Source organism: Pungitius pungitius, chromosome 4 (assembly GCF_949316345.1).
Source record: "Pungitius pungitius chromosome 4, fPunPun2.1, whole genome shotgun sequence".
In the NCBI taxonomy this organism is placed as follows: domain Eukaryota; kingdom Metazoa; phylum Chordata; class Actinopteri; order Perciformes; family Gasterosteidae; genus Pungitius; species Pungitius pungitius.
The window spans coordinates 5,348,446-5,420,359 of record NC_084903.1 but is presented as its reverse complement, the minus strand read 5'-3'; the positions used below and the strand labels follow the sequence as shown (position 1 = coordinate 5,420,359).

The 71,914-nt window shown below is 46.0% G+C and overlaps 3 protein-coding genes across 3 annotated transcripts in view; 1 reads left to right on the top strand and 2 right to left on the bottom strand.

Moving 5' to 3' along the window:
• The first annotated feature begins 16,044 nt into the window (after positions 1–16,044).
• LOC119229168 (NXPE family member 3-like) lies at positions 16,045–42,918 on the top strand. The gene is made up of 6 exons (XM_062561997.1): positions 16,045–16,078; positions 28,729–28,850; positions 39,584–39,879; positions 41,038–41,105; positions 41,252–41,455; positions 41,538–42,918. The coding sequence occupies exons 1-6, from the start codon at positions 16,045–16,047 to the stop codon at positions 42,089–42,091; spliced, it is 1,278 nt and encodes a 425-aa protein (XP_062417981.1). The 3' UTR covers positions 42,092–42,918.
• A 13,315-nt stretch (positions 42,919–56,233) lies between these two features.
• On the bottom strand, positions 56,234–69,432 carry LOC119227898 (CD81 antigen-like). The gene is made up of 8 exons (XM_037487091.2): positions 69,244–69,432; positions 64,441–64,555; positions 60,726–60,823; positions 60,358–60,432; positions 59,706–59,828; positions 58,806–58,904; positions 58,337–58,420; positions 56,234–57,830 (listed from the first exon to the last, which is right to left on the bottom strand). Exons 1-8 carry the CDS (start codon positions 69,307–69,309, stop codon positions 57,768–57,770), a joined length of 723 nt encoding a protein of 240 aa, XP_037342988.2. The 5' UTR covers positions 69,310–69,432; the 3' UTR covers positions 56,234–57,767.
• Positions 69,433–69,875: 443 nt separating this feature from the next.
• The window catches only part of LOC119229676 (tryptophan 5-hydroxylase 1-like), a 7,136-nt gene continuing 5,097 nt past the window's right edge, over positions 69,876–71,914 (bottom strand). Inside the window, exons 9-11 of the mRNA XM_037490301.2 lie at positions 71,240–71,335; positions 70,849–70,982; positions 69,876–70,277 (exon numbers count right to left, since the gene is read on the bottom strand). Coding sequence (XP_037346198.1) covers positions 70,109–70,277; positions 70,849–70,982; positions 71,240–71,335 — 399 coding nt within the window. The 3' untranslated portion in view covers positions 69,876–70,108. The remainder of the gene's footprint in view (positions 70,278–70,848; positions 70,983–71,239; positions 71,336–71,914) is intronic.

The window sequence follows — 71,914 nt, the reverse complement described above, 5'->3', positions numbered from 1 at the left end:
CGGGACCGAGTGAGGCGTTCTTGAGCGGGGCGGCCCATTGAAAAAGAGATGCTGGAGGAGTACGGAGGAGTCCAGATCGTCCAAATTGATTATATTAAATACATTTTAAATGATATACCTGTTAGATCAGTGTTTCTCAACTGGTGGTCGCGGACCCGTTTGTAGCCTTTGCATGGAAAAAAAAAAAAAAAATTAGAACCCCCCCCCCGTCGACACGCTGTCTGAGCGATTTTCTTGAATTGTTTTTTTCTCCTTAGTTATATATATATATATATAATTTAATGTGGTTTATGGGTTGGTTTTCACCTTAGTTGAGGGTTTAGTCTTTGGTTTTTTTTAATTTGGTTTTTCTTTTTCTCCTGCCGGTGTCTCGCCGGTCGCCATGGTGAATGGGGAAAATCTGTCCCACCTCACGCGAAAGCATGGCATTAAATTCAGCACCGGCTTTCTGTGCAGTGTGGAGGACATCGGGCTGGCTGTGGGGGAAATAGTCGGGCACTGCAGCGTGAAATCGGCCGCTCGGATGAACGGGGCCGTAGTCAATTTCCTGGACCAGGTGGTGAAGGTAAACCGAGTCGTCGAATCGGGCCTCACGGTAAACTAAATGTTTGTGCACGTGATGCCACTAAAACAACCGGCCACGAAGGTGGTTCTATCTAACGTCCCTCCGTTCACCACCGACGAATTCCTCAGTAGAGAACTCTCCATACACGGAAAGGTGGTGTCACCGATCAAAAAGATCTTGTCTGGATGCAGGTGTCAGTTAATGAAGCACGTAGTGTCTCACCGCAGGCACCTCTATATGATTCTTAACAACCGGAATGAGGAGCTCAACCTCGGCTTCCATGTTAGGATAGATGATTACGAGTACGTGATTTTTGCAACATCGTCGGCGAAGAAGTGTGGCCACAGACGTGCAAACAACTTGGGGCTGGATACTGCTCTGTTTTTAACTGATTTTAGTTTTTTAAATTTAAAAGGGCTGCCCCCGTTTTATCAGGGCGTTTTTAAATCGTGGGCCCTTTTTAATCGTAAAAGATGTCCACAGACGTACTCTCTGTACTGGTTGTTGAGAGAACCTTTGATTCATAAAGCCAGGTTGGACATCAGTAGCAGTGGTACCCCTGGCCTGAAGGGGACCCTGGTGAGGACAAAAGGCAGTGGGTCCGACGCTGAACGACGCTCTCTGCTCTCTACATTCTGTCCGGGTGGCAAGGAGGCTCCTGGAGATGTGGAACCAGAGGCTGACGGTGGCGGAGAGGAGCCTCCTCCAGAAATACAGACAAGGAGAAGTGGAGCCAGACTGTCACGGATCGGTGCTGGAGGTGCGGGCGGAAGCAGGCAGGACTCAGGCGCAGGATTCTCAACAGAAGTGTTCTTTATTAAACACACAGAAACAGGGACAGAGGCGTGCTCCAACGGACGGTTGACAAGACAATGACGCGACAAAGGACAACTGGCACACAGGGCTTAAATACACAAGGGAGGTGCAGGTGATTGGACACAGGTGGAAGCAATCAGGCAATCACAGGACAGGAAGTGAAGCTCACCCAGAGACACGAGACACAAGAAAGCTACAAAATAAGACAAGCAGAGGGCCCAAACCGTGACAGAACCCCCCCCTCAAGGACCGAATTCCAGACGGTCCTAAAGGGGAGCAGAACCGGAGAAAATCAGACAAGGGGAGGGAGGGTGGGGACCCGACGATCCTGGACCGCGCGGGGAACTCCGGGTGATGGCGGCCCTGTGTCGGGTCCTTCGGGGGGCCGGCCGGGCCTCAGGGTCTCGGGGGGTCTGGCGGGGCGGCGGCCGGGCCTCAGGGTCTCGGGGGGTCTGGCGGGGCGGCGGCCGGGCCTCAGGGTCTCGGGGGGTCTGGCGGGGCGGCGGCCGGGCCTCAGGGTCTCGGGGGGTCTGCCGGGTCGGCGGCCGGGCCTCAGGGTCTCGGGGGGTCTGCCGGGTCGGCGGCCGTGCGTCGTGGCGGGGGGCGCCGAGCTGTGCGGCTGCGGCGTCGTCGCGGAGGGGGGCGCCGAGCAGTGCGGCTCCGGCGTCGTCGTGGCGGGGGGCGCCGAGCAGTGCGGCTCCGGCGTCGTCGTGGCGGGGGGCGCCGAGCAGTGCGGCTGCGGCGTCGTCGTGGCGGGGGGCGGCGAGCAGTGCGGCTGCGGCGTCGTCGTGGCAGGGGGCGCCGAGCTGTGCGGCTCCGGCGTCGTCGTGGCGGGGGGCGCCGAGCTGGGCGGCTCCGGCGTCGTCGTGGCGGGGGGCGCCGAGCTGTGCGGCTGCGGCGTCGTCGTGGCGGGGGGCGCCGAGCAGTGCGGCTCCGGCGTCGTCGTGGCGGGGGGCGCCGAGCAGTGCGGCTGCGGCGGCCCAACCCCTGACCCCACCCCCCCCTCAAGGGCCGGATCCCAGACGGCCCCCAGGGGTGGGGGGGAGAGGACCAAGGGATGGGAGGGAGGGGGCACGATCAGGGGCCGTGGGGACGGGCCAGGAGACTGGACTCTGGGGGCCGGAACGGGCGGAGACTGGACTCTGGGGGCCGGAACGGGCGGAGACTGGACTCTGGGGGCCGGAACGGGCGGAGACTGGACTCTGGGGGCCGGAACGGGCGGAGACTGGACTCTGGGGGCCGGAACGGGCGGAGACTGGACTCTGGGGGCCGGAACGGGCGGAGACTGGACTCTGGGGGCCGGAACGGGCGGAGACTGGACTCTGGGGGCCGGAACGGGCGGAGACTGGACTCTGGGGGCCGGAACGGGCGGAGACTGGACTCTGGGGGCCGGAACGGGCGGAGACTGGACTCTGGGGGCCGGAACGGGCGGAGACTGGACTCTGGGGGCCGGAACGGGCGGAGACTGGACTCTGGGGGCCGGAACGGGCGGAGACTGGACTCTGGGGGCCGGAACGGGCGGAGACTGGACTCTGGGGGCCGGAACGGGCGGAGACTGGACTCTGGGGGCCGGAACGGGCGGAGACTGGACTCTGGGGGCCGGAACGGGCGGAGACTGGACTCTGGGGGCCGGAACGGGCGGAGACTGGACTCTGGGGGCCGGAACGGGCGGAGACTGGACTCTGGGGGCCGGAACGGGCGGAGACTGGACTCTGGGGGCCGGAACGGGCGGAGACTGGACTCTGGGGGCCGGAACGGGCGGAGACTGGACTCTGGGGGCCGGAACGGGCGGAGACTGGACTCTGGGGGCCGGAACGGGCGGTGACGGGCGTCTCGGCGCCGGAACGGGCGCTGACGGGCGTCTCGGCGCTGGAACGGGCTGGGGCGAGCGTCTTTGGGCCGGGTCAGGAGCCGGGGCTGGAGGGGTTCGTCTCCTCCTCCTCCTCGGGCTCTTCCTCGGGTTGAGGAGGTCCCTTATCTCCAGGCACGCCTTCTGATAGCCCCTGGGACCAAAAATGAAGTTCGTCTTGCGCTGGAAAAAAGGGCTCCTCACATCCAGGTATTCCGGGCCCAAGTCGTACCAGGAGTCTGCTGAGTCCTTCTTTGGTCGCGTCATTCTGTCACGGATCGGTGCTGGAGGTGCGGGCGGAAGCAGGCAGGACTCAGGCGCAGGATTCTCAACAGAAGTGTTCTTTATTAAACACACAGAAACAGGGACAGAGGCGTGCTCCAACGGACGGTTGACAAGACAATGACGCGACAAAGGACAACTGGCACACAGGGCTTAAATACACAAGGGAGGTGCAGGTGATTGGACACAGGTGGAAGCAATCAGGCAATCACAGGACAGGAAGTGAAGCTCACCCAGAGACACGAGACACAAGAAAGCTACAAAATAAGACAAGCAGAGGGCCCAAACCGTGACACAGACCTTGCAGACCCTCACCCTGAGATGTACCTGACCCCGGAGCTGGGGGACCTCACCGGCCCCCTGATCGCTACGACAAGACCAAAGAGTCTGACATTGCATGAAGCAGGAAAAAATACTCTATACTTTAATTGCGTGAAATGCACAAACAGAACTGGACTGTGTAACAGGCTCCCCACTGTGTGGTCCAACAGACTGGGACAAAATGGACCTGGCCCACAGTGGAGAATTTTATATAAACCCCGCCTCAAAAAACGGACTGCTGACCTCCAGTGGAGAATTTCAAATGGTACTGTCGCCTCCAATGCTTTTATCTCTGTTATAAATCCCTCTGTTCTTAGCCAGTGCCCATTCTGTGATCTTAGAGAGACTATTTATCATGTTTTTACTGAGTGTAAGAGGCTCACAGAGTTCTTCTCTCTTTTAACATTGGTTTTTAGTCTTTTTAGCGTGTTTTTTACAGAACAGGTATTTATTATGGGAGCTGTCTACAAAAAAAACAGAAAAGGAAAAATGGCAGCTCCTAAATTTTCTCTGTGGGGAAGCAAAGATGGCCATTTATTTATCAAGAAAAAACTGAGTGGAAAACAGGGAGGGTCAGGAGGCCCAGGCCATCTGGCTGTGTAATATAAGAGCAAGACTCTGGCTAGAGTTCAGGTTTTTTAAACACATTGGCGATTTGGATGCTTTTAAACTGCACTGGTGTTTTAACAACATTGTTTGTGGCTCATGATGAGCTGGAATTTGCACAATATTTTATGTGAGTGTGTGTGTATATATATTGTTGTTTTTTGTGTGTGAGAAAACGCAGCAGCACTTGTTTTTGTCGTACAATTGGTAAATAAGTATATAAGTGCTTTCAAAAAATCAAAACAGCTCAAGGCCCCTCAAATCTACTATGCACTATACAAGACAACGACACAAGGAGATTGGAGATTGGTTTTACCCTTTTATTTTTACACACACACGCACACGGACACCAAAGTCGTATTGCGATACGTGATACAATTAATACGACTACGTAACACGACATCGTGTCATGTCGTGTAAGCGTGCGAAGACGGGGACGGATGCTCATTTACGTGGAAAACACACGTCGCACGAGGGTCCGGGTCCTCCTTCGCGTCGACGGTGGAAAGTGGCTGGCCGCTCGCTCGCTCGCTTCGTCTTCAGGGCACGGTGGCTGGGCGCATGTCCTCGTAAATGACGGCGTCCCGCTGCCGGGTGCGCTCGGCCGTTCGTCACATCCGGGCCTGTGGACGCCACACACACACACAGAGGGATGGTTGTTGTTGTTGTGAGGGATTGAGAAAAGCTTGCACGCATGCGCAGACACACATGCGCACACACACCACTCGGACTACGCGGCTACCTCGCGAGGGGCCCTATGACGATGGCGTTTCCCAGCAGCAGCGCGCCGGCGCAGGTCCCGTTCGCCACCAGGGCCACCGAGCCGTCGCCCCCGCTCGCCGTACCTGTTGTTGTTATCGGGAACAGCAAAAAAGAAAACAAAGGTGTTTAGCCCGCGGCGCGTTTAGCTAGCCTGCGTTACACCCCCCCCCCCTCTCGGCTCCCACCACCAGGAGCACCGACCCGGTTCCCCGCTGGTCCAAGGTCAGGTCGAACCCCGGCTCGCGCCCCGAGTAAAAGCACCTGTACTGGCCCGTGTCTTCGGAGATCAGGTTCTCGATGACGGCCTCCGAGTCGGGGAACGTCCCGCTGAACCGAAATCTTCCGCCGACGACGTCGTCAACCATGACCTTTCTCGACAACGCGCCCCGGGCCGCAAGCATTAAGGTCTCGTCGCCGACGCTCTTGACCAGCCTCAGGGACCTCGGGCTCGGTCTGAAAGCTCGGCACCGGATGGACAGAGTTCCTCCGAGAACCGCGCGGAGGCCTCTCTTGTGTGAATGTTGCCGAGGGACAGAGAGACCCGAGGACAATGTGAGGGTTAAAAATCAATTTTACCAATAGTCAATTCATGTGTTTTTGTGCTTTTGAAACGTGGATTATATACCGGTTCCGGGGTGCCAGGCTGGGACCGGAGGACCGGCCGTTCGCCTACGGGCAGCGGCTCCGGGACGCGGCCGCCAGGTGGCTCCTGCCGAACGGGGTGGGAACAGCGTCGGAGGTACTGGAAAAGGTGGTACTGGAGCAGTTTATGGAGGGGCTCTCGGCCCGAACAGCGGCGTGGGTCCGGTACCACCGCCCACCGACGCTGGAGGCAGCCACCACCCTGGCCGAGGACCACCTGGCGGTGCACCCCAGCGGGCGCGGCGACCGGGAGGGCACGCCACCCTCGACCCTGGAAGCAACCTCACCACGGGGATGGAGCCAGCAGCTGACCACAGGGCGACCCCGACCAGCCCCACGGCGGGAGCCGATGACCCGACACCGGGACCCCCCGACCGCAGCAAGCCCCGGCACTCTTCCTGACCCACCGGGAGGTTCTCAAACGCCAGGGCAGGAGTGCTGGAAGTGTGGGCAGCCCGGCCACCTGCGGAGGGAGTGCCCGCTGATGGAGGTGGGGCAGGTGATCCGGGTTGCTGGCACTCCATCACCCTCCCCCGGCCCGGGAGCGACGTACCGCGTTCTGGTAAGAATCCAGGGGGGTACACGCCAGGCGATGGTGGATTCGGGCTGCTCGCAGTCCATGATACACCAGAGCCTGGTTCGGCCCGGGGCATTGATGGAGGCGTCGCGGGTGAAAATTAGGTGTGTGCATGGGGACATTCACGAGTATCCTATTGTGGCCGTTGAACTGGAAAAAAATATAGGATAAAGGTTGCGCACCCTGTAATCTTGGGAACGGATTGGGAGGGATTTAACACGCTAATGGGGCAGGCGGCGGGGGTGCGTTCACGACCGACAGGGACATGCGGTATGTGTGCTGTGCTCAGCGGTGACGCGAGGTCGTCCGACGCCGCCGGGGGAGAGGGGGAACCGGCGGTGCCTCCGCTGGAGATGCCGGCGGTTCCCGAGTTCCGCTCCATGGAGGATTTTCCACTCGAGCAGTCTCGTGACGATACTCTACGCTCAGCCTACGACCAGGTGATAAGAATTGATGGTCATTTGGTGCCGCCCCGACGCAGCACAGTCATACCCGCACTTTTCATTGATTAGGGACAGACTGTATAGAGTGAGTCGTGACACTCGAACGGGGCAGGAAAACACACAGTTACTGGTGCCGAAAATCCGCCGGGAAATTATTTTCCAGGCGGCTCACTATAATCCAATGGCGGGTCACATGGGATACGGGAAAACACTAGACCGGATAATGGCCCGATTTTATTGGCCAGGCATCCGGGCGGACGCGCGCCGCTGGTGTGCGTCCTGCCCGGACTGTCAGTTCAGGATCAGGAATCAGGAATCAGGAAACGTTTATTGCCATAGTATGTTGTACATACATGGAAATTGTCTTGGCGGAAGGTGCATGAAGACAGTACAATAAAGACAATAAAGACAACATAGTGCAAATGAGATAAAAATAGAATAAAATAAAAGTATAATAAAATATAAAATATAAGCTATGGGTTAGTACGCTAAAAACTAAAGCTATGGGTTAGTAGTTTAGAGGAGATAAGATAAAATTAGGAATAAAAATAAGGATAAAGTGCACCAGCTAAACAAAGTGACAGGTGACAGGTGAAAGTGACACAGTGATGATGAGCATGCGAGTCAGAGTCAGTCAGGGGGGGGCCCGGGCTCTGTTGATGAGCCCGACTGCCGAAGGGAAGAAACTGTTCGTGTGGCGGGACGTCTTAGTCCTGATGGACCTCAGCCTCCTGCCGGATGGAAGGGGCACAAACAGTTCATGTCCAGGGTGGGAGGGGTCGGCTGCAATCTTTCTGGCCCGCTTCAGAGTCCTGGCAGCGAACAAGTCCTGAAGAGACGGAAGATTGCAGCCAATCACCCTCTCCGCAGAGTGGATGACACGCTGCAGCCTGCCCTTGTCCTTGGCTGTGGCTGCAGCGTACCACACGGTGATAGAGGAGCAGAGGATGGACTCGATGATGGCTGTGTAGAAGTGCACCATCATCGTCTTTGGCAGGTTGAATTTCTTCAGCTGCCTCAGGAAGAACATCCTCTGCTGGGCCTTTTTGGTGATGGAGCTGATGTTCAGCTCCCACTTGAGGTCCTGGGTGATGATGGCGCCCAGGAATCGGAAGGAGTCCACAGTGGTGACGGGGGAGTCACCCAAGGTGAGGGGGGAAGGTGGGGCTGCGTTCTTCCTGAAGTCCACGACCATCTCCACTGTCTTCAGGGCGTTAAGCTCCAGGTTGTTCTCACTGCACCACGTCACCAGGTGGTCAGACTCCCACCTGTAGGCGGACTCGTCCCCACCAGAGATTAGTCCAATGAGGGTGGTGTCATCAGCAAACTTCAGGAGCTTGACGGTCTGGTGACTGGAGGTGCAGTTGTTGGTATACAGGGAGAAGAGCAGAGGGGAAAGAACGCAGCCTTGGGGGGAACCGGTGCTGATGGACCGAGAGGCAGAGACGTGTTTCCCCAGCTTCACGTGCTGCTTCCTGTCGGACAGGAAGTCAGTGATCCACTTGCAGGTGGAGTCGGGCACGTGCAGCTGGGAGAGTTTGTCCTGCAGTAGAGACGGGATGATGGTATTGAAGGCAGAGCTGAAGTCCACAAACAGGATCCTGGCGTAGGTTCCTGGGGAGTCCAGATGCTGGAGGATGAAGTGGAGGGCCATGTTGACAGCATCGTCTACAGACCTGTTGGCTCTGTAGGCGAACTGCAGGGGGTCCAGGAGGGGGTCAGTGAGGGACTTTAGGTGGGACAGGACTAGCCGTTCAAAGGACTTCATGACTACAGAGGTCAGTGCGACGGGCCTGTAGTCATTCAGTCCTGTGATCCTGGGCTTCTTGGGAACAGGGATGATGGTGGAGGCCTTGAAGCAGGCTGGGACGTGGCATGTCACCAAGGAGGTGTTGAAGATGGCGGTGAACACAGGAGACAGCTGGTCAGCACAATGCTTCAGGGTGTGGGGCGAGACTGAGTCCGGACCGGCTGCTTTCCGGGGGTTTTGTCTTTTGAAGAGCCGATTGACGTCACTCTCCAAGACAGAGAGGGGCAGTGGGGGAGGGGAGAGTAGTCCAAAGGTGTGAGCACCTGATGGGTCGGGGGAGGTGGTGGAGTTGTGGGGGATGGAGACAGGACATTGTCTTTCAAATCTGCAGTAGAACTCGTTCAGCTCATCTGCCAGGCGGAGGTCATTCATGGAGTGGGGGGTTTTCGGCTTGTAGTTCGTGAGGTGTTTAAAGCCTCTCCAAACCGAAGCAGAGTCGTTAGCTGAGAACTGATGTTGGAGTCTCTCAGAGTACAGTCGTTTAGCGTCTCTCACCGCCTTGCTAAACCTGTATTTAGACTCTGTGTACAGGTCTTTGTCCCCACTCCTAAATGCCTGATCCTTCTGCAGACGTAGTTTCCTGAGTTCCGCTGTGAACCAGGGTTTGTCATTGTTATAACTCACCCTGGTGCATGATGGTACACAGATGTCCTCACAGAAGCCGATGTAGGAAGTTACAGCCTCTGTGAACTCATCCAGATTGTCAGAAGCAGTCCTGAAACCACCCCAGTCTGTGCAGTCAAAACACGCCCGAAGATCCTCTAGAGCCTCGCTGGTCCACTTTTTGGATTCCCTCACCACAGGTTTACAGAGCTTTAGTTTCTGCCTGTATGCAGGAATCAGGTGGACCATGACGTGGTCGGAGTGTCCCAGCGCAGCACGAGGGACGGCGTGATAAGCCCTGCTTGCTGTAGTGTAGCAGTGGTCCAGCGTGTTCTCCTCTCTGGTCGCGCATTTAATAAATTGTTTGAACTTCGGAAGTTCATGGCTGAGGTTTCCTTTGTTAAAGTCACCGAGGACAATAACCAAAGAGTCCGGGTTGGTCCGCTCCACACGCCGTATCTGGTCGGCGAGTGTCCGCTGTGCCTCGTGCACGTTGCCCGGCGGCGGCATGTAAACACCGACCAGGATGAATGAAGCGAACTCACGGGGGGAGTAGAAGGGTTTGCAGTTGATGATAAAAGATTCCAGAGCAGGAGAACAGTGTTGTTGGATCACTGCTACGTCGTTGCACCAGTTGTTGTTGAAGTAGAAGCAGATACCTCTACCCTTCATCTTGCCGGAGAGCTCCGTGTCGCGGTCCGCTCTGAGCAGCTGGAAGCCGGCCAGCTGGAGCGCGGAGTCCGGTATCGATCCACAGAGCCACGTCTCCGTGAAGCACAAAACGGAGGATGAAGAAAAGTCTCTGTCCCTTCTCACCAGCAGCTGAAGTTCGTCCAGTTTGTTGCACAGTGACTAGTTTGACTAGAATGTCCAGTAATTCCACAGATGAGAGAAGGAAAGTTGGAAATAACTCCACTGGAGTTGTTCCACGGATGTTCAAGAGCTCGTATCTGGTGAAAGAGCTCCGGGATTCGTAACAGAAAACACAATTAACGACGAAAACAACAAAAAACAAAGAGCACCGAAACGCCGAGGCAGCCATCTGCGGCGCCATCTTGGATTTGATTTGTTTTATTTTTGGATTTGTCAATGCACCAGCCATCCCGCGTGCCTCGCTGCGGCCTCTACCGTTGGTGGAGGTCCCGTTCGAGCGCATCGGCATGGATCTAATCGGGCCATTCCACCGGAGCGCACGCGGGTACCGCTTTGTGCTAGTCCTCATGGATTACGCAACACGGTATCCGGAGGCAGTGCCATTGCGCAATATCTCTGCAAAGAGCGTCGCGCAGGCTCTGTTTCAGGTCATCTCCCGGGTTGGAATCCCGAAAGAGATTCTAACAGACCAGGGCACCTCGTTCATGTCGCGCACACTGGGAGAACTTTACGGGTTACTGGGCATTAAGTCCGTCCGCACCAGCGTTTACCATCCCCAGTCCGACGGGTTGGTGGAGCGGATGAATAGAACGCTGAAGTCCATGATTTGTAAATTTATTAGCGACGATGAACGTAATTGGGACAAATGGCTTGACCCTCTGTTGTTTGCAGTCCGGGAGGTTCCCCAGGCCTCCACAGGGTTTTCCCCCTTTGAGCTTCTGTTTGGCAGGTCACAGAGAGGGGTGCTGGACCTTATTAAAGAAAGCTGGGAGGAAGGTCCGAGCCCCGGAAAAAACGAGATCCAGTCCGTCCTGGACCTGCGAACAAAGCTCCACACACTGGGAAGGATGTCACGGGAGAATTTCCTTCTTCCAACTCAAAACTCCTGGCTAAGTGGCAAGGGCCCTTTGAGGTCACACGCCGGGTGGGGGATGTTGACTATGAGGTGGTGCGGTCTGACAGGGGCGGGGCTACGCAAATATACCACCTCAACCTCCTGAAACCCTGGAGGGAGGCGGAGTCTGTTTCTCTGATTTCCACAGTATCTGAAAGAGAGGACCTGGGGCCGGAGGTGCCAAAAGCGGTTAATCCCACCCCGCTCCCGTGTGAGGGTCGTCTCTCTGAGGATCAGAGAGCAGACATTGCCCAGTTGCAGAAACGGTTTGCTGATGTCTTCTCCCCCCGGCCAGGCCGGACCGACCTGATAGCGCACCGAATCGAGACTCCCCCGGGGGTGACAGTGAGGTCACGACCCTACAGATTACCCGAACACAAAAGATAGGTGGTTCGGGAGGAATTACCGGCTATGTTGGAGATGGGGATAATAGAAGAGTCCAACAGCGCCTGGTGCAGCCCCATCGTTCTGGTGGCCAAGAAGGATGGGACTGTGCGGTTCTGCGTGGACTACCGCAAGGAGAACGACGTGTCACGATTCGACGCCTACCCAATGCCCCGGGTCGACGAACTCCTGGACCGGCTGGGCACTGCACGTTTTTTTACGACCCTGGATTTAACTAAGGGCTACTGGCAGATTCCCCTGTCGTCAGAGTCCAAAGAGAAAACAGCGTTCTCCACTCCGTATGGTTTGTACCAATTCACCATGCTTCCCTTCGGCTTGTTCGGTGCCCCGGCCACGTTCCAGCGCCTCATGGACAGGGTGCTGCGCCCGCACGCCGCATATGCGGCCGCATATTTGGATGATGTCATTATCCACAGCACCACCTGGGCGGAGCACGTGCGGCGGGTGGACGCGGTGCTGGAGTCGCTGAGGCGGGCCGGGCTCACTGCCAACCCGGGGAAGTGTGCAGTTGGACGGAGGGAGGTACGGTATTTGGGTTACCACTTGGGGGGGGGGGCAGGTGCGTCCTCAGGTAGACAAGACAGCGGCAATTGCAGCCTGCCCACGCCCCAAGACAAAAAAAGAGGTGAGGCGGTTTTTGGGGCTGGCAGGTTACTACAGACGGTTCATCGCCGGGTTTGCGGACCTCACCATCCCCTTGACCGACCTGACCCGGAAAGGTGCGTCAGATCCGGTCCAGTGGTCGGAGCAGTGCCAGCGGGCGTTTGAGAAGGTAAAACAGACTCTTTGTGGGGAGCCGCTCCTCCACACACCTAACTTTTCTCTCCCGTTTGTACTGCAGACCGACGCGTTGGACAGAGGGCTGGGGGCCATTTTGTCCCAGGAGGTGGAGGGGGTCGACCGCCCCGTGGTCTACATCAGCCGGAAACTGTCGGAGAGGGAGGCCAGGTACAGCACGGTGGGCGGTGGGCTCCCTGCGCTACTACCTCCTGGGACGCTCATTCACCCTGTGTTCGGACCACGCCCCGCTCCAATGGCTCCACCGCATGAAGGATACTAACGCCCGGATCACTCGGTGGTATCTGGCCATGCAGCCGTTTAACTTCAAGGTGGTCCATAGGCCGGGGACGCAGATGGTCGTGGCGAACTTCCTCTCCCGCCCTCTGGAGGGAGGGGGGGGGGAGTAAGCTAGGCCGGACGGCTCCCCGGCCTAAGTCGGGCGGTGGGGGTATGTGGCGGCGGGCGCGGTTTCAGCTCGGCTGCAGGGGTGAGAGAGGGGGAGTGGCTCAGGGAACAGTGCCAGGTGAGAACACCTTGCAATCAGCTGATAGAAATTGACGTGTGTGTGTGTGCTCCCATCCCTATTTAAATAGTGAGGCGAGCGAGCGAGGGGGAGTGCGAGGAGCGAGCGGAACGCCGGCGCGAGTTACGAGAAATAAAAATTGTCAAAACTATTCACCCTGTGGTCGCGGTACTTTGTCCGGAGCCAGAACCACCCACACCCTACAAACGTGTATGCTTTTATTTCAATATAGAAAGCAAGAGCATCATGTCCATAAATTCAGTGGCTAGCGTAGCTTAGAGGCCTTCAACCTCTCCTGGGTGTCGGACCTTGACCAAAGTTAGTTGATGCTGCGCTATGATTTGTTTTCAAGATGCAGGACTTCAAGAGGCTTTGGACTTCAGTGTCTAAGGAAGAAAGCCCCCAACCCTCTCCACTTGTAATCCAGTTTGTCTTCCACTGAACTTAATGTTTGACCACATACGCAAAGGCGCTCTTCTGAGATAAACATGTTTTTCTCCTCTTATTTTTTTTTTTTAGTTTGAAGTCTGTGGCCCAGGAGCAAAAGAATGAGATCATGTCTCAACTCCAGACAATCCGGTACCTGATGAAGAAAAGAGGAATGGACTGCCCCCCTGTGAATGGTGGGCAAAGCAACTGTCCATTTACCCAAGAATTACTGTTCATGCTATTACTATGGTTAGGAATCCAAACCTCCTGCGCACAGTTTCTCAATCCTTTCCAGTTTCTCTGTACTTTTACTTTATTAAAAGCTGATATAGCATTAAAATTGTATACAGTATGGACGGCCAATGATACTTTCAGAAGACATTTATGCAAAATAGATGCAAAATAAAATCAAATAAATCTTTTTTTTTTTCAAATGACGTAGTTCTGTGGATGTTAACTGACACTTTTAATACGCTTTCATTAGATGCATTTCAACCATAAGGATACAAACCCAGAAGAACAGGAAACAAGGGAGTGCAAGTTCTCTTTCTCACAGCAAGTGACTGTATTGTAATCAAAGCGTACACGTAAACTGATATTGTCTTGAATACATCCATAGCAGTACATTGCTGTATCCACGCTTCTGAACCAAACCATCCCTTTTACTGGTTTGTGTCCAGCTGTTCTTTGAGTCTGCACTATATCGTCTTTTTCACCCGGCGTGTGTTTCAGAGGCATCCTGCGAGCGCAACCTGGAAGAACTCATCGAGTCGCTAGGAGCCAGCAACGCCTCGACTGCAGAAGCCTACCTTTCAGGCGAGCAAAGGGTTCCGGGGACCGAAAAAGGCGAACAGAAGCGCTCAGAGATCGACGACGCCACAACAGTGGGTGAAGAGATGAGTGACCTCATACCAGAAGAGTCAGAGGGGGAAGCACAGGTAGAGGTGAGGGCAGGAGAGGACAATGAAGAGGAAAAAGAGGAAGAAGTATTGGTGGAATCTGAGCTCATGCCTTCACTAGAGGAAATGTATGAGACAAACATTCAGGAGGTTGGAGCAAAGCAGCAGGCGTCCGGCCTCAGGCGACGCAACAGGCCGGACTAAAATCTCTCTGGGACTTCTTCGCCGTACAGAGATGTGAAAGATCAATATTAATATTCATTACCTGAAAGGCTTTCCTTCCAAAAAGCTGTCTGTGTGATTGCCTAAAAACATTATAACCTTATCCGAGAAAGCTCGCCAACAGCAAACACTTAGGGCTCTATGTACTAGGCCGCTGTCCCGCCTACTATCTCCAGGGAGAAACAAAATGGAGAACAGAACCACGTACCACAATATTGTTAAGTAAATGTTAAACTGATCTCAATGAGCTCTCATTCCCTGTATGGAAGCATCTGTACTTCTCATGTTTCCCAACATATTTATTCAGAGTCATTCCTTTATAATATGTTTGTTATCCTAATAATGACACATGAAATGATTTGTAGCACACAAGCCACTTCCCATATTACCCTCGCACACAATCTGACATCTGCTGACCGTGCATCATATTCCGACCACACTTTGTGCTTTTATAACAAATTTGTGGCAAACGTTTTATGCACATAATGTTTTTTGTCTACTCCCTGCATTGTCAAAAGAATACAGTTGAGACATATAATGACTTGATGATGAGGATTGGTAGAATCCGGCCACGGCCTAGTGCTGAATGTTGTAAATTGTGTCCTTATCTCCTTTCCTGTCCACTAATTATCACCATTTTCAACTTGCTTGGTTTTCAAACCAATTATGGCTGTGTTCCATTCAATGCAGTTTAACATCTCACCTGGACACTGTATGTGAAGAACAAATGTATGCAATAAAAAAAGGGATTATTGCACCATGACTAATGCGACAGGACGTGAGCTTTGAGCTCATCTTGTGTTCGCACTGCTCCATCCTCTGCGGAACCCCTCTTGTTGGGGTGAATACATGTTGAAATAATTTAACTTTCCTATTTTATCGATGCATACTAATACTTTACTTTTTAAACATAGAGGGCCGTTGCTGTGAGCCTACTCAGACTCCAGAAAATGATCTAATCTACCTATTGTTGAAGTGTGAAGTTGGGCTTGCGGCATGCTGTCTATACATTGAAACACAACAGCATGTTGATTTGACTGCATGGGGTTTTCATTTTATTATTGTAACGTTCAAAGGTCCTTTGATCAACCAGAGAGACATTAACTTGCGTACAATTCTTCCACCATATGCTACTATTTCAAATCAGTAAACGTAGATGTGATTGTTGCTTTATCACAGAAAGAGATTAATGACATATCATTATATTTACTTATGTAGTAATCCTAAAGTAAAATTAAAACATTTAGGTCTTGTTTTAATAAAATGAAGAAAAACTTGGTGGCATTTGAACAGAGGTAAGTTTGTATTCAACAGTACATTCACAACTGAACTGCATATAAATTCTAATCTGTAACAGATTAGGATGGCACAGTTGAGGATGTACTGTCAGTTTCATTTAATTTTGCCCTACAAAATATTCACACAAACGGTAAAGAAATCAGACGAGTTTGTCGTATTGTCCAATATGAGAGGTTCCTGTAGTATTGCTGTTATTCTCATATCTAAGTATGAATTTATAATGTGAAGCCCACAGATGATTTTTTTTGTGATGTTTGAACTGCACATGCTGAAGCATGTTGTTCATTGCGGTTTTCCTTCCCTCTGAGACTAGACTAAATTTATTTGTTTATTAATAATTATTAATTTTTTATTTTTAACATTGTAGTAGAACTAAGCCTTTGTTATCCATTACACCTGAGTTTTTTCCCTTCAAAATATCAGACTTTACTGTCAAAGGGCCCATGGTAAAAGTGTTTGCAGTTCCTCTGGACCGAGGTAAAGGCTGGTTTAAGTCTCCCTCTGGTGGATCTGGGAGAGGTTGGCCCCGCACGCACCTGCACCGGAGCCACAATCATCAGGGGATAAGAGGGAGAGCCTGACAACCTGTCGACGTTGGATCGTTACTTAAGTCACGTATGTCGACCTCAGTCTTCGTATGTATGTTCTTCCAACCAATGAGCATGCTTATGTATCAATGTCACCATTCAAGCATCTGGATTCTGTCACAGCTCTTATTTGCCTCTGCAGCTTCCCAGTCTGCTATAGTATACCAACTGGAGGAAGTATTGCTCCCCTTTGTATCCTGCAGATGGCACCACAAGTACACAGTTACAGTAAAGAAATGGGAGAACTGGGAGGCTCTCATTCATCATATTTTATGAGATGCAGCTGCTTCCTGCTGGAGAGCTGACTTATGGAGCCAAATGAGGTTTGATCCTTTAAAAAAGAAAATTGAACCTGAAGGTTTCAGTTTTGGTCTTCAATTTTTTATTCAAGTTTTTTCTTGTATTATATCATAAGTGATAAAGAGCTCCCATGCATTTTGGTGAGACAGTGGTACTTAAGCCCTGACCGACTTCTGAAGGTATTGTGGCTCTGTGTTCTGCCCTGGGTGGAAGGTAACTCACTCCAGTAAGAGCCCTTCAAACTCATTGTGTTGGACATGATTTGAATGGAAGAAACACAAAAAACGTTACTGCGATGAACATTTATTTCAGGGCTGTTGTTTCATCACACTGGATTAGCTTTATAATGGTTTCATAAAAGTAAACAGTTAATATTTTATTTGAAAGGGCTACATTCCGCCATTTGTCTTCTTGGTACTCAAACATCAAGAGGCAGATAACTATAAAAGTAAAATTGGCAACTCTTATGTGTCTCTACATTATTAGTGTTTAACTGTATAGTATTTTATGTCTATAATATAGTGATCAATGAGGCTACATATCTTAAAATAGGTGACAACATTAGGGATTAAGGTTATAGTATTTGATATACGATACAGTGTAACATAGTGTTTAATATCTATGATGCAGGGATCATAGAATTGTGCTAGAGTTAATTTACATTTTCAAACAATTAAATAAATCGAAACATCTTCAAGCATACACAAGCAGCTGACCAGATATTACATATTTTACAGACAAAAATACAAAAATTAATATCTGCTGTCGGTTTAGAGTCTCGATTAAACTACCAATCCACTTTGATGCAGCAGCTTTGCGCTATGTATGGAGTAGTGAAGAGTCGAACAACCCCCTATCATCCAGCCGGAAACGGTAGGGTAGAAAGGCTGAACCAGACTCTGCTAAACCTATTGCGCACCTTGGAGGGTGAAAGGCAGAATAGGTGGGCAGAGCATGTTCCTGAGTTGTTGCAAGCCTACAACAATACTGTCCACAGTTCTACAGGTTTTGCCCCAGCCTACCTTATGTTTGGCCGCCATTTAAGACTCCCAGTAGACGTCGAGCTGGGAGTAGCGCCCCACCAACCCGAGTTGACACTTAGTGGGTGGGTGGAAGACCATCATCATAAGCTAACTTCAGCCTACCAGCTCGCAAGAGGTAGGATGGGTCATGCTGCTGAACGTGATAAGAGAGGCTTCGACCGTAAGGCCCAGGCGCAGAGATGGGGACTCGAGTTGGAGACTCGGACTCGAGTGCGACTCGAGTCGCACACACGGTGACTTCCGACTCGACTTCAGACTCGTCCTCGAAAGACTTTAGACTCGACTCGGACTCGAGCTTTGGGACTCGTGAACAATGTTTAATTTTAGGAAAAATCTGATGAGCTCGCTATATCGCTCCCTCCGTTACCTGCCTACGTAACACGTACATTGACACATATTGCTGGCTGCGCACGCGCGGCCACACACGAGAAAGATGTCGAATGCCGCTGCTGGGTGGCGCTGACGGGAAGGCGGGGGTGCCGCTGGTGCCGCTGGCGGTCCGACCGACGGTTCGCGGACGTCGGGACGTATGCGTTCCAGCGGCGGACCGTTTACTCTGCGATCTCCTTTAACTGTCTCTGTTCTGCTCACTGAAGCAAAACAATACGTTGACAAAAAATATCAGAGCCAAGAGCAGCGTGTGTAGTCAACTACTGCTGCTAACACATCCCGTCAGACCAGGATTATTCATTTATATCCGTTCATGAACTTTTCTCCTCGTTACCCTGGTAACCGCTGTCATTACAGACGGTTGCGTCGATTCTTACTGTTAAAATCTACGTACTTCCGGTTTAGCGGCTACGCTTCGTATTTTCATTTTATGGGAAAAACCACAAAAAAAACATTAAGTAAAGAGTAAAGGAGGAGTAAAAAGTTGTTGGTATGTTTTTTTTACGGTAAAAGGGACGTTGATAAGAGATGGGGACTCGAGTTGGAGACTCGGACTCGAGTGCGACTCGAGTCGAACACACGGTGACTTCAGACTCGACTTCAGACTCGTCCTCGAAAGACTTCAGACTCGACTCGGACTCGAGCTTTGGGACTCGTGAGCATCTCTGCCCAGGCGTTATCCTTTCTCCCAGGTGAACGAGTGTGGGTAAGAGATAGGAACAGACAGGGGCAAGGGAAGCTACGGTCATGGTGGAATCCAGAGCCCTATGTTGTAGTTAGCCTTATGGGTGATTCTGGGGTGTTGTATAAAGTTAGGCCAGAGCGTGGGGGGAAGGAAAGAACCCAGCACAGGAATGCTTTGAAACTTTGTATAACCCCCGTCCATGTCACCCCTGAACTAGAATTGAGACAGGGGCGGAAGTAGACCCTGTATGTTTTGGATTTTATGTGGTGCCCCCAGAAGCAGGGGCAGACTTTTTGCCTCCTCAACAACAACCACAACCAGCAGGAGTAGTGGAGAATGTGCTCCGCCGGTCGACACGAACTACCCGTGGACTACCACCAGGCCGATATCGAGACTAGGCTTGTCCAGTGGCAAGGACTGCCTACGTTTAAGTGGGGGGGTATGTCACGGGGTGGACAATTGCATGTTTATTGGTTTATTTTATTAATATTACTGCATGTTTTTTGTTTGCTTGCATGATTTGTGTGTGGCAATTTGTGTTTGCAGTTTTGATTGGCATGGTGTCCTTAATTGACAATCCGCCCCAGTGACACATCAACAATCAGCCGCTAATTGGCGGGGCAAGTCACATCCGGATATTATGATCGTTCTTAGCCAGATGATTTTTAGAATTGGAACAGTACTCTGGCTGCAACCCAAGACAGGTGTGGTCGAGGCGGAAGACTGGGTAATTACCCCGGCAGGGGCGAGACAGTGTCATAGCTGGCTCAAGCTATGCCAAACATCAGGAACAGGATACAGTATATAAGATGATGTTTATTAAGGTATAACCCCAACAGGAAGAACTTCAATGATGAACTGAAATAACATACCTGTGTTGTTGTTGTTGCTGTGTCCCGCTCGGCTCGCTCACTCATACACAGAACTCATCAGTCATCAGGTTCGCGGGTCTTTCCCGATACATTTTAAAGATTTCTTAGGCTTCAGGTTTATTGTTTTTTACTTCGGTTTGTTGTTCTTAACTAGTAGAGTTCAGGTAAACGTGGTGTTACGTGGAGAACAGAGGACCCAGATGCAGAGGTGCGGAAAATGTCTTTTATTCTTCAAAACTTGAACTAAGGGGGCTGCCGTCAACAGACGCAGTCCGGGACAAAACTTAAAGTCGATCTCGAAAAAGACAATGCTGGCTTGGTAACACAGGGACAGGCGGCAGCTCAGCGTGCAACAACAGTCTGACAGGGGAGTAGAGAAACAGTGGTTAGAAATAGTCAAACAAATTAAGCAGTGAGCAGAAACAGGTGAGTTGAGAATCAGTGTGAGAGTTGATTGCTATGGAAAGCGGCTGTGGGCGTTTAGGGCGAGTGAAAGCATGAATGGGAATGAGGAGGTGTGTTAATGAGTATCAGCTGGGTGTGTGTGTGTGTGTGTAGAAAAACAAAACAAGGAGGAATCCGGATCATGACACGTGGGGCTTGTTAAGACGTGGTGCTTAAGAATGCGACTCGCGTTGCGTCTGCCTGTCGGAGTTTTTTTTTTCAGTTGGGTCTAACCAGTTTTTTTTTTTACTTCACGCACTGACCTTAGGCCCCGCCCAGTCTGTTCACAGATACGGATACAGATAATTCATATGGTTCAACAGATACAGATACAGATAATGCTGTACTCTCATCTCTAGTGGGAAGCCAGTAAATCAGTGGTGTAAGTGTGGATGTGTGAAAAACGGCGTGGTGCGTGTATGAATGCAGCAGTGGCCCTTTAATTTAAGGATACATAGGACAAGTGGCCACTACAATTATTATTCTTTGGGTCCTCTAGTCGTAGGGGAACCTATTGGATTATTATTACAGCCTGAACCGACTGAAAGTCGGACGAACACCTATTGTGATTCTAGAAATTAAGAAGAATGTTGCGCTTATTGTATCTACGCTGACCCAGAAAAAACACACCAGGCTGCCAGGCTGGTTTGTCAAACTGGTTCTTCCCAAAGAGAGCATTGCGATGATGTTTGCATCTATGACGTAGATTCAGCATACTAATATATTTGCATTCATAAATGTAAGACCTAAAAGTTCACAGAGAACAGTGAGGTTGTAAAGCGGTGGTTAAATCAAGGGACGGATCACAAGCTGATGATCAGAACCTCCAAAGGAATCTTTGATGAGGTAAGTCACATGAAACGCTAAAACAAATGACATATGAAGCTAGTTTTAATCATCGAAGATTAGTATCAGTTATATTGTAATTTCTGTACTTGTTTGACATTGCATTTTACTTCCACTTCTGCTTTACCACATTTCACTAGGAAATTCATTCTTGGTACATCACGCTACATTTTTCCAATTGTGTTATTTAACTGTATATTGGATACTTTGTCAATTTAATATTTACATTCAGTTAAAAATATATGACCATGTTTATAAAATCAAACTTGATGTAACTAAAAGTACAAAGGTATCAGCATTAAAATACAACTGAATTACTTAGGAGGAGGAGGAGGTTGGATACAGTAAAAAAAAAATAGACAGTCAATATTTGTATGCACACACACCTACAGTTTGTCTTATTACTCAAACATCAAGAAGCTGATAATCAGTGTAGTGGTCCTCGTACAGCAAGCTGCTGACCACACATCAAATATCTTACAGAGAACTATACAATAATTCATATGTGGAATTATTATAATTCAGAGCTTCAGAGGTTCTTTGAGGCTGAAGTTCTGCTGCCGGTTTAGAGTCTCGAGGACGATCTCCTCAAAATCACGCACTGACCTTCTCTCTCTCACTCTCTCTCTCTCTCTCTCTCTCTCTTTTACCGTCTGCTGGCTCTCTTCACGCACTCAGTGTCCGACTAGTTGTGTTAAATAACTAAATATTAATATTACAAATTAAGCCACACACACACACACACTTCCCCTCTCTCTCATGATCATCAGTGATCAGAATAATGAGCGATAAACATAAATGAACATAAGAATTAATGCTGTTTTAACCACAGAAGTGCGTCAGTACAATACTGTTTTTCAAGTTCATGTATCATTGATCATATCACCTGTTAATCAAGCTCCATGCGAAGGGTCAATTGCTTGCTTAAAAAAGAGCGGTTAAAGCCCCGCCCATTTCAAGACAACCCGACAACTTACGGGGTAAATCCTTCCTACTTCTGGGTTACGCCCCGCCCACTTTCGGTTAGGCCCCGCCCAGTCTGTGTACAGATACGGATACAGATAATTCATATGGTTCAACAGATACAGATACATATGAGGGGCCATTTAGGACTTAACTACTGAGACACTCTCACACACACTACTGAGACACTCAACACTCTCACGCACACTACTGAGACACTCTCACGCACACTACTGAGACACTCAACACTCACACACACTACTGAGACACTCGACACTCTCACGCACACTACTGAGACACTCTCACACACACTACTGAGACACTCAACACTCACACACACTACTGAGACACTCAACACTCACACACACTACTGAGACACTCTCACACACACTACTGAGACACTCTCACACACACTATTGAGTAGAGATGAGCGAGTACGGCATTATCTGTATCTGTTGAACCATATGAATTATCTGTATCCGTATCCGTACTCGGACTGGGCGGGGCCTAACTCGAAAATGGGCGGGGCCTAACCCGGAAGTAGGAAGGATTTACCCCGTAAATTGTCGGGTTAAGCCTTTCTGCGGTTAAAACAGAATTCCTTCTTAATTCTTATCACTGATGATCATGAGAGAGAGAGGGGAAGTGTGTGTGTGGGTTAATTTGTAATATTAATATTTAGTTATTCAACACAACTAGTCAACGTCAGACACTGAGTGCGTGAAGAGAGCCAGCAGACGGTAAAAAAAAACTGATGAGAGAGAGAGAGAGAGGGAGAGGGAGAGAGAGAGACAGAGAGAGAGAGAGAGAGGTCAGTGCGTGAAGTAAAAAAAAAAACTGGTTAGAGCCGACTGAAAAAAAAAACTCCGACAGGCAGAGACGCAACGCGAGACGCATTCTTAAGCACCACGTCTTAACAAGCCCCACGTTTACCTGAACTCTACTAGTTAATATGGAAGCCCATTTCCGCCACAAAAAAAAAAAAAAAGAAGGGTTAGAAAGTCGAAATTATGACTTAAGATATGCGCATGCGCAGCTTCCAAAGGTCAAACGGTTTTCTAGCCACTGACGATGTGCAATTATGTAACAAGTACAAAAAACAGCCATAAAACCTCTAAGCTCCCGTAGCCGATGGCGAAAGGCATCCGTCCTGGATATGTTGTTATTTTGCTCGACATGGTTCGAATCCATCCATCCATCCATCCATCCTATTTTCTTGAATTACTTTCTTAAATGTCTGTGATGCACGTCACTGTATGACCGTCTGAACATAAAATCCTCTTATGTCCAAATGTTTCGGTGGCGCCAGGCTGCAGCCTCGCGAAAAAAGTATTGATACACATGTTTGGAAGTGTTCCATGATACGCCCACCAAACCAGTTGTCTTGGCTCACCCTGAACCAAAAGGTTTTCTTGCCACTGACGATGTGCAATTTTATGACAAGTATTGAAATCAGCAGCGGCATTTGAAAGCTCGGTTGGCCGACGGCGTAGCGCCGCCGTCTTATAAAGTGTTGCTGTTTTGCTCGACTGCATGGTTTCGAATCCAGGTTGCGGCGATCTTTTAATAAATGTATGTTCTTTTATTTATTTATTTATACGTGGCAGTGATGTAGTGCTCACTTATACAATCATAATCGCTGCATTGGCTATGGGATGCATTTTGAACATTTTCAGCAATATGTTTGCGAATGTATGACGAATCAGGTGACCGAGGCAGACAACATCTACCGCTGTCGGGGCAAAACAAACACGCACGCGTAGCCAAACCAGTAGGTTCAAAAACCAGTAGTTATGTTGATGTTGCTGTAACGTCATCCCCCTTTGAGGAATACAGAAAACACATCGCTGATTACTAACAGTATTAATTTCCGTGTATGAATCAACATCACAAAGGATAGCGTATACATTGCAAAACCAGCGACGTTGTGACCGCGTCACGGAAGCTGCGCATGCGCCTATCTTAAGTCATAATTTCGACTTTTTAAGTCATAATTTCGACTTTAAGTCATAATTTCGACTTTCTAACCCTTCTTTTTTTTTTTTTTTTTGGCGGAAATGGGCTTCCATAAGTTAAGAACAACAAACTGAAGTAAAAAAAAATAAAGGCAAAGAAATCGTTTAAATTTATCGGGAAAGACCCGCGAACCTGGTGACTGAGGTAGGGAGAGAGGAGTTCTGTGTGTGAGTGAGCCGAGCGGGACACAGCAACACAAACAGTATGTGTGTAGTGGACGGGCGCTGTGACTACCAGCCAATCACAGAACGCAGACACAGACAGCTACCCAATGAGGACTTTTATTCAATCCGAGCACAGATATTGACTCGTATTACTCGTATAATACTCGTACTCGGCAAAAGTGCTTTATCCGTACCGGATACTCGTTTCAGCCGAGTATCCGGCTCATCTCTACTATTGAGACACTCATGCCATCTCACTAGTGTGCGTGAGAGCATTTCACTATACAACATGAGAGCATTTCACTATACAACATGAGAGCATCTCACTATACAGTGTGGGAGAATCTCAGTATACAGTGTGAGAGAATCTCAGTTACACCGGAAGGCATCTCAGTTACACCGGAAGGCGGAAGCAAAGAGCGCTGATTTTGAACAACGCAATGCGCCAATCATACGCCCTTCCTTCATATGCCTTGAAGTCCGGGCTCGCCCGTCCAAGTTTATAAATACTACCATTTTCAAGGGACGGAATGTCATTTTAGGACGTTTTCAGGCGAGAAATTAGGTGTTTAAGCAACATTTCTGCGGCCGTTTTGTTAACATTAAGCCATCGTAAAAAATTCCATGGAGGATGTCGGAGACGTGAGGCGTAGTTAACGGGACCATCTGATGCCCCCAGCACCGGGCGGTCAGCCTCATCTCACGCCGCAGACAGCAGCCTGTTCTCGGCCAGACTTCTGTGAAATTGACTACTTGTATTAGGGGGATTTTGGACCGCCCTGATTTGCAATGCCCTGACGCGTATTTGTCCTCCTTTTTTGGAGTTGCGCTGGGAAAACTGTTGCCCCCCCCCCTCTCTCTCTGGCCGTAACGTCCGCGCCACCCCCCCTAACCTGAAACGACTTTGACACCCCTGATTTACAGCCTCACAAAATATTGTCCTTTTTTATGGTTTAATGTATTATTTAATCGATTATTATCCTTTGAAGTCGCTTTGAAGCTGATGTCCTGCTGCCGGTTTCCATGACGGTCTCCCCATGAGAACTTTAATTAAGACACGGTTAGTTTTATTGCACAATGATAGACAGTACAACAAGCGCGCACACTATGGATACAGTATAGTTTATTAAGGTTATGAATTTAAACTCTGCTCGCAAAATAGCTGATAAACAAACACCAGTCTCAGATTAAAAGTTATGAACACTCATCCTAGTTATACTATCGTATATATAACCGCTACGGAAAAGTGGATCGAAGCGGAGCATTTCACAGTCTGGCCGAGAACAGGCTGCTGTCTGCGGCGTGAGATGAGGCTGACCGCCCGGTGCTGGGGGGGTTCTGGTGGTCCCGTTAACTACACCTCACGTCTCCGACATCCTCCATGGAATTTTTTACGCTGAATGTTAACAAGCCGAACGCAGAAATGTTGCTTAAACACCTAATTTCCCGTCTGAAAACGTCCTAAAATGACATTCCGTCCCTTGAATATGGTAGTATTTATAAACTTGGACGGGCGAGCCCGGACATCAAGGCATATGAAGGAAGGAAGTATGATTGGCGCATTGCGCTGTTCAAAATCAGCGCTCTTTGCTTCCGCCTTCCGGTGTAACTGAGATGCCTTCCAGTGTAACTGAGATTCTCTCACACTGTATACTGAGATGCTCCTACGTTGTATAGTGAGATGCTCTCACGCACACTAGTGAGATGGCATGAGTGTCTCAATAATGTGTGTGAGAGTGTCTCAGTAGTGTGTGTGAGAGTGTCTCAATAGTGTGTATGAGAGTGTCTCAGTAGTGTGTGTGAGAGTGTCTCAATAGTGTGTATGAGAGTGTCTCAGTAGTGTGGATGAGAGTGTCTCAATAGTGTGTGTATGAGAGTGTCTCAATAGTGTTTATGAGTGTCTCAGTAGTTAGGCCTAAACGGCCCCTCAAAGAATCCCTTTGTGTTTCTAAAGCCTTGTATCATGACATCATGATATCACTTTATTTAAGATGCTGCGCTAGTTGTAAGCTGCTATGTTGTGCCAGATTCTCAATAAAGTTAGAAAAAAACATGTACGGCAAACCCATAGTCATGATGACTTATTTAACATTACTTGGAATTTGCATGAGGAGGAGGAGGATCATGTCTCTACATAGCCAACTGAAAATGGCTTGTGCCGTTAAAAAAGGATCCTACCACTGACCACTGGAACCTGCCGTTCTGAAAAGGAACCCGGAATCTCTCACTCTATCCGGATGGCGCAATTTATCTGGATAGGTTTTTTTTGTGTGTGTTTTTGAACGATGACAAGCCGAAATTAAAGAGGAGTAATGAGGGCATTTTTAAAATGTAAGCAGTAGAAGTAAAAAGTCGTCTGAAAAATTAATACTCCAGAATTGAGTATTTAGTAAGTATTTGTACTTTGTCACTTGACACCTCTGATGGCATCTGATAAAATATTCATTTAATGCAGTTAACGCAACTTTGTTTAACTGCAGTTTAAGTTGACCCCTGAAACCACAGCATGATGCAATCATTGTTGGGACTTCAAACACAAACGTCAAATGACCGAAAGTTGAGAGGACAGCAAGAAGAGTTGCAAGAGTTGCAATTCTGCCTTGATCAAATGTGTGTAGTTTGTATTTAAAAATAATACAATTAAACAAGTGTCTAAAATAGACGCTTTCTAAAGTGACCCAATAATTCATAAAATTTAGTCTTTAGAAGAAAAACAATCACGACTAATAAATTAAAAAATGTTAGTATGTTATCTTTTTTTAAATCTATTGACAGCCCTGTTTTTTTAATACATCTTTCTTCATACACTGTTTTAGAGTAAGTGCTATGCTAAAAGGTGAAGACTTGCCAACATGAAGACCGCATCTTGTACAAGACGGGATTTTGGCGTCATCTTCCTCTTTGTGATGGTCTATGCCTTGATCGTTGTGCTACATCAATTGGACATTCTGCAAGTAAGAACTTTTTTTGAAGGGAGGATCTTGTTTCAATTATTTATTATTAGTCAGGTTTTGTGACGGTTTTAAAATATGTTTAAATGTTCTTCATTGGAAATAAATGGAATTTGATTTGTATTTTCCCTCAATGCTGCACCTTGACTTGCTGACAGCAGCAGCTCCTGCAAGGATGAAACTGGTACTATTCTATAACTGACAAGCATAGCCACACGAGGACTCAAGTACTCTTGAGACTGATATAGAATACACAGACACACAACAGTCAGTACAAGACAAACTTGCAACAAACAACATAGAGCACTTCACTTATGTACACAAGGGGAGTGTGCATCAACAAGTCACAGGTGGACACAATGGGGAAGGGGAGCTGCGATCAGCACACTGGGAAGACATGACCCAGTGAGCATTTTTTGGTTGAAAAGACGTTGAATAAACGTCTATGCCCGACGTTGAAAAGACGTTGCAAAATGGTATAAAAGTGAAAGTTGTTTCAACGTCTATTCGTAGACGTTGAAAAGACGTCGATGTTTAGACCACATATCAACGTGATTTTAATATGGTAAAATGTCGTCCTCTACTTTGTGCTATAGCATTATTTTATAGGTTTAAAAAGAAATTACGTCCACATTTGTACGTTTACCACCGATATTAAAAATCACGTTGAAAACTGGTCTAAACATAGACGTCTTTTCAACGTCTACGAATAGACATTGAAACAACTTTCACTTTTAAACCATTTTGCAACGTCAGCAGGGGTTTTTAAATGGGGTGAATGTGAGCCTCCCCTTAAGAGTAGGTAAGGATAGCCGAGCCCCCCCTTCCCCAAAATCCTGTCCATCTGCCCTAACCCACACATGCCTCTACAGTAAATGCCATAAGGTTCGATAACAAATAATAAAATGTAAATATCTTTCTTTATTATTGTATTTGAAGACATTTTATTTCTACAACTTTTTTAACCCTCCCTTAATGCTTCCTTCTGTTGACTTGGGAGTAGGAAACGATGCATTTTACAGCTTATACATTTTTTCTTCATGTGTTGCCAACCGTCCCGTATTACCCGGGAAATCCCGAATTATGGGCAATTTTGATTTGTCCCGTCCGGGAGAGCTCCAGTCCCGTTTTCCAATCACAGCCTCCTAAGTCAATGACGCGCAAAAAACTCCCGGTTGTTGTGACGCATCAAACCAGTGTGTGCGCGGGTGGCCAGAGCATGTGAGGTGAGAGTGGTCCTATCTGTTAAAATGAGCAGTGAGGCTGGCGCTGCAAAGAAAAAAACCCTGACCCTTTTACACTGTGAAATGATACACAGCCCGGCCGCTAGCACCCCCCCGTCAGCCAATCAGCCCGCGAAAGTGTCCCTGATTTGGGGTTGGGAGAGTTGGCAACCCTATGTGTCAAGCTTCCCCTGTGACTCTCTCCCCCAGGGGAGGCGCGCCTCACCTATTGAAAACCGCTGCTATAGAGCATTATCCAACAATCCAAACCTTGAAACTCAAAATTGGGCCGTTTAACAAAAAATTCAAATAAATGGGAACCTGTCATGAAACCATCACGCTTCAGTGAAACAAAGAGAATACTTTCAGTTGTATATCTTTCTGAATATCCTAGAAAATAAATCATGTACAATCTTGGCTTGTGCAAAAGAGAAAGCAAAACCTGTCCAGAAATCGTCCCATGGATCAATTATTACTAAATAGTTATTTGAAATTTTGCCTTTTTAATTTATATGGCTCATTTTTAATCAAGTGTTTGATGTATTTTGACACCTTCTCTCTTGACCCCGTGTCAGTTTCAGCCTGAAGGCAACTTCACCATCATCATGCCAAGAGTCTCCCCTCATCATATCGTTAATCGCAGCTTCTGCACCTTCCAGCCGCTGTCCCTCTGAAGCAGGTGTGGCTGGGCAAGTTGTGGATCATCTGAATGGGAGCTACTCTGCTGTTTTCTCTTTGCTCTGGGAAGGGGACGCAGAGGTTGAGGTGATGCTACAAACTATTACGTTAATGCAGTGGTTCTCACACAACCAAATGATAACAAATACAATTCAGAGAGAGAGAGAGAGACTATTTCTGAAATTGTTTGTTTCTCCGTAAAAAGCAAGTCTTCTGAAGAAGCGTGTTGTTTCTATTTCTTCCTAAATGGTGTATAGTTTTGAACTACGGATCAAGGAATAATCCCTTTTACCATCTGCTAACACATTAAGTCAAAAAGATTCAACTGGCTCGAGAGTAAAAATGATAAAGAATTTAATAACTAACAGAAGCAATACAATTACAATGTCATATATGGTATGGATAGTATAATATTTTGCCAAATAGAGAAGTTCCTTCATCCAGTCTCTAATGACTAGAGCTCAGCTGAAACGAGTATCCGGTACGGATAAAGTTATACGAGCAATTCGAGTCAATATCTGTGCTCGGATTGAATAAAAGTCCTCATTGGGTAGCTGTCTGTCTCTGCGTTCTGTGATTGGCTGGTAGTCACAGCGCCCCTCCCCTACACACATACAGTTTATTGTGTTGCTGCGTCCCGCTCGGGTCACTCATACACAGAACTCCTCTCTCCCTCCCTCAGTCAGCAGGTTCGCGGGTCTTTCCCGATAAATTTAAAGGATTTCTTCGGCTTCAGGTTTATTGTTTTTTACTTTGGTTTGGTGTTCTTAACTAGTAGAGTTCAGGTAAACGTGGGGCTGGTTAAGACGTGGTGCTTAAGAATGCGACTCGCGTTGCGTCTCTGCCTGTCGTAGATTTTTTTTTTCAGTTGGCTTTTTTTTTTACATCACACACTGACCTACTCTCTCTCTTTCTCTCTCTTTTACCGTTTGCTGGCTCTCTTCACGCACTCAGTGTCTGACGTTGACTAGTTGTGTTAAATAACTAAATATTAATATTACAAATTAAGCCACACACACACACACTTCCTCTCTCTCTCATGATCATCAGTGATACAGAATAATGAGTGATAAACATAAATTAACATAAGAATTAAGGAATGAGGTTTTAACCGCAGAAATGCGTCAGTACAGTAGCCTACACTGTTTTTCAAGTTCATGTATGATTCGTCATATCACCTGTTAAACAAGCTCCCTGCCAAGGGTCAATTGCATGCTTAAAAAAGAGCATAACGGTTAAAGCCCAGCCAATTTCAAGACAACCCGACAATTTACGGGTTAAATCCTTCATACTTCCGGGTTAAGCCCGCCCACTTTCGGGTTAGGCCCCGCCCAATCAGAGTACAGATACAGATAATTCATATGGTTCAACAGATACAGACACAGATAATGCTGTACCCGCTCATCTCTACTAATGACCATCAACATTGGAGGCTCCTGTCTGCTCCTTCTCTAGCCCAGCTTTATCAATCATGCAGGAGTGTCCCTTGTGCTGCTGTTGTATGTGATTGGCTGCACATTCAAGCCCAGCTCCTCCCTCCCTATTTCCTCTTCGCTCAAAGCATTCCATGACTCTCTCCCCTGGTTTTATCTGATGGCCAAATCTGAAATCCCTCACTGACCAATCACTATTCACTTTATATTACAATACATTCAATGATCACACCTTTGACTTAAAGCTTCTTAATGTAAACATAATATTGCATGCATAATATTGATATCTAATAGCTAGTACACTTAAATAACATGACCACAGTTCATTTCAATTTAACCATTGTCTAACTCAGTTTATTTGGTCCCAAAATCAAAATAGTCGCCTCGCAGGGCTGTCCTATATCCTTTTGCTCAAATAAGAAATCCATTAAGGCTCAAGTGTTCTTCCCCTAGGCTTTGGCAGACTTGGTGATGGTACCTCTCATCAAAAGGGGGGACTAGAATGTGTCCCCCGCAAGATACTGAGGGAGGTGCTGTATGGGGTGAGGGGGGTCCCTTCTTAGAGCCATCCCTTCTGTGTTTGGGTTCTCTGCAGTAATTAGGGCCTGAGCCGACTGCAAGTCGGGCGAAAGCCCTATTGAAATTGCAAGAATTAGGGCCTGAGCCGACTGAAAGTCGGGCGAAAGCCCTATTGAAATTGCAAGAATTATTATTATTATTATTATTTCGCCACTTCGAACGCACTTTCGGGGACTTCATCATGTTCAAAAACTCTTGAATTTTTGCACGCGCATCAGAAGTGCGCAAAATTGACGTATGATTCGGGTCCCGCAATTAGAGGAGAAGAAAAAGAACTCTCTAGCGCCCCCCAAAGTGGCCGCAATGTTAATTATTTTTTTTACTTTCACCGATCGACTTGGAACCTTTTCACACAGGTTCTCTTGGATGTGCTGTACACAAAAAAAATTATGGTATGCAAATGCGCCTACCGTTTTATGGCCGCCATTTTGAATTTTGTGAAAAACACGTTTTTGCGAACTCCTCCCAGACGCTTGGTCCGATTCTTACGAAATCTTCGGCAAAATGATCGTTGGCTCGATGCGATCAAAAGTTATTGAAAGAATGTTGATATCTCATTTTTCAATAAAGTTATGGACCAATGAAGTTTATAGGTTTGTGTCCTGAAAATTCAAAGGCCTATAACTTTTTTTTTTTCTAACCGTCATTTTCACCAAATTTTGAGGACATGTTCACAATGAGTCCTAGAAAATCCCCAAATTTTCCCAGAATATTTGAACATTAGGGGGCGCTGTGGTGATTCTGTGTATTTTTGGCCATTTCCTTCAATTTTTGCATTTACAAACGAACGAACTCCTCCGAGAGTTTAAATCCGATCCATTTCAAAATCTGGCAACTGGTTCCTGACACCCTTGGGGTCAAAAGTTATTAAAATCAAGAGTTTTCATAAAACTACCTGGGCGTGAGCGTGCGTGCAGTTTGGACAATTTTGGACGATTTTTTTCCAGAACGGAAAATGGTATAACTCCAAGGAACATTGATATTTCTGGCTATAAATGTATATTCATGATGCTTGTGTAGGCCTTTAAGTAATGCCATGCAGTGATTTTCGAAAAAGTATAGCGCCACCTATTGGCTTAGGTCAATGCAAAGTTTCTACATTTACATGTCCATTTCCTAGCCCTTTAATCTGATCAACTTCAAATCTGGGAATATAAGACGTTAGACTGTGACGATGGCTCACAGTGAGAATTGGGAGTTTTGGACCAACTTTGTGGCTGTGACGTCGCCATATTCGCATGAAAGTTCAAGCACATCTTCTGAGCCTCGGCACACTCCAAAACTCTTGAAAACCTCTGTGAGTATCCTACGTGATGACCTTTACAGACCTGATGTGCAGTTTTGGATCAAAAGTGAAAAATTGCCTCCATTGCGCCCCCTGGAAGATTTTGACGACGCCCCGCCCGCACCCTGTTTGACTGACAAGTCCGCTGATTTTTTACCAAATGTATTAAAGGGAGACTTAAAAAAGTCTCTGAGGAATTTTCTCTAAAACAAACAGGAAGGCAGTTATAATTTTTATAGTGTGAATATTACCTGTATTTTTGGCGGAGAGTGACCAATCCTATTTCAATGACTTTTCGAATTCTAAAATCCATCTGGAAGAATAGCTCAGTGAGTAAGGTGTTGGCCCCCCGACGCTATGGTCGTGGGATCGACTCCCGACGAAATTATTTTATTTTCTTCTTTTTTTAAACGTGTGTCCGGCTGATCTAACGGACAAAATGATTCAGTTTACTCTCCTTGCTGAGGTTATGGACTTTGTACACTTAAGAGCAGGTATGTCAAACTCGTTTCAGTTTAAGGCCAGAAACTGCTCCGTGGCCGCGCATACAGCTGACAGAAGAAGGTAAGGCTGATGCAGGACAGCTGGCTCACGGCGCAGCCGTTCGGCAGCGTGTCGCGGGTTTGACATATCTAACCTAGACAAATAACACGGACAGTTCAATATATTTACATCTGGATTTAAATACACGTATTCTGCAACATACGGGTGGAGATGCAAACACGTTTGGTGATGTAAATAGATGTTACGGGGAAATTTTAAGTTAAAGAACTTCATCACCCAGAATTCCCTATTCTTCGTTGACGGACATGCGCAGACTACGTGCGCACAGCCGCGCACGTAGTCTGCGCATGTTCCGGTTTTGTGTTGAACAGGCAAAGTATCACCGCTCCGTATTTTAAACTGCTAACTACACACCTATACTTCAGGAACTATTACTACTATGTGGATGTAAGCAAAGTGTTCTCATTCCCTCTTGGATGTGTGCAGCCAGTGAGGTACGTTTTGTTTAAGGGCTTGTTATATCTGCTCGACGGCACGGACAGCTAACTGGGATAGCGAGTGGAGCTAGCGGCTGCCGGATGGAGCAGCCAGTCAGCCAGCTTGCTAACTACACACCGGTGCTTACGTCCACATGTACTCAACGAAGTGGAAACGCCTTTGACGGTGAGTGATTACGTTTTCCTTGTGCGTTCTCCAGTCTCACCCAGCATACGTCTTTTAGCTAAGCTAACTACGGTAGCTTTACAGCGTCAAAAGACACCTCTTCACGCTATTAACGCCACTTTGTTTACGTTTCCGTGTGCCCTAAATAACTTGGCCCGATTGAATCACTTTATTTACACACTGAGTAGAACCGTGCTCGCAGCAGCTAACTAACTACTTTGTTGTTTAAAAGCGTCAGCTAAATGACACGTAATGTAATGTGCGTCTTCAATGCTTTTCAATATGTTATATATTCATTTCCTTCACAATGAGCATGAATCTAACATTAAATGATATGATTCATATGCCCCTCATTCCAATGAAATAATATACACACGTCAAGCTCATTATGGAGTTGAAACAACAAATTACTAAACTGTAAACAGTTAATATAAGAGAAAAAAATATTGTAATCAAGATAAATGTTTTTCAAAATGTGTGATTAACTAGTTAATTGTCTATAATCTGTTGACAGCCCTAATCGTATTCTGATAATACACCAAATACTACTGTAACTCTCTGCTGGCAGGTCTCCCTGCTGCCGCCATTCGACCACTGCAGCTCATCCAGAATGCAGCAGCTCGACTGGTCTTCAACCTTCCAAAATACTCCCACACCACTTCTCCGCTCTCTTCTTTGGATACGAGTGGCTGCCCGCATGCAGTTCAAAGCATTGGTACTGACGGACCACGCTGTGAATGGATCGGGAGCAGTCTACATCCGGGACATGGTGAAACCCTGCATCCCAACCCACGCACTCCGATCTGCATCTGGCAAGCTGCTTGTTCCTCCCTCACTGAGAGAAAAGCACTCGACGAGATGGCGACTCTTTGCTGTCCTGCTCCCAGATGGTGGAATGAGCTCTCTGATGACATCAGGACCGCAGAGAGCCTCTACATCTTCCGTCGAAAACTCAAGACACACCTTTTTAGACTCTACCTTGACTAAAACACTAGCAAACCGTAGCACTAACAAATGGTAGCACTTAAATTGTACTTATAATGCCACTTATCTTTAACATGTTTTGGGCGGTGATTTATTCAGTCATGTTTAGTCATATTTTGTTTTTTTTACTTGTCAATATGGTTTGGTACATGCCGAGTTAATCAATACACATTCTAAAGTGCAACGTCCATATGTGAATAAGAGTTGTATACGTTTATCATAGTCAACATGGTGTGGAAATATCCCTTATGTAGTTGGTCAATAGGAACTATAGTAGGCAGAAATAACAGCTAAGGTAATTACAGGTGGATATTTCTGGGAATTAACCTTGATTGAGACTGCATCTATGATATCTAAGATATACAGGACAAGAAAAATGCACTGGATGTGTATATGTGTTGAATCAATTATACAGACGCAAACTGGAGAACGAGACAAGTGTTGCTGTGATACTTATTGTGGTCATCGTGCCCGAGACCCGTAACAATTACTCCGCAGGTCTTTTGCAGCGGGGCAACAGCCCGGCGTCGGTGGATTCCGTTCGCGAGGCCGCAGATTCAGGTTTGAATGGAAGCCCCGAGAGTGATTTGTTTAGTCTCTTTAGTCTTTTTTGACCCGCGAGCCCGGCCGACCGCCGCCCCACCCCGACGTGCGAGAATAGGCGAAGGCCCGTTCATCGCTGCTTGCAGCTTTAATTTTTCTTTTTCTTATTATTTCGCCACTTCGAACGCACTTTTGGGGACTTTATCATGTTCAAAAACTCTTGAATTTTTGCACGCGCATCAGAAGTGCGCAAAATTGACGTATGATTCGGGTCCCGCAATTAGAGGAGAGAAAAAAGAACTCTCTAGCGCCCCCCAAAGTGGCCGCAATGTTAATTTTTTTTTTTACTTTTACCGATCGACTTGGAACCTTTTCACACAGGTTCTCTTGGATGTGCTGTACACAAAAAAAATTATGGTATGCAAATTCGCCTACCGTTTTATGGCCGCCATTTTGAATTTTGTGAAAAACACGTTTTCGCGAACTCCTCCCAGACGCTTGGTCCGATTCTTACGAAATCTTCGGCAAAATGATCGTTGGCTCGATGCGATCAAAAGTTATTGAAAGAATGTTGATATCTCATTTTTCAATAAAGTTATGGACCAATGAAGTTTATAGGTTTGTGTCCTGAAAATTCAAAGGCCTATAACTTTTTTTTTTTCTAACCGTCATTTTCACCAAATTTTGAGGACATGTTCACAATGAGTCCTAGAACATCCCCAAATTTTCCCAGAATATTTGAACATTAGGGGGCGCTGTGGTGATTCTGTGTATTTTTGGCAATTTCCTTCAATTTTTGCATTTACAAACGAACGAACTCCTCCGAGAGTTTAAATCCGATCCATTTCAAAATTTGGCAACTGGTTCCTGACACCCTTGGGGTCAAAAGTTATTAAAATCAAGAGTTTTCATAAAACTACCTGGGCGTGAGCTTGCGTGCAGTTTGGACAATTTTGGAAGATTTTTTTCCAAAATGTAAAATGGTATAACTCCAAGGAACATTGATATTTCTGGCTATAAATGTATATTCATGATGCTTGTGTAGGCCTTTAAGTAATGCCATGCAGTGATTTTCGAAAAAGTATAGCGCCACCTATTGGCTTAGGTCAATGCAAAGTTTCTACATTTACATGTCCATTTCCTAGCCCTTTAATCTGATCAACTTCAAATCTGGGAATATAAGACGTAAGACTGTGACGATGGCTCACAGTGAGAATTGGGAGTTTTGGACCAACTTTGTGGCTGTGACGACGCTATCTCCGCATGAAAGTTCAAGCACATCTTCTGAGCCTCGGCACACTCCAAAACTCTTGAAAACCTCTGTGAGTATTCTACGTGATGACCTTTACAGACCTGATGTGCAGTTTTGGATCAAAAGTGAAAAATTGCCTCCATTGCGCCCCCTGGAAGATTTTGACGAAGGCTCGCCCGCACCCTCTTTGACCGACAAGTCCGCTGATTTTTTACCAAATGTATTAAAGGGAGACTTAAAAAAGTCTCTGAGGAATTTTCTCTAAAACAAACAGGAAGGCAGTTTTAATTTTTTTAGTGTGAATATTACCTGTATTTTTGGCGGAGAGTGACCAATCCTATTTCAGTGACTTTTCGAATTCTCAAATCCATCTGGAAGAATAGCTCAGTGAGTAAGGTGATGGTCCCCCGATGCTATGGTCGTGGGATCAACTCCCGACGAAATCATTTTTTTTCTTCTTTTTTTAAACGCGTGTCCGGCTGATCTAACGGACAAAATGATTCAGGTAACTCTCCTTGCTGAGGTTTTTAAATAACTGTACACTTAGAGCAGCTGTGTCACACTCGTTTCAGCCACATACGGCTGCTGGGCACAGCTGCCGTATGTGTGGAGCTGGAGGGGGAGACGTGAGTGACCTGGCGTTTGCCAGCTCTAACGTAATGTATTTCTGTTCAAAGTAACCGCTATTCATGTTTTGCACTTTGTACATCGCCCTTTCTTAATTAATTAGACTCCTGATGTGACTTCAATTGTGTTTATTGAACAATGCTGCAAAATATAGTCCCCAAAGATCGCACTCTCCGCCATTTTGTATTGCGTAATCACAGTGAGCTGGTGGCTCCGTTGGGAAGCAACATACGGGTGGAGATGCAAACACGTTTTGTGATATTACGGGTTACTGTTAAGCAGTGGCGGCTGGTGATGGAAAAAGTAGGGGGGGCTGAGGGAGATTTCTGCCGTTTATTTATTACATTAACACCAAAGTAACGACTTAAAAACAAATAGCATCTAATGTAATTATTATGAATTTAGAATGTCCTTGTAGATTTCAAATATTGTTCTTTCAAAGACAAGGTCATACCAAGTCATACACATCATATTAGGAAACCAAGTCATACAAGGTGAACTTATAATTGCTGTAATTTGCGTCAATATTCAATATACACAAAGAGGCAAATAGTCGCTGTTATTACATGGAGTAACCACTAGATGAAGAAGACTGTGCATTACCAATTGTAATGGTGAGCAAGTCAATAAAAATTATTTACATTGTCTCCAGTGTTCACATAAATCGTACAGCAAACCACCTCTAAGACAGACACACAAAAAAAACATAAAACTCCTCCAGAGACACAACAGCATCTCCTCTGCTCCTCCAGGGACACAACAGCATCTCCTCTGCACCTCCAGGGACACAACAGCATCTCCTCTGCTCCTCCAGGGACACAACAGCATCTCTGGAGGAGCAGAGGAGATGCTGAGTGCCTGGAGGAGCAGAGGAGATGCTGAGTGCTTGGAGGAGCAGATGAGATGGTGAGTGCTTGGAGTAGCAGATGAGATGAAATGTTTCATGTCCTGAACACCGTTTTCACACCAGACTCGATCGGTCGCTGCGGTTTTAAAAAGCAAACAAGGGAAGCAAAACAGCGAGTTAGTTACTCCACAGCCGGTTAGCCACGGCTTCCTAGTGTACCATGTCCGCGAAAAGCCTCTAGTGTACGACGCTTCCTTGTCTTTCACCTACTGTCTGATGTTAATTTGTGGCTGGTCCGGTCCCATTTCTTTTATTTTTTGTTTTTCAGCCAGTGGTCTTCTTTCAAACGGAGTTTGAAGAAGAGATTGCACGGTCAATATGGTGTGGAAATGTCTCATGTAGTTGGTCAATTGGAACTATATTAGGCAGTAATAACAGCTATGGTTTTTATCTTAAAACAAAAAAGGATAACTCTGTTGGACAACTACTCAATTGTCTTGACGACATATAGGCCTGGATGGCTTGGAACTTTTTTAATTTTAATGACTTGGGTCAATGCAAAGTTTCTACATGGCTTAACTGATTCAAACTGAACTTACCGATATATTAAGCCCTGGAGGAAGAGTGTATCTTAGTCAATGTATTATTAATTATTTCATTCAGCAAAGCTCTCTTCAGGAAGACAGCCACTTCGTCATCCAGCGGGTTTGGTTAAAAAGTTAACATATCTTGATGGAGCAAAAGAGGTGGGGTTAGCTGTCGTCCTTCTACCTCGACTAAACCAAGGTGTGAATTAACCTTGATTGAGACTGCGTCTATAAGATATACAGGACAAGAAAAATGCACTGGATGTAAACTGTACGTGTGTTGAATCAATTATACGGACGCAAACTGGAGAACGAGACGAGCGTTTGCTGTGATTCTTGCGCTTCAGACTCTACCTTTATTTTACAGGAATGCATCTTTTTGTTATCGTGGTCATCGTGCCCGAGACCCGTAATGATTACTCTGCAGGTCTTTTGCAGCGGGGCAACAGCCCGGCGTCGGTGGATTCCGTTCGCGAGGCCGCAGATTCGGGTTTGAATGGCAGCCCCGAGAATGATTTGTTTAGTCTCTTTAGTCTTTTTTGACCCGCGAGCCCGGCCGACCGCCGCCCCACCCCGACGTGCGAGAATAGGCGAAGGCCCGTTCATCGCTGCTTGCAGCTTTAATTTGTAGTTGTTTCAGGTGGGGGTTGGCCTTCACCAGGGCTACGCCTTGTCACCAATCCGGTTCGTGGTATTCATGGTCAGGAGGTGTATTGGGGGGAAGAGGGTTTACAGTTCAATGTGCTGCAGATGTCCTTGAACCTTTTCCAGATGATGTGTTTCTGTGTGGCATCTTTAGTCTGTGACCTCCGGAATTGAAATGGCAGGAAACCGTTCGAGAGTGAGGGGAAGATGGAGTGTGAGTTTGGCCTGAAAATTGGAGTAGCCATACCGCAATACCGCACCATCTCGATTTACCTGTTCAATCTTCGTTTTTACCCTCACCTACGGTCATGAAGGATCGCTCATGACCGAAAGAACTAGGTCGTAGGTACAAGCGGCCAAAATGGGTTTTCTTAAGAAGGTGGCTGCCGTCTCTCTTAGAGATAGGGTGAGAAGCTAAGTTATCCCTGAGGAGCTTGAAGTACAGCTTTCACTTTTACATGGAAAGGAGCCATTTTGGATGTCTGATAAGAAAGCCCCCTGGAAAGCCCCAGGACTAGGTAGAAATATTATATCTGCATTGGATTGCATCAGAGTTGGTAGATGTGGCATGGCAAAGGGAAGTTTAGAGTACCCTGTTAGCAATGTCGCCCCTGCGACCCGACCCGGGATAAGCGTTTGAAGTTGAAAGAGACAAAGAGAGAGATTATTGCACAAGTTGACATAGTGGTACGGATGTATATTGTTGTAAAGTGCAGCTCTGCAAAAAATATATTTTCTCAATGATTGCTACTGTTACTGTTGGTATGTCGGTTAACGTTCACTTTTTTTACTGTCAATATAAAAGCAATGTTTAATTTCTAGCTATGAATTGTAGATTTCTATTAAGTACTCTGGTTCTCTTTCCAATCAGGTAACTTTGGTTCACCCTCGTGAAGCTGTCACAGTACTGAACAGGCTAAACAGACAACAGCCTGACAGGACTTACTTCAAGAGCCTCTACCGCTCAGGCTCACTCTCTGAAACCACCATCTGTAACATTTGCCTGCGGCCAACCCAACAGCTGCTGTGTAACTACACTGACCTCCGAACAGGCGAACCTTGGTTCTGTTACAAGCCAAAGAACCTGAGCTGTGATACCAGGATCAACCACTTCAGGTTAGCATTCAAACTTAACCTGCCAGCCAAGGAGGAGAAGCTCTTTCAGAGGTGAGTGAACAGAGAATCATGAGAGGCTTAGAGGTTTGTGACCCCAGGGAGTTAACATTGACCCTATAGTAATTTAAGATTTTAAAATAAACACCTTTTCACTCTCTATTTCCACGTTTGGATGTTTCACTATCCGGGTGTGTTCATGTGTACGTTTTGTGAGCTTGCGCTTCTTTCCACAACAAATCTCACATTCTGATGCAGCAAACTGCATAATACATTTGGTGCTCATTCATGGCTGCTTACTGAAAGACCTTATATCGTTCCTGTAACAAGCTCTGAACATCTCACACTCTCTTCTCTCTCGACACTCCTTAGCAGCTCACTTTCGTTTCTCTGAAAATTAGCTCGATTATCCCGCCACTCCCCCAGAAAAAAAGTTAGCTCTCTTCCTCATTGATGAAGGAGTGATATCAATTAAATTAAAATGTTATAGGTGAGAATCCGTAACGATTTCCTGTAGGAGCGATATCGATGCTTGCGACCAGGAATTGTTTATTTAAGAAGACCATTTCGACGCATAACCTTATGTGGCGAACACCACCCGCCGCGGTCAAGCATTGACTGAACAGCAGACTATAGAGATGTACGAGGGGCTGTTTAGGACTTAGCTACTGAGACACTCTTACTCGTGGGTACTAATGAAACCTTCATGAAATCTTCCTAGCATATGAAAGGCATCTCAGTTACACAGTGGCAAGCAACAACAAGTCTGTGACTTGCCACAGACCTGTCATTGCTTGCCAATGCCACAAGAAGGATGTTGGTCCTGCTGCTGATCTGTTAGCCGCACGTTACGCAAGTACCAATGTTTTGAAACGAATGCATGCAGCCACTGGACGGGCAGAGGTTACTAAAGTGAGAACCTGGTAGGGGGTAGGGAGACAAGGGAACGAAAGAGGAAAGTGAAGGGGATGAAGACGATGTGGATGGAAATGTAGTCACAGAATGTAATCACACAATAAAATAGAATAAAATAGACAATAAAAACATCTTGATAAAAGCAGCATATCTCATGCAATGTTGAATCACCTTTGAGGCTTTTGTTTTAGTGGTTGTTTTTTCTAGATTTAACTTTAATTAAATAACTTCAAATGCTTTTATTTGAGTTGTCGTACTACGTTTTCAGACATGTTTTATTTTTTCCCGCTTCTTCAGTGGTGTTAACCTGAAAGTCTCCATTCACGCTACAGGACCTTCTAACCTTGCTGTGTTGCCAGAGGATGGTATTATTTTTAAGTTTAAGTTTTTTAGTTAGCATTATATCTAATCTCTCGGGTATAAGGATAGTCGATTAAAGGTTTACACCTTCAACCTTTATATCTTTGTTTTTTTTAATGGGATAATCCAAGCCTTATTATGTTCCTTTCAGGTCAGCTGAAGGTGACGAGCAGCTCTGTGACATCTCTACCATCTGGTTATTACTACCAGGGTGTGTGGCGAGCACTGGGAGGCACCACAGTATCTCAATTTAACACGTCTGCCATCACGCAGTGTCTGAAAGGCAAAGCAGTTCACATGTATGGAGACTCCACAGTGAGGCAATGGTTTGAATTTCTCAACGCAGTTCTACCAGGTAGCTGATCCAAAGCGTTTTCAGGAATTGTTTGATTTTGTTTTGACTGCAGTTCAATATTTTACTCATGTCATACTTTCAGGTCTTAAGGAATTTGACTTACACAGCCGGAGACAAGTTGGACCTTTTATGTCCTTAGACTATGAAAACAACATCTTGATGAGGTACCGCTGCCACGGTCCTCCTATTCATTGGCTCACTATCCCAACCAGAGAGCTTCGTTACATTGCTAATGAGCTAGATGAATTGAACGCAGGCCCCAACAACGTCGTAGTCCTTAGCATCTGGGCTCACCTCACCACTTTCCCCATGGAGATTTACATCAGGAGGCTACAGAGCATCCGTAGGGCGGTGGTGCAGCTGCTGGACACAAATCCCGGAACGGTGGTCATCATCCGGACTGCAAACTCCAGAGCTTTGAGCCTTCAAGTTTCCCTAACCAACAGCGACTGGTATTCACTGCAGTATGATAAGGTGCTCAAAGCCATGTTCAAAGGACTGAAAGTTCATCTGATCGATGCCTGGGAAATGACCCTTGCCCACCACCTGCCGCACAACATCCACCCACCACCTCCCATTATTAAGAATATGATAAACTGTCTGTTGTCTTATATATGTCCTCAAAAGCACAGTTAGATTTAGTGTTTTGGAGGTGCAGATTGTGTATTTGGGCACTGTGACAGTGGGCGCTGTCACGTGAAACGGCCGCCTGCCCGTCCTGTTCAAAAGGGTTTTTGTTGTTGTTGTCGGCGTCGCTCGCAGCTCTCCGTCCCGCAGCCACTCACAGGGTGCCCCGTCTGTCTGCTCCGCTGCGCGCGGCTGTGCTCGTCTTCGCGCGGTCCTCTGGTCGCGGGTCCTGCTGCTGCTCTCGCTGGATGGTGCGTGCGGGCATTCACTTCCGGGTATGGGTGCCGCGACGGGACAAACCAGACTAGAGGCACCGTGATGGTTTTACGGGTTTTGTTCGGTTTAATTTAATTGAGGAATTGAGGTGAGCTCATCGGGAGGGGGGAAGATAACAGGGTTGTTAAGCCGACTCAACGCATGTGATGAACGTTAATCATGCGAGGCATTCAATAAATAATTAATGTTAATGTTGTGTGATTGTCATGTTAAAGTATGTTTAATTGTAACCGAAAATAATGAATCAGGTGACACCCCTGCATGTTTTGGTTGGGCCCATGGGGGCGGGGTTACAGGGTTAAAAGCAGGCTGGGTAGGCCTGATGGGGGGTTGCTTTTTCTTTTTGGGGATTGGATGCTGGGACCTAAGGGAAGTAGGTGCAACAGAGTTGGGGAGCTAAGCGTCATATGGGTTTTGTTATCGTTTGTCTAGATGGAATGCTCGTGAATATTCTGGACTATTTTTCACCTTGTTTTTCACTGTTTTGCCCGGGCTAAAATAAAAACTTTGCACTTCAGTGCTATTGTGGTTGAGCCATCATTTTTTCGAACTATTACCGGACCCGGAAGAAGCCATTTACCACAGGCACATTATATGGTTATCTCAAAATTTCCAGCAAGTGTTGTATTTTATTCCTTATCAATAAATGCTCAGACCACACCCATGCTCAGATCACATCACAAATTGCCCTAAAAGGCCTTTACAATCTCCACACATACAACATTGATTGTCCCGAGACCCTTGCTTCGGAACAATCGGTCGCATGTTATTATAATCTAGAAAAGATTCTATTGTGTTCAAAATGAAGAAACTTCGGACGAACAAAAGATGTCTTGGATCGAAAAGTCAAATCAAAAGAATTTTATAAAAAATAAGCAATGCGGTAAAAAGATAACACCTCGATCGAGGATTCGCGGCTTCTCCGATCCACAGGCCACAGCGAGTCCTTTGACTACAACGTAGTTAACTGTCTACCGGTTCCACTAACGAATCCTGAACAAGGGGACAAACACGTACATTTATAGACAATAGAAAAAGGTGAGCTAGCTATCCTATTGGTTACAAAGTTCTTCAGTGGTGATTGGGTTAAAGGTGGTGCGGTAGGCAGTGTCCACGCCTCTGGGCACATGATGTCATCAGGTGTGTCATGGTGGCTAGGTATTTGAAGTTTTCCATAGGTAAAACGGTGTGATGAGTTATTACACTGAATGTTGAGTTCAATGTAGCTCAGATTTTGAAGGCCCCTCAGTCTGTCAGTTGTGGTGTTATCAAGTATTACATGAATGCATTTCGGTAGATCCCATTACATTGAATACAATCATAACTGTACATTGATATTATTCTATTGATTACAGTTTTAAAATTACAGTGGTTTTACTACATTCCCATTACTTTATTGAATACATATCCCCAGAATCATGGTTGTGTTTTGTTGTACACTAAATGCATTTTATCTATAGTTAATTTATGAACCTGGTCGTCAATTTATTTTATAATATCCTACAATTCACAGGCTTCATCTTCTACAAATGATATTTTTGGAATAGAATACGTTGGGGGAGCTTAGCTATGACAAATAGCCTCACATGTTTTTGTCTGTTGCTGTCTGTAAATGTTAGTAACAAACTTCTTCCTCACTTACTCCACTAAACCGTGGACGCCCACAGGTCTCCAGCCGGTCCAGTGGTCGGTCACTCCTTCTCATCTGGACAGGATTGAGCGATTCACTTTTTGTCATGGTCACCCTGGATGTAGTGCAGGAATAGAAAGTAGTTCAACTAGTCTGCTCTCCATCTTGTACAGAACATTTGACCATTCCTTTTTAGTGGTCAAAGTACAGGCCGGGACACAATATCAGGCTCTTCCTCATTTGTTGCTCCCTGTGTGGATGTTGAAGCATTTCTTGTAGTCCTTCTTGAGATTTCCGATCCCTATGAGTTGGTTGATGAGAAGAATCCGACACGTAAAAAAAGATAACATTTATTTAGAAGAGTTAAAGAATACGTGAGCAATTCCCGCAGATGTACCTGGAGACCCTAATTACGCATCAAAAGCGATCCATCAAAGAGTTTATCAGCTGTCAGACTATGACCTCTTTTATATTATCCCCACACCTTAAGAACTGGTCTAAATTGGCTCATTTTAGGCAGTCATCACACAAGATTTGTTTTTTGTACTTCTCCATACTGCCTTACTAGGTGCGATAAAACTGTAGCTCTTAGTGGTTTGTCACGCTGTCGCCTCTGCCCTGACATCTTCACACGTGTCACACTTCTACATTCCCCAGTCCGCATGTTTACCAGATATAGTATTAGAAAGTCCTGCATTATTTCCTACATTGTCACAATTTTGTTTTTTCTAAAAAAACGAATCTAAAAGACACACAAACAGAAACATACATCTCACATCCTCCAGACTGAGAAAGGCCAGTAAATATATGTTATCATGTTATCATCACTTTTCTGTCTGGGACATTTGGCTAAACTTGCATGTGGTAAAACATCCCCAAAACGGAGTTATTTAGTTAGTGATATTTTAAGGATAATATGGTGCATATGCGGTTAGTTTACACAATGAAATATAGATATATTTATGTCAACCGCATACTCATCTTTTAGTCCACAGTGAGAGATAGTGGCCAAGAAATGAATAAAAATAACAGTGACTAAGACAAATTCCATTTTGGTTATTGAATCAGTGATGTAACATGGATATGTTAACCAGGTTTTAGGTAAAGGACTTGTACTAAAATTATAAGAATATATTTGTAATGATGAATTTCAGTTAGTGATAAAATGTACTCTGTAGTGGAGTCACACGCCCACACTCACCAATTCTGTTACATTAAGTCAGAATGAGAGTGATCGTTGCAAATCGAAAGCTCCATGTGTGCTCTCTTGTAATTAGGTTGCATGGGCACCTGCATTAAACTCAGCGGAATTGACAACAGGTGTTCTCCAAAATAACCACATGGAAACATAGGTCTCAGCACCTGAAACTAAGCTGACTTTAGTTCAACTTACTATAAAGAACATTCCCTTCATCTCTTTCATCCAGGTTTAGGATTATTGATGCATAGGTGCATTTGAACAAATATTTGAGGATCGATGAATTGGACAATGTTTTGTCTAAACCTTTTTTTGCAAGGTACCATTTGAATTTCCCCGTTTTCAAGACACATTTGGAAATATTGATGCAAGCAAAAATAAAGAAAACATTTAAATTTGTTACATGCGTTGACCCATTACACAAAGGTCCTTCAGTCATTTCCCCAATCAGTTTTTCTGATTTGGGGGAAATGACTGGCTAAAGTTCCACACATTCCAATTTTGAAATATTCAACATTTAACATTATTAAGTGTAGTTTTGTACCGTAAATTCCGGACTATAGAGCGAATATAAGCCGCACCACCTAAATTTAGAACTAAATAAAAAAGTGTACATATATAAGCTGCACGGCAGGTGTCCACGCGGCAGGAAAACGACTGCCGACCCAGAGTCGTCCGTTCTTCACATTGTCACAGGGGCGGCTGATCTATTATGGGCGCTGGGGCGCCGCCCCTCCTACCAAGTAAAAAAAAAAAAAAAAATTAAGTTTGAAAAAAAAAACTTTCTTCTGTACGCGTTTTTCACACTAGAATGAGGGAGAGGGGGTGGGGGGGGGGGGGTCTTTTTGTTTGCCAGCTTCATCATGTGCCGCATAACATCATAAATGTGTAGTTTTCTTTTTACAGTCTATGGTAGTTTTATGCTCGGGGCGCCGAGAAAGGGCGCCCTCACTATCTAACCAATGGAGCTCTGATATGCTATAACACGTCACTAAATATGATCAATTCAACCAATCAGTGACGCGCAGTAATAATTCTCCGATGGGCGCTTTGCCTCTGCGCCCATCGGAGAATAACATGAGTTTTGTGTGGTCACGCGGCAGTGAGATTCGAGTTGACAATGGCGCCGGCGTCACACGAGAAAGAAACCGTGCAATCTCTTCTTCAAACTCCGTTTGAAAGAAGACCACTGGCTGAAAAACAAAAAATAAAAGAAATGTTTGAAATCTACAAGGACATTCTAAATTCATAGTTTAATAATTACATTAGATGCTATTTGTTTTTAAATCGTTACTTTGGTGTTAATGTAATAAATAAACAGCAGAAATCTCCCTCAGCCCCCCCTACTTTTTCCATCACCAGCCGCCACTGCATTGTCATCTCCAACCGTCAGGGCCAACCCCCCGTCAGCTGTACCGATCGTCAGTGGCATGCGTTCGGTTTAAGTGGGCAGTATATGGCCTGAACCTGAAATGAGTTTGACACCCCTGATTTAGGAGGAGGGGAAGTAAAGTCTCCTTCTCGTTTAAAGTTACTGAGTGGGATGATAATAGCAATTAAAACCTCGAAAATGCCTTTTCTGCTGAAAACTACTACTAGTAGTAGTATTAGGAAGTCTTTTTAGTATTTATAGCAGTTGAAATACTATTAGTAATGGTAGAAGTGGTCAGAGGTGGAAAGTAACGAATTACATTTGCTAAACAAGAATGATGGAGACGAACAAAACAGATGTAAACCCAGCTGAAATCGAAATACCATCAACTTCTTTTAAAGCAAACACTATTTAAGCGACCACTTTGACTTAAAGTGCAAGAAAGGCGACAGCTTTATCATGCAGGGTAAACTGTGTTTGCCGACTGATCTGGCAGCTTATAAAAATTCAATATCAAACCTGCGCAAGCATGTTGAGGTAAGTTAATATTACTTGTTTACTTGTATAATATTACTTGTACTTGTACTACGTTTACAATGTAAACTGTTGCGCATTCGCGGGGCCGCGAAAGCGCGCCTCACAGTCTGTATTACATACCGCTTTTTTGTGTTTTTTTCCATAAAATTAAAATACAAAGCGTAGCCGTACTATTATTTTTGCTATTACACTTTAATATTGCTATTTCCACCTCACGTCTTCCATATCCTTGGAGCAAATACACGTAGACCATCTTCACAACTTCTGTATTTGTTACCGAAAATACGCAATTGTTGTGGTAATCTTCTTCCTGTCTGGTTAGGGCAACGGTAAACAAATGGTGCAAGCAACGAGAGTTATTGTAGCGTACTGGACTGTTATTGTTATTCCCAAAACCAGCCAATTCTGTCGGTTCATTCCTTCCCTGTTGATGCTGATGTTTGATGAACATGGATTCAGGCTCTCCGGCGGGATGAAGGACCAAACTTCAGCATTAAAAAAGGGAGCACTCATATATCTATGGGAGCACTTGTGTCTTTAGCAGACACTTTTGTTAATGTTTTTCTTTGTAATCATTGTGTAACTGTCCTACTTTGATATTGATATTGTGCTGTGAATGGCTCTCTGGTGTAGTCAGCAGGTGTTGTGGTCTCTAACTATGACCCAACATTTGGTCCTTTGAGCCGGAGCCCAAGGACGACTTCGGTGAGGAGGGAGTGGACGCACCGAAGAGTCTCGAGACCCAGGACGCCCAGGGCAACCTTATCACTTCACTTCCCCCGTTGAGCTGTCTGGAGGTTTCTGCAGTGAGCAGCCCAGGGAGGCATCAAATCTCTCTAAATCCTATTGTATTACAAGGAATTATTATTAGAGATGAGCGAGTACAGCATTATCTGTATCTGTATCTGTTGAACCATATGAATTATCTGTATCCGTATCTGTACTCGGATTGGGCGGGGCCTAACCCGAAAGTGGACTTAACCCGGAAGTAGGAAGGATTTACCCCGTAAGTTGTCGGGTTGTCTTGAAATGGGCTGGGCTTTAACCGTTATGCTCTTTTTAAAGCATGCAATTGACCCTTGGCAGGCAGCTTGATTAACAGGTGATATGACCAATCACACATGAACTTGAAAAACAGTGTACTGTACTGACACATTTCTGCGGTTAAAACAGCATTCCTTCTTAATTCTTATGTTCTTTTATGTTTAGCACTCATTATTCTGTATCACTGATGATCATGAGAGAGAGAGAGGAAGTATGTGTGGCTTAATTTGCAGAGGTGTGGACTCGAGTCATGTGACTTGGACTCGAGTCAGACTCGAGTCATGAATTTGATGACTTCAGACTCGACTCGACAAAACGTACAAAGACTTGCAACTCGACTTGGACTTTAACATCGATGACTCGTGACTTCACTTGGACTCGAGCCTTTTGACTCGAGAAGACTTGCTACTTCCCATGAAAACTGGGGGAAAACATTTTCACACGGCCGCGCCGCTCTGTTTATCTGCATCTGTCAAAAAAATGTGCGCCACCTGTATGCAGAGAGCGCGCGCTGCCTGCACGACATCCAATCACTGCAGTCCATTTTACCGTATCAACGAACAGCTCGTTCATGCTTACAAAAATCGGGGTTTTTGAACCCGGATTCAGACTCCGATGGAAATCCTCGCCAACATTATGTCAACGTCCATTTTAAAGTACTATAACACAGTCACAGTCGATCCACCATTACCCTTCCCTTCGTAGTCTAGGTCTGTGAGGCAACGCACCATCACCCAGGGTTCCCCGTCCCCACTATAATGAGAGGACTTGAAATGACTCGAAACTGAAATGTTAAGACTTTGGACTCGACTTGAGACTTGTTGGCTTTGACTTTTGACTCGACTTGGGACTTGCCTCATCTTTGACTTGACTCGGGACTCGAGGGCAACGACTTGAGACCTACTTGTGACTTGCATAACATGACTTTGTCCCACCTCTGTTAATTTGTAATATTAATATTTAGTTATTTAACACAACTAGTCAACGTCAGACACTGAGTGTGTGAAGAGAGCCAGCAGATGAAAAAAAACTGATGACCGGCAGAGAGAGAGAGAGAGAGAGAGAGAGAGAGAGAAGGTCAGTGCCTGAAGTAAAACAGACAAGGCAGTAAAAAAACAGACAAGGGAGGGAGGGAGGGCGGGGAACCCAACAACCCCCAGCCGCCCAGGGGACTCCAAGGGTCGGCGGCACGGTGTCGGGTCCCTCCGGCCGGGATGACCGCCGGCCCTCAGGGTCTCGGGGGGCCGACACGGGCAGAGACACGACTCTGGGGGCCGGGACGGGCGCTGACGGGCGTCTGGGGGCCGGGACGGGCGCTGACGGGCGTCTGGGGGCCGGAACGGGCGCTGACGGGCGTCTGGGGGCCGGAACGGGCGCAGGCGAGGCTCTGGGGGCCGGAACGGGCGCAGGCGAGGCTCTGGGGGCCGGAACGGGCGCAGACGAGACTCTGGGGCCCGGGACAGGAGCCGGGACCGGGGGGTTCGTGGTCTCCTCCCCCCCACCTCTAGAATTGGAACAGTATTTGGCTGCGACTGAAGACGTTTCACGAGGTCAAAAGTCCACACAAGAATGCATATTGAAAAAAGGACTGGGTAATTACCGGGGGGGCAGGGGCGAGACGGGGTAGTCAAAGACAGACAGGGTCGGTAAAGTGCTGGAAGGTCTGGAATAAATGCGAAGAATAATCTGGCGGTGTTTGAGTGAGTGACTAGAGTTTATGTAAGGTAGGGTAGAGTACACAGATGAGTATGATTGGGCTGACAGACTGACAGCACTCTGACAAGTTAGGTGTATTGCTCAAGGACACTTCAACACAGGACATGGAGCAGCTGGTCATCAAATCGTCACCCCTGTAGTTACCCTGCACCACCTCTATTTCATGCACAGAGGTCACTCCAACTTTGCAATTTGAAGTATATAGGGACGATATTATTTGACATGGTCTTCTACCAATCAGACATTTAGTTTGACATGTTGGTCACGTGTGTATTAACTTGATGTATTCAAATTAAGCTCAAGCTGTGCAACCTCGCTCGCAGAACATGTCAGTTTTATGTTCAGGATGTTTAATTATCCTAAAAACCCAACTTCTCCCCCATATAAGAATGGTTTGACCCAACCTGGCACACGCTGCTGAAAACGTCTCCGGTTACGTATGAAACCGTAGTTCCCTGAAGGGAATGAGACGCTGCGTAAAAACGCTGTGGGAACGCCTCTGCGTGACCGCATCATGAAGCACGAGTGAAATCTAACCAATAGCGAGCTGGTACGTGATAGGCGGGCGACGCCAGGACCAGGACACTATAAAGGGACCCGAAAGGCAGGACCATTCATCTCTGAAAAGCCGAATCAAGTGCCTACAGGCAAGCCGGGAGTATGGCAAGTTTACGCAGCGTCTAGTTCCCTTCAGGGAACTACGGTAACATACGTAACCAGAGACGTTCCCTCTCAGGGAACTCAAGCTGCGTAAAGACGCTGTGGGAACCTTATACCCACTCCACCATACGAGCAAGTGACCGTGGTGTGAAGTTAAAAGCAGACGAGAGCACCTGTGCTCCAGGCGTAGAGTTAAGGTCTAGGCGGTAAAATCTCACGAACGTGTGGGGAGAGGCCAGCCTGCCGCCATGCAAACGTTGTGTAGCGATACTTTTCCCGATTAAAGGGCTTTAGAAGCCGCCATACCACTAGTAGAATGGGCCCGGACAGCCAAAGGTGCTGGCTGGCCGGCCGATTCATAAGCAAGTGTGATGGCCTCAACAACCCACTTGCTCATCCTCTGCTTAGCCACCGGGCCCCCAGTATTGGGAGGCCCGAAGCACACAAACAACTGTTCAGAGAGCCTACACGGGGCGGTCCTGCGGACGTAAAGGTCTAGGGCTCTGACTGGGCAGAGGAGGTTAAGCTTCGCCTGGTTCGACGTCAGGAACGGGGGAGGACAGAAACCCTGCAGCACAATAGGCCCGACCGTAGCGGACGGCACCTTAGGAATATAGCCGGGGCAAGGTAGTAAGAACGCCTCCGCCATGGGCTCGAAGGGAGCACCGGAGAGACCCTCTAGTACGATGGCCAAGTCCAAGGACGGAACTGTAGTGCTGGCTGCTGCTCGGGAGAACCCCTTGGCCTTGAGCCACCACTGCAACGGTCTCAAGTGTAACGGGCCGCAAAGGATCACGTAGGATGCCGCTGCCAGGAGACCTAACAGTCTCTAAAACTGTTTCACAGTAAGTGGCTGGCCTAGCTTGGCCTGCTTGACTGCAGAGAGGATCGAAACTACTCACCTCAATGTTGGGCCGCCAGCCGCTCGGATGGTGGTAGAATCAACCAGTCGTCTATGTAGTTCAAAATGTGGATGCCCTGGAGACGCAATGGTGCCAGAGCAGCGTCCACGCATTTGGTAAACGTACGGGGTGAGAGGGCTAGGCCGAACGGAAGAGCCCGGTATTGGTAAGCTTTGTCCCCAAAAGCGAACCTCAGGAACTTCCTGTGTCGTGGGAGGATGGGAATATGAAAGTATGCGTCCTGAAGATCTACCGTGACAAACCAGTCCTCGGACCTGATCTGTGCCGCGATCTGTTTGAGAGTGAGCATCTTGAAGCTCAACTCCCCAACAGCGCGGTTCAAACGGCGGAGATCTAGTATCGGACGCAAACCCCTATCCTCCTTTGGAAAAGTGAAGTAGCGGCTGTAATAGCCCGACTCTCTATCTGGAGGAAGAACTCGTTCGTGGGCTCCCTTCCGCAGCAGGGTCTGTACTTCTCGCCCCTCGGGGCCGGTCTCTGGACGTCTCTGGTCTACAGACACAGCGCCCTGTAACAGCGTACTGGCAGGGAAGCGCTGGTGTAGTAGAGCCGGAACCCTCCTCGGAGGGGGCGAACGGCCCTCGGGCTCGCGCTCACTGGACCCATAGCTACTAGGAAACAAAAATAAAAGCCCAAAATGTAGAAATTTACATTATTTATTTAACTATAAATTTGATAGGACTATCAAAATGTACAAAAACAAAAATGACAAAAAACTTGAAAGGGAAAAAAAATCATTTCATGGATCTTCGTATCTCTGCGAGCTTGGAATTTATAGCTGTGCCTATCTGCCCTCGGCTGGCTGCCGGCCACTTCTTCAATATAGCATCTAGAGAAGACAAAAATAATTAGACAATATAATAATATTGTAACAATAATGAGCGAATGGCATTCAGCCATCTGTTCTGAATTAACAAATCCTGACTTTAACACATTCCGTGTTCTCTGAGCTGGGCTTTGAGCAAACAAGACCTTTTGTTTTACTCACACACACACACACCATGCTCAAAGAAAGTATGCATTAAAATCAAGCAAATCAATTACCGGCATAGACAAAATAAGGCAGGACAGAGGGGATTAATGGTGAAGGAGGGGTGAATATTATTTATGAACACTTCAGACAACAGCAATATGCCATGAGGTTATTTGCAACAATATATGTTCAACAAAATAGAAGACTACACACCTTACAGCACATTGAGCGCAATACCCGAGGAAATGTGGTTTTAGAAAAGGAAAAGTGGGATCAAGAAGTGAGCAAACATTGAATTATTATTATAGGTGCTAAGCAGATACAGTAACAATAATGGGTGCACTACCTTACGCAGTCTCCATTGATGCCTAATAAACATTGATACAAGTAGGCTATGGTTAAAGTGGTGAACATATAAAGTCTTAAAAGTTTTGTTTTCCCTTCTCAACACATTATGCATTTACTCACCAATAATGGCTGCCTTTTTTATTTTGTCCAGGGCAACCAGGTGCTCCCCATCCCCTCTGGTTGGCTTCCCACCTTAAAGTAATATTTCAAAATTATTATGAAAGGCGGGTAAAATGAAGGTGGAGTAATTGATGCAGTAATCCGTGCAAAAGGATTCCTAACCAAGTACTGAGTGCATTAATGGACATTTTCAAATGTTTGATTTTGTTTTGGTGTTATAAATCTTTTTTTTTAACTTGGTCTGAGGAAATATTCTAATATTTAGAGATAGGATATTTGAGTTTTCTTAAGCTGTAAGCCATAATGAGCAATATTAAAAGAATAAAAGGCTTGCAATATTTCAGTTGATTTGTAATGAATCCAGAATGCATGACATTTTTGTTTTTTTAATTTCATTACAGAAAATAAAGAACTTTATCACAATATTCTAATTTTCTGAGACAGTCCTGTATAGACACACACACATCACGTTTTCTTGAGGTGCAAGGAAATACAAAAATGGCAAGTAAATAAGCGATGGTATCTCCGCACACAAACATGATTTATTCCACTGCATGTAACGCCTTGGCTCGGCTGGCTTTGCTTTTCCACTGCGTGGTACGACTCGACTCAGTACGGCACAGCTCGGTTCGCTTTAACTCAGTTGCTTTTCCACTGTAGAAGTACCACTTCAGTGTGTTCATGTCACGTTTTAGTACCGGTACAGTATGCTTGGAACATCAACAGACCAGGTACCATTTAAAGCGAGCCGTACCATGCTGTACTATGCAGTGGAAAAGTGCTATAATTGGATCCTACAAAGCATACAGTTTATACTCACCCTTACTACATAAAGTTATTCACCTGTGGTTTCGCTGAGTTTTTAGTTGTTGCTGCAATCTTGTTAGAGAAGAAAAACATCTTTTCAACAATTTTATGCATGTGGCGCCTGTAAATTATATTACTAACTTTGCTAACACACCTTTTTAGACTCTACCTTGACTAAAACACTAGCAAACCGTAGCACTAACAAATGATAGCACTTAAATTGTACTTATACTGGCACTTTTCTATAACATGTTTTGTAACTGCTTACTTGATGAAAAATGTACTTTCTTGTTACTTGTTTTCTGAGTTTGTATCTATGTGGAAATGCACTTATTGTACGTCGCTTTGGATAAAAGCGTCAGCTAAATGACATGTAATGTAATGTAATAACTAACAATCCAAACATAAAAATCTCTAGATTAGTTAATAACACACACTGGATTCAGACTGGTAGTGTACCTTGTTCTTTGTGTCATTACGCACCTCATCATCCACTTCCACTTCCTCCTCCTCCTCTTCCTCCTGTCTCGTATTTAGAAACATTTTTCTTTTTCACGGCAACCTTTGGAGGGAGAGGGAGAAACAGAGGAACCATGAATGTATTGTAATGTAATGTAACAGCACACACACAGGATGCATACTGGTAGTGTACCCTGTTCTTTGAAAGTCTGTCATGACCCTCCTCCTGCTTCTCACCCTCCTGGTGCTTGTATTTGGAAGACCCCAGGTGAGCAACGGACATTTCATAGAGGTCAAAGAAGCAGAAGCTTCTTCCTTGCCTGGACTTAGATGAGGGGATTGATAGCACTTCTAAATGTTGCATGTGTACAGACTGTAAAGCCCTCTGAGGCAAATTTGTAATTTGCGATTTTGGGCTATACAAAATAAAATGAATTGAATTGAATTAAATGTGAAGAGTCAGGTGACTGTTAGCTAAGCATAAAGCACAAAGATCAACAAACGCTATACAACTTGTTAATTATAAAGCTGATCAGTTTAATCAGAATGAATATATCCATGATAGAATTTCATCAAAGTTCATCAATTACACTGATCAAGCAAAAAATAATCTGCTAAAGCTAATGTTTATCCGATTAATTGGTGCTGGAACCGCAAAATACTTAATTAAATCTGGTTAAAACTTTGAGGGAACAGAAGTCTTTTTCCTAACGTTTTGACCTCTGTCTCTGCTGGTGACAAATATTGTGCAGCTCACAATAGGTTTGAGTCGAGTCAGTCGATTCTCATTATACCTGTGTGCACATTCACATTTCAGCATGCCGCTGCTCTGTAGATTGGAGTTCTGTAAAATAACTCAGACACCAGCTAATTCTCTTCGTCTCCATCTGGTGGTTACAAAAGGCCTTTTCCCCAGCTTTTATGTTGAAAGTCAACGGTCTAGAAAAGACCCTCCGCTTCCTGCTCAGATTGAATAAGGGCCCCAGCTCTCAGTCCAAGTTTGTTCCACGATTCCTTTTGCTGATCAAATCCTCACACTCGGCCCTCACATGAAATTCTACTTCTCTAAAAATCAGACTCAAGTTGAAATGATTAGTACTAGTAGTATGGTCTGGGAATATTAGTAGTTAACATTAATTGCAGACGGAGGCCTTTCTTTATTCTGTGAGAGTCTGCCATGCCTGTAATAATTCTACTTCAAAATGCCATAACCATGTTTGACCTCACACAGAGATCATGTGATCCCGTTATGATGTTGTTTTTGGTCGAGGTGCCTTGGCCGACGTTGTCCGCCTGCGCTCTTTCCTGGCTGTGTAGCAGAAGTCCCATCAGCCCCTGCTGCTGCTGCTCATGGAGGAATGCGTGGCGACCACAAGGCTAGAGCTGCAGCCTGGGAACCAGGTTTACCACGTCTTGAGCAGGAAGGGGGAGGGGGGGCTTCTGGAAGGCATGACTGGAAACCCAGTGTTCCTGCCTCGCTGCCAGTGTGCGGTCACTCGTCTCCTACAGGCCCTCCATCTGGGTCTCCATTCATTGTAAACTGGTGGTTTTAAAAGAAGGAGAGAAGACTCGCAGGCCTCCGTAGGTTCCGTCTGGATCCTGGTCTTGACTCCTGATGGACACCTACGCTTCTAACACCATTGATATTCCCATTTGTATTACTGTAAACGTTAATGCACTTCACTAACTTTGTTTCTTTCACAGAGCATTTGTGCTTCCTTGCCTCACAGGTTTCCATGGATCATGGTTCCATCTGGACCCTGTTCCTGCCTCCTGGAGTGGTCATACTGATACCTGCTGCTGCTCATCATCATTATTTCGATTTTAAATAATAAATCATGTTCCTACTTTTGTCATATTAAACCAACATTGGGCCACTGGGCCACTTTTTCAGAGTGAACGTTTGATATTTGTTTTATTCGTAACCAAAAATGAGGAAAACCGTTATGGAATATTTTTGACTCGCATTCTTTTTGTAGTGACTCTAAGATATGAGAAAAGGCCCGGTTGGGTCGACTGGCTAGTTATGATGCCAGGTTCCACTTATGTTATCCTTGTCATCTAAGATGCAAGGAAATCCCCAAAAAACGCAAGACAAGAATGTTTTATTTGTAAAATACATTTAATCCCTTTACATGTGGGCAAACAGAAGTCCACAAGGAGTAGAGAAGGGTTGAGGTGGAAGTGGGTCTTGAGGGTCGCACCGTCAGAGAAACACCTCGTCATTGTGGCTGTTGTCTTTATCCTTCTCCTCAGCACCCACTTCCACCGATTTCCACCCTTCCTTTCCCCTTTGACCACGTACCAAACGCACAATACAAGAAAAAAAGGCATTCATTTTTCTTTCTACAGCCTTCAGGATTTTTGTTAGTACGTCAGAACTGTAACTATTACAAGACACATTTTTGTATTAATGTTTTAAGTAGGTGTTGTTGACAAGACGAGGGGTTTTCAGAAGCCGTGATGATCCATAGCAGAGGTTACACCACTCGATATGGTTCAATGTGTGAGCGCCCGTGGGAACAGTCCTCAGGACTAAAGAAATTTGACCAGGTGGGAGCGATCTGATTGGCTGATCTTCAGCAGGCAGGTTAGACTGGCTGTTATGTGACTGTGCCAGAACCAGCATCACAAGGCGGCGTTAAAGGGAGCAGGCTGGGGATGATAAGGCGTATTAGTACAGCTTGGTACGCTGGTTATCACGGAGGGGAGCTGCATGCTGAAACTACTTCTTCTCACAGTGTGGTGACTTCCTGGAATCTCAGCTCGGTATGTTCTGGCAGTTGTGGGCCTCCGTATACCATCTGCACCAGGGTTTATCTTTTTGGGCGGTTGCATACAAACCGACAGCGAAGCAAAATAAGGAAGCCCGCTAAACACTGTGTGTAAACCACCAGGGGTCGGACCGCCTTCTCTGGCCTGCGCTGGGGGCTTGGGCCTCACACGACTGGAACCAGGTCTCTACACTGCTGGTCACTCAACATCATTTCTTGACCCACAATTAAAAACGAGCAGCCACACACACGACTCCCCGGGGCCAAAAGGACAAGACATTGGGTCACTTTAACTTTGGTTCCAGCTCCCAAGAGTGACTGGGATTTCTTCTTCAGTCGGTGAAGACGGAGCTTCAAATGAGCTTTACAACTAGTGCTCCACTACTAGAGTGGCTCACGCAAACAATCATCTGGTTTTTAGTCTAGAGCAAGAGAGACAAAGCAGAGCGTGCAGGAAGGATACAGGAGAAGGATCTGCTGCAATGCAATTTCCATGCTTTGGCAGTTATAAAGCACTGTTAATATATATTTATATACAGTTTATACATGAAACAGTGAAAAAACCATCCCTTAAAACCAGGAATATGACAACATGTTCATCGGTGTGGAAGCGGTGGACGTCATGCACGTGTGACAGCGGGATATAACGTCTACATATCAAGGTTAGGATGGCACCAGTCAGATATGCCTAACAGCATCTGGGACTAACAAAGAAAAAGACAGTGGAAATGCTCAATGGAGGGTGGACTACGTGGTCTTGTCAAAGCAATATATGTGACTTTTCCTGCTTTTTAGAAAAGAAGAAATGAGCGAGCGAGAGGAGAGCGCGCGGTGGTCAGCCTGTCGCTTTAGTACACCGGGCTGTTGCGAATGCCACAGCACAGCACCATGCTGAAGATCATCTCGAAGATCTAGGATGAAGAAACACAGAGCAGAAGGCTTGATTAGGAAATCTAATATTCATGAAAAAAACCTGACTCATTGCTTATCACTCAGGTCATAAGAGTGATATTAGTCTAATGTCGATGCACACCTAAAAAGAGCTAAAACCAGCAATAAAGCCATCCTGTTTGTTTTGATTACTTTGACAAAAAGCTGTGGTGAAATAGGTTTGTGATGAGTGTGGCGGGTCGGTTCTGTTGGGAGATGAGCACGTATTCTTTGCATGCCGGGCAGCACTGCTGAGCCGCCCTAGAAATCATTCATAGTGAGTCTTTTTTATTAGATATAGATGACAATGCAAAAGGTCCTTTGGGGGTTTTGACTGGACTGAAATGTTCCATGTAACCTGACTAAATAAGGACATTTGAAGTTTTGCCTACAGGCCATGAATGAAATTTAATAACAGACAACTGTAATCTGATGAACGTGACCAATACTACATCAATATGTATACTGTGTCAACCTGTGTTCTTACCATAATAACTGCAACCACTAGGGCGGCGATACCAATCAGGTAGATCTTATCTGTGAACAACTCCTTAATCCTCGTGTGGCAATTCTGCAAAGGAGAACCGTAAGAAACAACTCTTTATGAACGGTCCAAAAAAGCAACCAATGGTCTTGATTATGAGATCAAGAGGTAAACACATGGTCACATTTAGCTTGAGCCAACTGAACCAAACTAACCAGATGATCTGAAATAACGCCATTGAACAGTAATACGGCCATCACAGGGCGTTCACACTGTCTAGTGTTACCTCTACTTGTACAGAAGACATATGTTCATCAATGTATTTAAATCTTTCCAGTTACTGACTTCATATGTTATCTTTGGTTTTGCTGTTTCTACTTTGGATGAATAGAAACCTTTTAAATAGAATACGGAGAGAGGCGGGAGAGGGGGGGTGGGTGATGGAAGTGCTGACGTGGATGATCACACTTACAACTGACACCCCGCTGCTGGGGCAGATGTCAGTGATGCCAACTCGGTCAGCGATCTGCGTGAGGACGGACGTCACCTGGCCTGACCCGCAGCAGCGCAGCTGAAACACACAGCATGTATATGTATATATGTATGTATATACACACACACATTAGGGATGTCAACATTAACGCATCAATCTAGCCGATGATTGTGACCGAGCTTAAAACGATTTGAACGCAGTCAACGCAACTTTGTTTACTTCCAGTCTTCCGGTTTGCTGGAAGTAAACAAAGTCGGACATTGTTGGCTCTCCAAACAGAGCCGTCTAACGGTGAGAGTTGAGAGGACAGTGCACGAGGCCCGCCGCTAGTTCATGTTCCACCAGGTGGAATTCTGTGTAGGAGACGATTGAATGTGTTTCAAAAACCATTAACACCAGTGTCTCAAATACGCTTTCTAAAGTGATTACTCAAGATTTCGTCTTTTAAAAGAATAACTCAAAAATAGAATACAGTGAATATCAAAAAATAAATACAAGTGAAGAATGAAAAAATAAAATAAAAAACTATATTCAACCCCGATTTTTATTTTTAAATAGTGTTGTATTTTTCAACGTTCAACAACAAAACCTAAACTTTCACGTTCACATTTTTCCAAATGTACAAAAACTTTTGACCTGGATTTTGTTCCATAGGATTCTTGCACCTTACAATTTTTAAACATATTTTGTTTTTATAACCTTCCAAAAGGTGGAGGGGCTCCACCTGTGAGTCCATGCACCTCGTGGTGTGGTCCACATTTCATTGGGGAGCCGATATTCAACAAACATCATTTCTAAGATGAGTAACATTTAATTCAGGAACTAATTAAATGACACATAGTGAATCTGGATGATGCGTTTAGGAGTGCACGTTCATACCGTCTCGTGGAAGACCTTGAGCACGGTGGTGGCAGTCGGCCCCTGTTTTGGCTCGACGGGGACGACTTCGTTAATGGCCTTGCTGTACACAGTGTCGTAGAAGTTGATAATCTCCGTCGACACCTAAAACAAGAACAAGACGTTTCTCCGGGATCTGCCTCAAAAGAAAAACAACGGTTCCAAAGGAGGTGAAAGGCCATCCACACCGAAGCAGCCTCCTGGTAGGAATATGGGAGCTCTTTTATACGTGTCCCTTCATCCATCCCTATAGACGTCTATGAGAAAACAATCTGGCTTCTTATTCCATTGAATCCGTCAGTAAACATGAGTTTAAAGACTTCTTCAATATGACCAGCTACGTTCATACGGTGTGTGCCTCTTTACGTTTATCCATCCTGTTAAATACTGACCGGTATTTTGGCAGAGCTACAGCAAAAGATGCAGCTACACTATTAGTATTAAAGTATATGTTAGATTAGATTCCAGTGGAGACTGGTTATGGATTCAGAAATAGGAAATAGCAAACCTGAATATATTATTATTAAAAAAACACAAAATGAGTTTGTCTAAAGGCATTTGTTGTTGTTCATTCAATAATAATAATAATTGGCACATATTTCAATCTCGTGTGTGTGTGTGTGTGTGGTCTTACAGTGTCTTTGTGCATGAAGCCCCAGATTCCAGCTGCAACCTCGCAGGCAAACAGGATGACCAGGCAGGTGAAGAACTGTGGGACCACAGATAAACGTCAGACTACACGAGGATCTAGCACACCAATACTGATCCAGCTCCATTCATGTTGGCTTACACCTTTACCAGCACCTGTTCATCTGCGGAATAGAACTAAACTATTGGCAGGGACCTAAAGTGCCAAGTCAATAGGTTTATATGTAACCTCAAATTCTAACAGTGATGACCTCATGACCCCTTTCAAGAAGAGCAGGCCGAGACCGCACTTCCATTAGAAGAAGAGTAAAGCAGCTCCATGGCACGCACAGGGAGACGTTAAATGTGACTCACAGTTCCCAGAAGACACTGGGACTCTTGGATGGCGCCGTAGCATCCGAGGAAGCCGACCACCATCATCACTGAGCCGACAGCAATCAGGATGTGGACGCCTGCACAGAAAGACATGAGGCGTACATTTGGTATCGGCGACACACACACAAACACACACTCACGCTCTCAGCACCTTCCTGCTTCGTCGGGACAAGCAAGCTCGCCGACATACTATCTGAAAAACGGAAACCACTAAAAGGCCTTTTAGGCCTGCGGTGGCGCTGTTGATCCCTGTGTGCCTGCTCTGGTGTCAGGGTGCCAAAGTGAGTCCCAGGTGCACCACTTGTTTCACTCATGTTTCCTTATTCATATACATGTATTATTACATATTATTCACTTATTCTTTCTTTCAATTGAATTGTAAAAAGCCCTGGCCACCGAATCACTTCAGCCTGCTTTCTCCCTTCCTTTTTTCTTTGACATTGCTGTGTGATGTTTTTCCATACAGTGCTTGTAGTTTCCATTCACTGTGGTTTACATGAAAAAGGAGCTGTCAGAGATTTGTTTGGAGTGAGGTCATTTATTACGCTGATCACATCTGGTTTTCGAAGCGTGGCGTTGCTGCTGGAGCGCGCGCGCACGCACGCGCGCTAATTGGTGTTGCGTTCGTGTGCAGGTAAAAGACTCGGAAAGATCAGACATGGACCTTTCACAGACAAAAGCAAAACTATCCTTTCCAATAGTATTTCACATCCCGTTTCATTGCCTCGCTCTAAAAACAAGCAGCTTCCAACCGGTTGTGATTACCTCTGACCCCCCCCGCTGGAGGCCGATGCTTTTACCCACGTACGCATTGGGTTCCACGCTTGCTCCGTTGGCTTTGTTAGTGCCAATCATTACTGCTGCTGTGACTGTGAAGCTGTGCCCCGCTGATCAGGGCTCACGCCGTGGTGCTCGTATCGGGGAGTGGGCTCCCTGTGTGTTCAGGCCCAGCACCATTACTCCTGCCCGTCAGCTCCCACACATCATTTGATTATGGACCACTAACTGCTCCCACACCACACCCCCCTCCACTCTCTCAACCCACAGAGCCACTCTCACACACACACACAGGGCAATTTGTAAATCGATTTGTTGGAGACCGACCAAGTGCTCCCTCCATCTCTTACACAGTGGCTCTCCAGTCTGACACAGTCCTTCGCCACCACCCATCTGTCCTTTCTATTTAATGCATCTGCTCGTTTCAATAATTCCATTTACTTAAAACGACTTTTCCTGTCTGCCTTGATTCAATCTTCCATTACGCTGTCTCCCTTTCCTCCATCCACTATCCCCACTCCGCCTCCGTCTGCAGAGGAACTGCTGGATGCTGTGACTTTGCAGCGTTGCTAGGAGATGTGTCAAAATCTTCTCAAATGTTAAAGGCTGGAATTGATCATAAATTTAAAAAGACATGCACTGTGCTATCAAGTGAAGATAAGTCGGAACGGGAAATTGTTCGCACAATATAAAAAAAGTTCCTCAAACAAATCTAGCAAGAATATTTCCCAATTTTGAGGGTTTCCGTGACTTTGTTCCTCACGTCTTGGGTCCGCTGCAGACTTCTTGGGAGACAATATTTGGATCTCTAATGCACAATAACGATGCCAGTAGAATCGTTAAATGCAGAATGCGCCTGCAAAGAATCTGATAATAGCAGCTAACATTGTTAGGCTGTAGGCCGGGCGGAGCAGGCGGATTATCACATCAGTGGGCGTGGTCATTGTGACCAGCCTTCCTCTCTGCTGTTGGTAGTTTGTGAATACTGCTGTCCAGCCAGGCAGGGACCCCACAAAGTCAAACTGCTGTGGAGTGGAAAAGACCTTTTTATGATGGGACTATGATGGTTACTTTGTTGTTAGTCGTTCCTTTGACCCCGCTGTATTCGGTCCCAGTCAATGTGAATGTGTGGTTTAATGCCGGGAAGGACAGTGCGTGATAACCATCATGAGTGGAGGTAACAGCTGAATCCTTCAATGCAAATGTCCCAAGTCCCGCCTGCGTCCTATTTCAGTGAGGTGGTACTAAGCGCTGCTGGTCTGCTGCAGCTGTTGGACTTCCCGACAGTGAGTCACGTTGCTTTCATTTTCCGGGAATCGCCCCGGTTGTCCTGGTGACCGTGAACAGTCACAGCAAGAATCAGAAAACGAGGGGAGGGGTTGAAGTGATAACTTCCTGAAGGGCCTCCAGACATGAACAGTAACTGTATGCATATGTGAGCCAAGAACCCATAATCACATCATGTGATCCTTTGTCATGAACTCGCCGATGTGTAACAGCTACAACGGTAGATTATGAAACTATTATATTTGTGGCTCACTGGCACAATTACGCCAGCTGTGAGGAAACGGCACCTTTAACCGAAATCAACGTGAGCCAACAGGAACGGGAACGTCCAGACACCTCACTTTCCACCAATCATTGGGCTGCAGTCGAGAGAACAAATTTCAGTAAAGAAGTGATCCGTGCAACAACTTAAGAGCTGTAGAGGGAAAGAAGCGCCTTATTGTGCCTACGAGCGGGAAGGGAGCGAGAAGAGAAGCACATGTTGGAACAATCATGGCAGCGAGGGAAGACGGGAGGGGTAGAGACAGACGGGGGGGGGGTAGAGGAATAAAATAAGGAGCAGTGAGACAGCGCAACTCAGACGCTAACCACAACCAGATGGGGAGGGAAACTTTCACAGAGGAGAGAGGAAGAAGGTGGGGCCAGAAAGGAGGAGGAGGGAGGGAGTGAGGGCCGTGAGGAATTCTTTCCTACACCAAGGAGGAATGAGAGGGAGGCTTTGTGGAACAGAGAAGCTGCATTGAAGGAGCTCGGCCACACCGAGATGAAAACAGTTCTTCTGTGGCCGTGCTTCTTTTAGTAAGAATATCAAACCAATAACAGCAGGCAGATGACCGAGTCATGAGGCGCCATGAGCGGGGCGGGGCCTCGGGTTAATAACGAAGGAGGGCTTTGTGCGTCCTGCACTGTATGTGCACCACACCCTGCGGCCCGTTTATTTAGATAGTAATGAATTTAGAAAATATTGGATACGTTATTCTATCATTTGTTGGACACAGCCCTCTTCTTAGTGCAGAAGGATTAGAATGATTTCATTAGTGATGAGAACAACCGGTCGATGGGCGCAGCGATACACATTGTAAACAGGCTTAATGGAAGCTCCTTGCTCTTCTGGTTCTAAAGCAGAGATTTAGGCCCGTTTGGCTCCATGTTGTCAAAGAACAGGAGCAATTTTTGATAACAAACAAAACCTCCAGCTTAAGAATGTGGGGGGTCTGTTAATATTTTAGGGTATCTTATTGCTTTTAGCTCTGACAATATATACATTAAACAATAAACTTAAATAAAATAGTGAGTTTATTTTTTATGGTTGACAGATCAATTAAGGCCAAACCCGAAGTCAGTTCTATGTTGAAACTGGGTGTAAATGTAAAAAATGATTTCATTTAGACCTATTGCACATCCTGGGTGGTTGTCTCAGCGTAATCGGTAAGATGACAGATTGTGTTGTAGCTGTAAGACTGCTTCCTGATTGCATGCAGTTTTTTACCACCAAATTGGGTCATTCAGACTTTACAGCATTTTCATTGAACCCATCAGGCAGTCTTGAAAGAACCTGAGCAGAATGAGTCAAATGAGAATAAATAAAACACATTAGTACTATCAGAGCTTGGAAGGAGGGGATACATACTGATGTAGAAGGTGCTGGGGGCCTGGGCTCCATCCAGCTGCAGCTCCAGCAAGCTGCTGGTCTGAGGTTCATGTCTCAACCACAGGGCCACGCCCAGGATGACACCTCCGGCGAGCTGCATCAAACACACAACAGCAGGTTAGTACATGGTACATCACATTTGCACTTTAGATGGAGCTAGCCACAACTACACTAAAAGCATCCACTCCAGCGTTTCCCCGACCATTATTACCCGTCTTTGCTTGGAGCATTTGTACAAACGCCACAACATAAAGATTCCCCATGAGAGCCCTTTCAGACTTCCTTTTCTTACTCCTACTAATTATTTGGTTTGGAAAGGCCTGCACATACTGCACTGGACCAGTGTTGAAAATGTATTGTTCTGCAGTAAGCACCCACCTGGCTCACACGCACAGAACCCCCAATCCCCCTTATGAATGCTTTTACTTCAATACGTCAAAGGGGAAAACGTGGCCCAAGAGGATATCGAAATAAAAACTAGTTTCTGTAAATAGATTTCAACCAACCCCCTCTCTTGGTGAGGTCCATTCCAGAGCAAAGGCCAGCTGCTGCCCAGCAACCAGATCAACACCATAACAGGCAGGACTGCAGCAACCCCCCCCCCCACAAATACACGGCTACAGCAGCCGGAATGACTCACTAACTTCAAGAGAACCAAACCACAGCCATGTTTGACACCCCGATTACTACGGTGCTGGAGCGGCTCCAAATACGGGGAGCTAAGCTCAGCCCAACCCTGGTCCCAGGTCAGCGCTCCAAACATGTTGTAGCCAACTCCCTGGCCTAAATGCATCTGCATCCACGTGTCATATTCTCATGTAGCTTAGTGCGTGTAAACCAGCAGATACTATTTTAAAAGAAATTCCTGCATTAAAATAATGTATCATGACAGTTTGGATGATTTGAAATGGTCATTTATTATCACACTAGCATTTGATTATCACGGCAAACAACTACGCTGGTTTTCAACGTTCACAACCCCTTTAACTTGTCTTTGATCCTTTTCTGAACAAGTGAGGACTAGAGCACCCGCAGCGAGAAGGACCGGGCGCCACCAGAGAAGAGGGACGAGGCAGCGCCTCCTCCAGCCCGACCGACCCAGCCCTCAGAGCCAATCCTCATCCCAAAGTTACGCATCGGATTTGCCGACTTCCCTTACTTACCTTGATCTAACATGCCAGAGGATGTTCACCTTGGAGACCTGCTTACACCCTCTCCCAACAAGCTTGATAAAAATATTCATGACAGCTTGCGTTCGCAGATTACTAGGAGGACCCCCCCCCCCAAATATTTTTATTGCAGATCTACATGAATCACACAAATGACCTATCTTGGATCAAAAATGTCAAATTTTTCCAAAAGGTGGCGAGTTTGCACCCCTGTAGTCACGCAAAAGTGAACCAGGTAAACAAATCCGTTCTGTTCCCTCTCCTGAGTCTCTGCAAGTCTCCGCGTTTCAGCCACCAGGAACGTTTTTCGGGCCATCTTCTAAATGTCAGCTGCTGATTTTTATTCTGTCACATTCCACACCAAACAGACGTTGAAATATATGCTGCCGCTCGTGATGAATTGAAACTGTGAGCTTGCTTCAGGTGACGTCCAGTATGAGATCAGTACAATACCAGGTCCGCAAGAGGACGCATACCGGGGGGGTGGGTGTGTGTTGTTTGCTGTTCCCATAAGGTGCTTAATCACCACACTGACCACCCAGTGTCCGGTGGGATTTATGGAAACAGGAATGCTCACTTGTTTCAGACCCCTCGAGGCCTTCACGCCACAGCGTAAAGTGTTTCCTCGTATCGAGCGCACGGATCTTTGCTAGAGTCACTAAAAGCTAAAAAGGTTACAGTGGTGATGACAACGGTAGGGGGTGGGGTACATAAACAGTTCCGTAACAAACGTTAGACATTTCTACATTGTCACATCCCGTCAGGACTCAAGCTTTGTCATGCTGAAGCACTGCGTGTGTGTGTGTGTGTGTGTAAGACTGAGTCGTTGTGTATAATTTGAACAAGAACCCTCAGCAGATGATGACCAACACAGAAAGGGGTTTTGATATTTGCCAGATTTGGCTATAATCTACAGAAGCAACGGGTAACATATTACAAAAGCCCTAAAGCTAATCATTACTTTGCCAATGCATGGACAGATGCCATCTGTGTTAGAGCCGTGGTTCAATCATTAACTCCACACCAAGTTCTCCACACCAGCACTTTAGTTGTCATTCATAACGGATGCAAGCAATCAGCCGAAAACGGTCGTCAGGGGTAACAGCACTTCCTGTCCAAGTCTCCTTAGTATCAAAATGTCGGCCATTTGGCAGAAACAACTGTTGTTCAAGTGAATGTACCAAACTTATCAGGTCTGTTTGTATGTCGCCACACTGACTGAACCATGGCAGTAAGTTGTGTTGCTTTCAGGTGGCAGTCAGAACTATCAAGATTCCCCCTGATATCAGTTGCTACCGTTTCCATTCAAAAGAGCTAAACGTTTGGTGACTGTAGATATTTACAATTAAATATAGAGTTGAAAGGATTGTAAATCTATTTCTTCAAGTAAACAGTAGCAAGCCGTAGTCAACATCAATCAAATTAAACTTAGAATCCCAACAACAAAATTGAGTGAAAGTAACTAAAAAAACCACTAGCCACAGGTGAGCAAAAATGTTCATCTCAAGCCCTGATTGCAAATAATACGTAAAACATTTTCTCTAGAAAAGAGGTGGTTTGAAGAGTTTGTTTTTTTAAACGGCCTGGACCGAGCTCACACCACATCCTCTATTTCTTTCTGCAAAGAGGATTGAAGAGTGACCTTTATCAGGGTGGTTGATGAGAGGGCCACACCCCTAGTTTTAATTCATTTGAGTTACTACTATCAAGGGATAAAAATGACCAACAGCGGCATTGCTGGCTCTCAATCAATCACCACCCGAACACACTTGTCTTTTCCTCTGTTGAAATTCTCGGCCACGGTTTTATGACGTTGTGTTAAAAGGCTCCGTGGATTGCCGTGCAGTTTTGTTCAGGTGTCAGAGGATGAACCCTAGAGATTTGAGGGGGAGGTTTCAACAAGCGTCACCATGACATTTTGGGCTTTCAGTCCATATATCAGATATATTGCCATGAAGTGCGGGAAATACTTCCTTTGAATATCTTGGTATTATGTTATTTTGCTGTTATCTATAGGAAGCTATATTTGTATCCCTATGGTTGAATTACATTTCTTGTAAGTCGCTTTGGATAAAAGTGTCAGCTAAATCACATCCAATGTAATGTAATGCATGCCCACTTCTAGCAAGGCGTTCCAAATTTAATTTTCAGACTTGCCCTTTAAATACCAAAAAATGATGTATGCTGTTTTTTTCAAATGGTGTGAAAATAAAAAATGTCTTGATGTGGATTTGGTAGAACAAAACATCCATTCACTTAGGACAAGGGCATTTTAGTTCTAGTCAAGGTAATATTATTATTTCTTCACCATGGACTGATCACAGGGTGAGAGGGACAGATTTACGTTTAAGAAGAGAGAGCCGCACACTGAGCTGGTTTTTTTGTATTTTTTTCATGGGGAAAATAGACATTTGTCTTGACTACAATGTTTATAGCTTATTTATGAAATATCACGATGACTGCGTGTGCACTGTAAATTGGTGACACACACATTCTACACAGAGGAAAAACATATCCAACATAGAAATCTATGCATAGCATAAAAAAGCATGAATAAAAACATTATATACATTATATTAGCTATTTTGATGATTGGGAACACAGATGGGGTTTTTTAATTGGTGTCCTATACTTCTGACCGTGGAACAACACGTAGGCGTACCGTCATTGTTGCGTTTCAAAATTAATTCGAACTACTAAAACTCTGAAAGGTTTAGAAAAAAACATATGTTCCCCCAGTCATTTAGGAAAGACCCCTCGCCTATGTGGGCGGGGCTATACACGTTAGGCCCGCCCACTTGGCAGATAGATATAAAGTAGAAATGCGGTGTGCACTTTCAGCAGAAAATACAAATAATAGTTAACCTTAAATACTGTGTCAGCGTATTACAGGCTGATAAAGACTCGAGGTCGTGTGCGGTTATCTCAACAAAACCCCAAAACACGCCCACACCCTTTGCGGTTATCCTTCGGCTAACTGGCCTCAAAACCGCGTTTTTTCTCCGTCTGCCTCATTATTTACAGTATAAGAATAATTAATGGAGGGGCCCTCTTTGTGGGAGCAGAGAGAAAGAATAACGTGGCGGCAGAAACAAGCGACAGCGGGAGTCGAAGCTAAACACACGCACATTCTTCCACGATGCATCACCCGGGGCCTGGACCCACCGAACAGACCCCCCCCCCCGCCGCCACCACACACACAAACACACACACGGAAAATGGAGTGGAGGACGTAATCCAAACAAAGCCGTGTGTTCCCAGCATCCCCATCAACTAAGTTGTGTCCATATTGATGTCGCTATCAGAGCTTGGCGATTCAAAACACACTATAAACAAACTATCGCGGGAACCTCTCATGTCTCGGACTAAAACCGCTAGTTTTCTCCCGCGAGCGTGTTTTTATTGTTTTAACTTGTGATGTTGTTCATTGTGTGTCGGTGACGTGAATTAATCCGCATTTTTCTGTGGCAGACCTTCAAGGCGCGCCCCCCCCCCACCGTTCATTGAGTGGGTGGACAAAGTAATACCGCGAGATGACGCGTAAACGTGGACGTCGTCGGGCCGGGACGCTCAACACAAATACAATCCGCTATTCGCATGTTGCGTTACTCACCCAGAAGATGAAGTTGAAGAAGAAAAGCAGGTACTTGATGCATTTAGTGCAGCCTTCGACTCCCATGGCGCTCCGCTCGTGCTACGTATTCAGGGGAGGTTTCTGTGTAATGAGATTGAGCCTCGACTGGGAATTCGGACTTCAGCTCGGAGACAACACCCAACTCCGCCCCCCTCCTGGTGGATACCCCCCCCCACTCGAACACTGTGGACCTCCGGTACACCCCTTAAAAATAAAAGCACGATTAGTTGCTCTGTTTGAAACAAATACTATCATCACGGACCTGTGCTGTAAATTGCTTAAAAAAGAAAAAGATAAATGAGTATGGTTTGCTCTTCACCTGTCGAAAGCGTAATTGAGTGTGGACACCTTGCACCACGGAGGTGCGACGGTTCCACCTTGTGGTAAAGTTGTTCATACAGACACACTGGCCAGATGAGAAGTGAGGAAAGGAAGCAGGTGATCCTTAGTGAACACAAAGAAGGCTCTCCTTAACTCATCCTCATCTCATCTGATTCAAGGACTTTTTGGCCCAATGACTGGGAGTTCTTGGGTGTTGGTTTCTGTGTGTACGGGCCTTTGGACACGCACCGTCTGGGACTGCATGCTTACCACTTGGACACCTCGTGCAGCTATATTTTTTTATTGGATTGATTTCGTGAAGTCTGTTAACACAAGACATTACAATCATTGCCGTCAACAACAACTCATTGCATTCCTTTAACAGACAAGGTACAATTAAGAAGCCAGCAAGAAACTCCAAGATGCATGAGACATTCACATTGTAACAAGTTGTTGTTATTATGGTGTTATATTTATACTTAAAAAAGGTATTTTTAACGTGTACATTCATACAAATTTAGACTCATAGCTGTTTGTTGAGTCGGTTCAGGGCGTCTTCCACAATGTCCAGCTCATGTCGGATGTCTTTCACCATGCTGTTGATGGTGGTGGTGTCTTTCAGGATGTCCACACTCTGGGTGTAGGGGTCATAGCGTACTGTGAACGGGCGCCAAATGGTCTTAGCAAACTCCCTGCGGACACACAAAAAGTCAGTCATATGAGTAGCCCAGTTGAATCATTTCTGAAACCTTGCAGCTACAAATTCATTCAAACAATGTTGTCTGCTTGTGGTCAATTTATAAACAGAGAGTATACCAACTGTCACCGCATGGAGAACTAAACCACATGTTGCCAAAGAGTAGATGCAGTTTATTAAGAAACCTTTGAACTTTTCACGGAATGAGCGTGACCTGAGAAAATGAAAACACCTTTCAAATCTGTGCACCAGGCATGGAACTAAAGCCAGGAGGCCATTAGCTTAGCTTAGCATAAAGGCTGGCCCGGCTCATCCAACTCCACGAAGGCCAGTAAATAATGAAAATGTCATCTTGACTTTACTACAGTGCTGGTGTGATGACAGTTATGACCTTTTGCTAAGCCCCGCCCCCTGATAGTCCTAGTAGTTGGCCAATGCTACAATTGGCCAGTTGGCCTGCGAGGGCAGGACTTGACGGAAGGGAAGTTGGTTTGATTAGTTGCTAACTGCAAAAGTGACAATGTAAGATCAGCGCTATACCATTAAGGAAGGAAAATTCAACTGACCTCATTTTGTTCTTGGCGTCCTCAAAACTCTCGGAAACAAAGTAAACGTCTTGGAACGTAGTTATAATGCACTCCTGATTACAGGTCACCGGAGGGTCAAAGGGGAGGATATGGGCTTTGCCAGACAAAGCATGCTTAATAGAAAAAAAGAGACATGTTGTTGTTACATTTGCATACTGAGAAAACACAGCCCATAACCTAGTTGGCCAAGTAATTATTTATTATTTCTTTGCACAGGCAAAATATGTATCAAAAAATATCAAAATTCTCAAGCCAACATGTTCACCAAACATCATTGAAATGTTGAATGCATGGACAACCTTAGCAGAGAAGTTCTCATTAGAGCCACAGATGACCTTGTAGTGTGTAACGCAGCAGGTTGGAGAGTTACCTTGAGTTCACTGATAGAGGAGAGGAGTCCAGCTCCATAGGCCGTCAGTCTGCCATCCTGCTTACAAAGGCCAAACTCCACTGTGAAGAAATAACACTAGAACAAAACAGGGATGGATTTTTGCATCATCCTTTTCAAACACAAAGTAATCACTGTCAAATAGAGTTAAGTGTGTGCATATTGTAATGGTACGACCGTGCCATGAGGGTGGTATAATAAAAGGAGGTATACCACACTACTGAGACACTTATACATACATACATCCTCTGTAAACCTAAGCACACACATATATAAATCATTACACATTCTCAGCTGAAACACTTTGCATATGATTTTAGGGTTGCTTTTGAATGAACTATCACAGTATCATTAGGACTCGCCCAATCGACAGAGAGGGGCCTTGGTTTATCACCCCGAAACAGATCAGCTTTCCGTCATTGTTTTTCCTCCAAATGAACCATGGAAGACATAGCGACTCTGTACTTGTTGTGGAAGTCCTACAGACACAGAGTCTTGTTTTTGTACTAAATAGCGTCAGTAGGCGCAGTACAGGAACTCGGTCTGGCAAGCCCTCAAGCAAGCTGCCCGCTGTTTTTCAACCGAAAGAACAAATTAGAGTCCATTCGCTGATGGCGCTCTCACCAGTCCCGTCTGAGCGGGTAGCAGGCGCTAAGT

Excerpts from the sequence above, each read along its gene's own strand:
- LOC119227898 (XM_037487091.2), bottom strand. The coding sequence starts at position 69,309 with ATGGGAGTCGAAGGCTGCACTAAATGCATCAAGTACCTGCTTTTCTTC. Across the intron at positions 59,829-60,357 it reads GCTTCATGCACAAAGACACT|GTGTCGACGGAGATTATCAA; the intron begins GTAAGACCACAC and ends TTCTTGTTTTAG. Across the intron at positions 58,421-58,805 it reads CCAGCAGCGGGGTGTCAGTT|AATTGCCACACGAGGATTAA; the intron begins GTAAGTGTGATC and ends TCTCCTTTGCAG.
- LOC119229168 (XM_062561997.1), top strand. The coding sequence starts at position 16,045 with ATGGTAAAAGTGTTTGCAGTTCCTCTGGACCGAG. Across the intron at positions 39,880-41,037 it reads GAGGAGAAGCTCTTTCAGAG|TGGTGTTAACCTGAAAGTCT; the intron begins GTGAGTGAACAG and ends CCGCTTCTTCAG. Across the intron at positions 41,106-41,251 it reads TGCTGTGTTGCCAGAGGATG|GTCAGCTGAAGGTGACGAGC; the intron begins GTATTATTTTTA and ends TGTTCCTTTCAG.